The 72089-nt window shown below is 42.7% G+C and overlaps 1 pseudogene; it reads right to left on the bottom strand.

Annotated features, from left to right (window-relative positions):
• Nucleotides 1-18775: 18775 nt before the first annotated feature.
• LOC117366474 lies at nucleotides 18776-55352 on the bottom strand (annotated as a pseudogene).
• Between the last annotated feature and the right edge of the window lie 16737 nt (nucleotides 55353-72089).

Genomic DNA, 72089 nt, shown 5'->3' with positions numbered 1-72089 from the left:
TGGACCTTTGGTGTATCCCAGTATGGCAAGTTTTATGTTCTATGCCCTTATCTTGTGCCTTGAGTAAACATTATAATTTAATGTGGTTCAAACCATAACACTCCATCCTCTTTCAGAAGAAGAGGAGAGTGTGAGTCAAAGAACTGCACTACTGCTGTCTTTTTCCTAATGCCAAACTGGGATTACCATGGGGTGGATGGAGAAGATGTGGATTCATAGGCTGCCGCCAGAATCTGTGCTGTTTCTGGTTCAACTGTCCCCCAGTGTCTCGTGACAATACTTTGAGGAATAGGGAATTGCACAGTCAGGCCTCAATACAGTTGTGGAATTGGCAGGTTGGAGAAGGAGAACATCATTATCCGAAGCAAACTAACAGAAATTCAATAGTAATAATTTAGATTATGACCATAAGAATGACACAGTAAGACCAGATCACTTTTTTTCTAAATACTGATCATTACCTTAATGTTATACCATGCAGTACCATAGTAGAAAAGGTTCAAAGAAGAGTGACCAAGATGATATAGGGGATGGAATTCCTCTCATATGAGGAAAGACTAAAATGGTTAGGGCTCTTCAGCTTGGAAAAGAGATGGCTGAGGGGAGATATGATTGAAGTCTACAAAATCCTGAGTGGAATAGAATGGGTACAAGTGGATTGATTTTTCACTCCATCACAAATTACAAAGACTAGGGGACACTCAATGAAGTTACAGGGAAATACTTTTAAAACCAATAGGAAGAAATTTTTTTTCACTCAGAGAATAGTTAAGCTCTGGAACGCATTGTCAGAGGTTGTAGTAAGAGCGGATAGTGTAGCTGGTTTTAAGAAAGGTTTGGACAAGTTCCTGGCGGAAAAGTCCATATTCTGTTATTGAGAGAGACATGGGGGAAACCACTGCTTGCCCTGGATCGGTAGCATGAAATGTTGCTACTTCTTGGGTTTTGGCCAGGTACTAGTGACCTGGATTGGCCACCGTGAGAACAGGCTACTGAGCTTGATGGACCATTGGTTTGACCCAGTAAGGCTATTCTTATGTTCTTAGTATTACTAGATCAGTGTGCACTAGTGCAAACATTGCTCCAAATTTGAGTTAATAAGGGTATTTTCATTGGGAAAAGTGACACTGTATGTCTTTGGTATGTATATCTTCCTGGTATGGATGACTATCAGTTTATTCATTCAGTTGTACAGTCCTCCTGTGTAAAAGTTACCTGTGATCTCATCTCTGTCTACCACTCTCAGGACAGGCTCTTCCATATCCACTTCAACTTCGTAGTTCAACCCTGTAACAATGTTCATTATTTTCAACTTAGTAGAAAAGTTAAAAAACCCTAATTGATCAGAACCCTCACCCCCCCCCCCCCCCCCAGATTGATCTTAAGAAAAAAGCTATAGGTCTATGGGCACCATAAAGTTGTTTTCTGTTTCTCAGGCAGCTTGCACTTTGCTCTGAATTTTCCCTAGAGTTTCCGGCTATAAAAATGTGACCATTTCTGGGAAAATATGATTAAAGTTTTGTTTCTGGGTGATTGCTGGGATTTTTTTGTTTGTTGGTTTTCCTTTGGCTGCACCCTTGGTCTACACCCTCTCTCATTTCTTCATTACGTACCTAATGCTTAGTAACAGAGAAGCTTTAGAGGCACTATTTTTTCATGTGTATAAACTGTATGTAAACCCTGTCTTGAGCTTGCTCTTTTGGTGAGGGGCCATGCTCAGTACCAGAACTTAGTCCTCATCTTACTTTCTCACTGTCATGATATGACAAAAGGGAAGGGTTGCTCTGGGACCTCCGCTACAGTGTGTTATCTTCTACTTTATAAAGAAAAACTAGATTCCTTAAGAATATTGCACCATGAACTATAATGGTTAACTTGTACAATGGTAATTATCTGACACAAGGCACACTTTCTTTTTATTACATCCATCTGCACAAGTGTAAAGTTAAAATCTAACCTCTCTGTCTGTGACTCCTTGATATCTTCATTGAGTCCCAGTTCCTCTTTTTGGATCTTGGGGCAATCGCTAGGTTTTATAAGTGGGTAACACCTAATTTTGTAGGCCTTCCCCTTCCTTGCCTGGGATCCTTTGCTTGCTTATGCTCTCAGTTGTGACTTGCAGATATCTCCATCATCTTTACCCCTCTGGGTGATCACCTAGGTCCTAGAAAGTAGTTTTCTTGCATGTTTTCTCCTTTAGTAGCTTTCTTTGTGTGCTCCTAGTCCAGGGGAAGGCAATTCCGGTCCTTGAGAGCCGGAACCAGGTCAGGTTTTCAGAATATCCACAATGAATATGTATGAGATGGATTTGCATGCACTGCCTCCTTGAGGTGTAAATCTATCTCATACATATTTATTGTGGATATCCGGAAACCCTGATCTGGCTCCGGCTCTCGAGGACCGGAATTGCCTACCCTTGTCTTAGTCCTTGTATTTTTTGAAAGAGTAAGATAGTGATTAACATCTACCTATTCCACTCCACTTGGTAATTTATAGACCATCTCTCCTCAAGTTGTAGATCTGTGGCGAGACATTTTTGAAAAAAATAAAAACCCTATCTAAGTCCAATTTGGATGCTTCCTGCAAAACATCCAAAGTCAAACACACAAAAACAGCCATTTTCAAAACCAAACAGCTAGAAGTCCAAAATAATTTTTTTTCAAAATATTGCCTACTTAGATGTCTAGGCCGCCGGGGTGTCTAAACCACTAGAACGTCCAACTTTATACTCCATTTTTAACCACAGAAACATCCAAATGCAGATCATTGGACATGGGAGTGGCTAGCATTTTAATTGACTGGCCATGTAGACATACAAACAAAGCAGTGGAGCACCTTAGAGGGCACTGCTGTGAACTTCATCTAAAGAGTGCCAGATATACATTTCACTATATACTCCTTCTAAGGTATGGTAAGCCCTCCAAAACTCCCTCCCCCCACCTACTATACCCACCTGTCTACCACCCTATAATCCTTATGACTGTAGATGGCGCCTATATGGCAGTATAGTAGAGTTTTGGTGGGCTCATACTTTTTACCATAAATATTGTGGTTAGAGTGGCATATGGGCCTGGTTCCTCCACTCTATGCTTCACTAGCCCATCCACCTGGCTACTTAAGGCACTTGTGTGGAGTTATATTAGGCTTTCCCATAGCATATTCTGTTGTTCTAGAGACAGATATGTACTATTTCAATCAGATCTTTGGGGTATGGGAGGGAGTTAGTGACCACTAGGGGAGTGTGTGGGGGGTCATTACTTAATCCTTTCTGTAGTCATCTGGCCAGTTTGGACACCTTATGGGCATTAGATGCTTCTAAAACAGGTCTAACTTGAAACATCTAAGTTATGTCTTGGTCATCTTTGGAAAGATTCAATTATAGCTGCAAAATGTTCAAGTCTAAGCCTGCTCATAGTCAGCCTCTAACACGCCCTTTTACTAGTTAGGTGTTCTGGCACATTGGTGTTTTAGCGAGAAAAAATTACCAAGTGCCAACTTATTCGTTTTTATGGACATTTTAAAGTTATGAAAATGCCCCTGCTTGCCTCTTTAGCCTTTCCTTATAGGGATGATGTCCCATCCATTTATCATTTTCATTCCCCCTTTCTGTATCATTTCTAATTTTGCTATATCTTTTCTGAGATATGGTGACTAAAATTACATACTATATTCAAGGTGTAATCGCACCTTGGAGTGATATATAGACATTGTATCCTCAGTTTTATTCTCCATTCCTTTCCTAATAATTTTTAACATTCTATTTGCTTTCTTAGCTGCCCCTATACACTGAGCAGAGGGTTTCAATGTATCATCAACAACACCTAAATTCTTTTCCTGGGTAGTGACTCCTAATGTGGAACCTTGCATCATGTGGCTATAGTTTGGGTTCATCTTTCCTAAATGCATCACTTTGCACTTATCAAATGCCATCTGCCATTTGGATACCCAGTCTCCCAGTCTTGTAAGTCCCTCTTGCAAATTTTGCATCCTCTTGTGATTTAAGAACTTTGAATAACTTTGTGTCATCAGTAAATTAATCTCTATATTCATTAGTCCCGTTTCCAGATAATTTATAAATATGTTAAAAAGCAGTAATCCCAGCACAGATCCAATAATCCCAGATTTCATCTGCTCTGTGTCTTTCATTTGCTAAGTGTCTGGCTCTTCCATCACTCCAGATCCTCCAATCAGAAAGGCTATTTCACTGCTCTAAGGCCCTGTTCAATCTAGTTAAAAATTTATTCGACACCACACGCCACAGTCAATCAATACACGACATAAAACTTCCATCAGCAGACGATCTAGCACACCACTTCGACTCAAAAATTGTGAACCTAAGGAACAACTGCCCAAAAAACAACACAGATGAACAGCAAATAGCCAACATACATGAAAATGAAATACCAGTGGACATGTATTGGAACTCCTTTCAGGACCTAGAATGGAAAAACTTCATAAAACTCTACAACAAATATACTAAATCAAACTGCATCCTAGATCCCTGTCCCCCCAACATAATGAAAGCAGCCCCTTTAGACTTTAAAATAACACTATGGACTCATATGTCCAACAATTTCAAAAATGGAAAATTCCTATCAAATAATGGTCACATTATAATCACCCCAATCCCAAAAAACCGTAAACTACCCCTAACATCAACAACCAACTACAGACCAGTAGCATCCATCCCATTTTTCGTAAAAATATTGGAAGGTTTGGTACAAACCCAACTGATGGACTACCTAGATCGGTTCTCACTGCTACACGAAACCCAGTCGGGCTTCAGACCTCTGTTTAGTACTGAGACGGTGATTGCTGCAATCTTAGAATACCTCCGTAACTTATTCAGCAAGGGCCACAAAGCCTTAGTGATGCAATTCGACATGAGCTTGGCCTTCGACTTGGTGGATCACAAAAAATTACTACAATGTTTAGATTCAATCGGCATCGGAGGCGAGGATTCCTTACAACCCGCACCTATCAAGTTCGCTTCAATTGCAATCTCTCTAAAACATGGAGAAACCCATCAGGCGTGCCACAGGGGTCCCCACTATCCCCACTACTCTTCAACGTCTATATAGCTTCACTAGGCACGCAGCTAACCCAGCGAGGCATAAAAGTATTCAGCTATGCAGACGACTTCACAATCATAATCCCGTTTACTGCGTCTCCCTCCGAAATCATCCCCACAGCAACTGAAGCACTAAACATGATGGAACAATGGACCACAGATTTCAAACTGAAGCTCAATCCAGATAAAACTAAATTCTTCATAGCCTCGCCACACGCACATAACACGACAATATCATTACACATTAACAATCTGAACTACCCCATTCAACAAACGATGAAGATTCTAGGAGTAATACTAGACCAAAGTCTAACCATGAAAGACCACATAGACTCCCTAGTCAAAAAAGGGTTTTTCACCCTCTGGAAACTTAGGTCCATTAAGGCGTACTTCCACACCTCAGCTTTCAGAATTCTAGTACAATCACTAATATTAAACCACCTGGATTATTGCAACATCACCCATCTGACAATCCCCCAGAAGCAAATGCAAAGACTACAACTGATACAAAACGCAGCAGTCAGGATGATTTTCGGGCTGAAGAAGTCCGATCACATAACCCCTTCCTACCGACTCCTACACTGGCTGCCAATGGAGGCACGCACGAAGTTCAAGCTAGGATGTCTCTGCTTCAAAGTATTAAATGGTCTAGCCCCAAAATACATTACAGACCTCTTCTCATTCCCAACCAACAGACACGAAAGAAAAACACACATGAAATTTGTCTCCCCACCGGCTAGAGGGTGCAAATATAAGAGACACCATCAACAACTGCTATCGTATCAAGCAGCCATATGGGGTAAAGACCTAGAAAAACTAATTGCGCACACAAACAACTATGAAGAATTCAGGAAACACCTAAAAACTTACCTATTCTTGAAATACCTAGGTAACGAACCGGAACATCAGCCCCCCTCGTAACATCATCACATACCTGAACTTGTAAATTGGTAACCCTAACCCCTAATCACTAATTATGAACATTCAATCTACGGATCATTTCTATTTCTGTATAAATAGCTAGGCACCTCCCGGCCTTGCAGCACACAAGCTGTCGTTAACATTATTAATGTTATCAGATGTACACTGCTATACTCTTTAATTCGTCATATGTACAGTTTCCCTTTATTGTATTTACAGTTTCTCTTATTGTAAACCACCTAGAAGTCGCAAGATTACTGGCGGTATATAAGAATAAAGTTATTATTATTATTATTATTATTACATACAGCACTGATGATTACAAGACTAAGAAGAAATTGAGAAAAGAAAAAGCTAACAAATGATTTTGTATCATCAGCTTTACATACACACATGCTTCTGGATGTTGCGGGCCTACTGTGCTAGTCTCCACACTTTTCTGGATCCTGAGACCTTATCTCATTGGAACCCTTGTTCACCTGTGTAGTCAGCGCTACTGGCTGACTGCTTTCTGACAAGGAAGAATCAGCGTGAACTGGTGAGAGAGGAAAGGAAACAGACAGCCTTCATAGATCAGATGACTAACTGGATCTGGAGTTGGTTTCTGATGCTACAATAAAGTGGGAAAATCGTTTTATTCTCCATAGTTCAGGGGTCAGGTAGATAAGGTTGCTTTGTTTCCAGAAGTGCATGTCAGACTATTGGTATTTTGTTTTACTTTTAGTAGGAAAGAATTATTAGCTCTTATCAGTTATATTTTGTACCAGAATTGCTGCTAAGAGAAATATTGCCCACCATGCTTTGTTTGCTGTATTTATTACCAATAAATCATATTTTTCAGAACCCTTCTTATTACCAGCTGTATAGTCCAAGTCTGGGACAGGTTCAGTAAATAAGTCACCTAGGCATTTATACAGTGCCGATATCAGCAGTCACCTACAAAGTGGACTCTGATTGTGTGTGAATCACGTGATAGGTGCCATATACAGAATCACAACTTTGGGAAAGATAGGCACTGGAAATGTAGGCCAGGATTTTCCAGGCCTACATTTCCAGTGCTTATCTTTGTCATGAATCACGTCTACGTAGGAGCTTTAGGCTGCCTAATGCCACTTCCAGCATTAGCTACATCCACAGTGGTATTAGGTGGCCTAAAGCACATAAGGAGGCATGATTCCAGTGCTGATTTTTGTAGGTGCCAGTAAGCACTCTAATGTTTTTAGCTGTTTTAAGTTCAATTTATTTGATATACTGCAAATATAAAACTGAAGTTAAAATCTCAGTGGTTTGCAATATAAAATAATATTTATAAAAAATAAAAAAGGGGAGGGAAGACAGACAAAATTATCAAAATTGGAAACATAAGGAAAGGAGAAGTAAGAGTTGATTACAGTAAAAACAAAGGAGTGGGGAAAGGGAAGGAGTGAAATATAGAAGGTAGGGGTAAAATGCTAGGCATATATGATTTCCGCCCATGCATGTTAAGAAGGTAAACTGCCCACAGATTATGTCTGGAGACCAAAGAGAACATTCAGTGCAGAAGTAGTGCAGAAAATTACTGGGGAGTTATAAGCAAAATACCGGAGAGAGGTAATGTGCCTCAACTGCGTATTAAGTGTTGAGAATAAACTTACTATGTAGCAGATTATTTTTGTAGAATTTTCCCCTAATTACCTCTATACCACAAGAATTAAGGAATGAGAGAAAATGAGCATCTTTAGAATAACACGCAGCAGGGAGCCCCTGAATCTGGAGGAGGAGAGCATACAGAGGACGTCCTATGAATCTGTGACAAGGAGGGCCAGAAGCTGCCATAGTTCTGCTTCTGAGACCACATCTGAGTTCAGACTCCAACTCTATGGACCTCTTTTATCAAGCCAAATAACATGGAATGGTAAATATAACAAAGCCCTTATGGATTGAATAGATTTTGGTGAATTTGCTGCATGGCACTTGCTACCGCTGTGGTATTTTGGTGAACTAGTTAATTTTATTAAGAATTTTTAATCATAATACAAGGAATATATAAAGACAAATAAGATACATATTATATAATATAAACAATATATATTTCTTCAAGCCCACATCAAGAAAAATATGAAACAAAATCTTGTATAATAATAAGAAAACCAAAACAAAGTACAGGTACAGGTTATAATCAATTATTGGAACTACCCATATTAAACCCAATAGCTTATCAAGTAACTGAAGGTCCAATATCACTTGTCTAAATTTGTCAAAGCATGCTGCATATCTGTCAGTGGAACTCTTTACCCAAAAGATGCCTTACCAATTACAAAATATTTTGCAATGGAAAGTGCAGAGAGCATTAATAGTGAATTTTGATGCCAGTGGCTTCCCAATTTACAGGCTAAGACTTGGAACCCAGAACAGATTTCCAGATTAGCCAAGCCTGCAAGCCAGTGTTACCTGCCTGAAGTTGTGTCACCAATCTGTCATATAGTCAAAAATTACAGCTGTAATGGCTGCCAGTCCAGTAGAGGTTATCTGGTTATCTGCATAAATTTGTTGGTGGACATTTTTATAAAAGCTCTTTTCTGTGGGTAAAGCCCTGGTTTTACACATAGAAATGCATTGGAAAATGTATTCCCTTACAGCATAATAATCAACAGTATGGGGCCTAGGTTGGAAAATGCACAAAACGAGGGTGGATGCTACCAAAACTTTGGAGAGATAAAATAGACACTGATGACACAGAAGGGGGATGTTTCTCTTTCCTTTCCTCTGTCTCCTACCCTCTCCCTCTGTCTTCCTGTATTTATTGCTAGGGGTTCAGCCTTCCATATAAAGTCTAAGTTTAAAAAAAAAAAAAAAAAGTTTTTAATTGAATTTGATGCACCACTTGAGAAACAAGCCAAGCAGTTCACAAGAAGTAAAACAGAGTACAATACTAGAAAAATAGTTTAGATAAGGAAAAGAGAAAGCCAAGCGCGAAGAAATCCATTAACTTATATAAAAGAGTAGATAAGCAGATGTAAGAAAAGAAAGGCCCTGGAGCTTGTATGCTGTAGATCAGATTCTGACTATATAAGAATCAACAGTGAGGAGAAAAAAAAACAAAAAAACAGACCGTGAAGAGATCCAGATTAATGTGAGTGAGCAGTTAGCCAAGGAAAGTGTCTTGAAAGAGGAAAGCTTTGAATGAGTTTCGAAGTCAGATAAAGAATCTAATGATCTAAGATGCAAGAGAAGTGAGTTCCTTAAAGTGGGGGCTTTGACACTAAAGATTTTTAGTCAAGTAGAAATGTGAACTATCTGACGTAAGCATGGTACATAAAGGAGATTAAATTGGGAGGATCGTAATGATCATGTAGGAGTATATGGGATGAGGAGCCTAGAGAGATATAAAGAATTTCCAGTATGGAGAGTTTTGTATACTAAGATGAGAATTTTAAATGAAATCCTATGAGAGGTAGGTAGCCAGTGTTCTGCTTGGAGTAAGGGTGTCATGTGGTTAAAGGCTACTTGTTCTTATATGGAAAGCTGACCCTTAGTGATAGTATGGTGAGACTAATGCTAGGGATCAGCAACACCATTTGAACCCAATTCTGGAGGGAGTGGGAGGGGGATCACTCCTGCTTCTTGTCACTGAACCACCAGGCCTTACCTCTGAATAAGTCCTGGAGGTGTATAGGGGGTGGGGGGAAGGTTGGGTTAGGGATGAGAGTATACTATATAGGAGAAGCATGGTGAGGAGGGTAAGGGGTTTAGGGGATAAAATTGAGAAACAAAGAATCACACTGAGGGGATTTGATGGGGGCAAGGGGATTGGAATGGGGGATCTGATCAGTGGAGGACAAGGACATAGTGGAGAGACTGAATGAATTATTTGCTTCGAGCTTTACTGAAGAAGATATAAAAGATCTATCTGTACCAGAAATGGTTTTCAAGGGTGATGATGCAGAGGAACAAAGAAATTTTGATGAACCTGGAAGATGTACTGAACCAATTGACAAATTAAAGAGTAGTAAATCACATGGAGTAGATAATATATACCTCAGGGTACTGAAAGAACTCAAACATGAAATTGCTGATCTGCTGCTAGTGATCTGTAATCTCATGTTAAAAATTTCCATAATACCTGAAGATTGGAGGGTGGCCAATCAGATGTAATGCTGATTTTTTAAAAAGGTTCCAGGGGTTATCTAGGGAATTACAGATTAGTAGGCCTGACTACAGTGCCAGCCAAAATAGTGGAAATTATTTTAAAGAATAAAATTACTGAACACAAAGAGAAACATGGCTCAATTAGACACACAACAACTGGAACCCAAAGGATCTTGTTGTCAATAGAATCCAAACTATGTACCAAAAGAAAATTGACCAACACTATAAATCTCCTGGAGGGGATATATAGAAGAATGAAAAGGATTTAGAATGAAAACCTTTTATTAAAGTGAAGGACATCAGAATTAACCTTTCTAGTTACATACGAAGGAATGTTGGCTCAGGCAGTAACTCATTCGTGACTAGCACCAGACATAAGTCTGAATAAGAACTGTCTCATACATCATATTGTCCCTTTAATATGGAGTCAAAATATATATATGCTTTAAATTCTTGCACACATCTCATCCAGGAGAGAAAAATAAATATACTCTCCCAAGACGTAAAAAAATAAAGTGCTGAAAGTTATAAAATGCTAGAAGTGAATCTCTAAAAAAACTCTAAAAAACTTTGGGTGGTAAATTGAAAGTGCAAGTGCAAACAGTGAAAAACATATCAAATTGATCTTGCTGCCATGTAATCCATGAATATAAAAAACAGTCCATGTAAAAGTAGATAGTAAAGTGCAAAATCTAAATAGATATAGTTCATAAATAAAGTTCATAAGTACAATTCATAAAATTAATAATCCATTCAATTGAAACATGTTCTCTATAGCAGTTCATGAAGTTATATACTGAATTTCATCCAAAAACTGCTTGCATCTAATCATTAAACTTGAATACTTAGCTCAGTTTCAGTTAGAAATGTATAAAGTTCATGAGAATCTCCATGAACTTTATACATGAAATTCTCATGAACTTTATACATTTCTAACTGAAACTGAGCTAACTGACTCAGCTTCCTGTTTCCGCCCAGGCAGTTCAATCAGGGGAAGCTTTTGACTGAGCACCTGTTGCCGATCTGAAGTTCTGCTGATGCTGGGAGAAGGAGGCTGAACTTCAGTGCTGTCGTGGGGCAGGGGGGACGCCGATGCCGCTCAGTGCCATCGCGGGGGGGGGGGGGGGGGAGAGCCTTGCTGATCTTGTTGCCAAAATCGGAGAGGGAGAAAGATGGGCCTGTGGTGGATGGAGAGATTGAGAGAAGGGGACAGATGATGGAAGTGGGGGAAAGAGAGAGAAGGGGCAGATGATGGAAGTGGAGAGAAGGGGGAGAGAGAAGAGGGCAAATGATGGAAGTGGGGAAAAAGAGAGAAGGGGCAGATGATGGAAGTGGGGGAGAAGGGGAAGATGATGGAAGTGGGGGAGAGAGAAGAGGGCAGATGATGGAAGTGGGGGGAAAGAGAGAGAAGGGGCAGATGATGGAAGTGGGGGAAAGAGAGAGAGAAGGGGCAGATGATGGAAGTGGAGAGAAGGGAGAGAGAGAAGAGGGCAGAGGGTGGAAGGAGGGGATAAATAAAAGGAGGGCACATGATGGGGAAAAGGATTGAGTTAGGGAAATACTGGAGGGGGTGAAGGAATGAGGTGGCGAGCTCTAGGTAGACAGTAAAAAAGGAAATTGATGAGAAGGTAGTAAGAACGTAATCTAGATGGATGCAGAAAATAACTTGAAAAGGAAAATGAGGGAAGAAAGGGATTGCAGAAGAGAGGTGTGGGAGAGGGAAGGAGAGGAGAGAGATGCCAGACCAATGGGGGGGAAAGGAGAGATGGAAGGGGGAGGCATACAGTTTCCGGAAGGGGCATAGAAGGAGAGAAGATGCCATATAGGGGCAGAGAGATGGCAGACAGTGGATGGAAGGAAGAGAGTAACAAGAAGATGAGGAAAGCAGAAACCAGAGAAGACAAAGGTAGAACAAAAATTTTCTATTTATTTGTTGCTTTAGGAGACATGTGTCACTGTTTCTATGGTGTTGCATTGTATGCAGAGTCCAGCTTCTTTGTCTATGTATTTCTTTGTCTATGTATTTCTATTTTATCCCCCCTTTTACAAAACTGTGGAGAGTTTTTTAGCGCCAGCCGTGGTGGTAGCAGCTCTGATGCTCAGAATTCTATGAGCATCAGAGCTGTTACCAACATGGCTAAAATCCACACTACAGTTTTGTAAAAGAGGGAGGGGTTAGTTTGTGATGACATATTCCATACTAGGCGAAGGTATTTTCTGTGTTCTGTGTGTTCAAAAGATATGGTTTTCTGTTAGGATTGACGGTGTAGGATTGATCTGTACTAGTCTGGCTTGTTTAGTTTTACAATGGGTGTATTGATGTTGTACTGCTCACTGCATATGTAAGATGCTGCCTTTACCTAGGTACTCATGTGTGACGTGTGGCTTGTTACTAAAAATCATGTTTTTCGTACAGATGGGGGGGGGCGCCAAAAAATGATGGGCCCTGGGTGTCACATATGCTAGGTACGCCACTGCAATTAGCTACTATTATTGAAAGATATTGCCTATTGTTGAAATTCCCATAGATTTTAAATATAAACTAGGTGAAGTTGCAAAGAAGTCTTTACCACTGGTTGGGTTGCAGATAGTGCTGCCAGATTCATGATTCGAATCGGTTCACCGATTCACTTCGGGTGAATCGATTCGAATCGATTTACATTTTTAAAAAATCGGCTTCCCGATTTGGACCCTCTCCCCTCGCCCCCTAAAGCAGGAGTGGTAGCGCTGCTCTTGCTGGCTGGCTGCTGCCGCACCTGTTTTAGAGGGCGAGGAGGGAGGGTCAGTCGGGAAGTACTGCAGTCCGGCTTCCCTCCTGGCCTCCCTGAAGGACTGCCCCCCGAAACACTACCTCCCAAGACTGCGCACCCCCCTCGGGAAGGCCTCCGTTTTGCTCCTGGCCTCCCCGAACCTTATTGCTGGAGCATGCAGCCGAAGATCGCAGTTACAGCGTCTTTGTGCTCTGAGCTGTTTCCTCTGCTGAGGTCCTGCCCTCCTCTGACATCAGAGGCAGGATCGCAGTGAAGGAAACAGCTCAGAACACAAAAACGCTGTAACCACGATCTTCGGCTGTAGGCTCCAGCAATAAGGTAAAACGGTTCGGGGGGGGGGGGGCAGGAGCAACACGGAGGCCTTCCCGGGGGGGGATGTGCACAGTCTTTCGGGGGGGGGGGCAGTCCTTCAGGGGGGGCAGTCCTTCAGGGTTTGGGACAGGCCTTGGGGGGGTGCAGGCCTTTAAGGGGTGAACAGGCCTTCAAGGGGAGGTGCAGACATTTAAGGGGGGGGACAGGCCTTCAAAGGGGACAGACCAAGGTGGTGGCATAGGCCGTCAGGGGGGACATGCAGGCCTTCATGGGGGGGGACAGGCCTTCAGGGATGGGGGGTATAGGCCTTCAGGGGGGACAGACCTTTAGGGGAGGGAGGGAAGGGGGTTCAAAGTGACGTGCATATGCCCAACTTTGTGGGGAAGAAATAATGGGTCTAAAAATAGAGGAGAGGGAGAGAGATGATGGACAATGGGATTTAGGGAGGGAAGGAACAGAAAGGGAGAGAAGTTGGACACAAGGGATGGTGTGGAGATACTGGATAGGAGGGTAGTTGGAAAAAGAAAAGGAGAGATGGTGGACCCTGGGGTGGTGGGGAAGGAGGGACAGATGCTGGATGAAAGGGTGGTTAAGAAAAGGTGGATCTGTGGAGGGAGACAAAAAAAAGGAAAGATGCCAGACCTCCGGAGGAGGGAAGGGAAATGGAAGGGGAGGACAGAGATGGCAGATGGATGGTTAGCATGCAGAAAGAAGAAAGAAGGAGACCCTGGCAAGCAAGTTATCAGAAGACAATCAGAGCCTGGGACCAACAAGATTTGAATAATGACCAGACAACAAAAGGTAGAAAAACTAATTTTATTTTCCATTTTGTGATTACAATATGTCAGATTTGAAACATGTATTCTGCCAGAACTGGTGTTAGACCACAAACGTGGGCTAGGATTTGAGAGAGAGAGGAATAGTGTTTTTTGTTTGTTTATTTTGCTTACACCACAGTGCCAGTGTGGTTAGGAGAAGGCAAAGGGGGGTGAAGAGGCTATAAAATAAACCCACCAGGATGTTTGAAAAAAAACACCCAATTGGGCAGGAAAATTGAATCGAATCGAATCGAAAAGCCAATTCAGTAGGCTGAATCGAATCGAATCAAAATTTTTTTCCTGAATCGGGCAGCACTAGTTGCAGATACCACTTGGTCCCTCAAAAGTTTAATATGCATACACGACTACTAGATATGTAGATAAGTCCCTGGTTTGTTACAACCCTTCCAACATTGCACTGATAATGCCCTGTTATATTTGGAAAGACAGTCCGGAGTCATGTACCCTCTAAATAAAATTTTGAAATTACTCTCAGTCGAGCTGATATATTAATGTTAGCTTTTACAAAGCTGTGGTAAAGGTTTCTACTGTGGGCCAGCGAGGTAAATGCTTCAATGCTCATAGAATTCTTAGAGCATTCACAGTACCTCACCAGCGTATTGTAGAAACCTCTAATATGACTTTGTAAAAGGAGCCCTAAATTTGGAAATCAAAAAGATAATCTCTTTCCACTGGGATACCTTTAAGGGTTGCCGCAAATCTACTTCCCACAGTTGTATTTAGGAGGCACCTGGGCCAATTGGAGTCTTAGGACTCCTTCTGCGTGCATTCTGGGATGCACTAGGAGTTGCCTAAGTCCCCAATTGGCCAGATACCTAAAGCTACTTCCATGGAGTTCCAGGAAGGTTATGTGTTGGGGGGGGGGAGGTGCTTCTGGCAGGAAGGAGTGAGCATCCTGCCACAGACAGTATGTGTGTTGGGGGGGGAAGGAGTTCAGGGGATGGCAGCAGGAGGGAGTGGGCTTCCCTCCTCCTTGCCAACTTGCAGTGGGGTTTATGGGTTCCCTGCTGCTGCCACTCAGCTGATTGTGGCAAGGAGATTCCCTTTCCGCGATCAGCTCAGTGGCAGCACGATTCTCTAAACTGCGTCTATGACATGGATGCTGGTTAGAGAATCGGGGTGATTAGGCAGGGTTAGGTGTCTATCCATTAGGACAGACATGATTCTGTATAGGACGGCCATGTGTGATTCTCAAAAGCCGCTTAGGCAGCTGGTGAGACCGGGCGTCCTATACAGAATCAGGCCCAAAGTGTTTATTGGCATACAAACCCTGCCAGTTGCTTCACAGATACATGGAAAGGTTATACTTTCAACCAACAAAACATTCAAGTTTTTTGTTTTTCTAATCTCCCCCTGTCATTTTTTAATTGTCAAGTTCTAACCTTGTTTTATCATTTGTAAGCTGTATTTTTATTGTACATTGCTCAGAAGCCTGATTGAGCGGTATATAAATTTTACATAAACTTGAAACTTGTCTACAGGAACAAACTATGCTTCCCCTGGCTAGCCACTGCCATGTCTCAAAACATAGGGTTCACAGCCCTATGTCTATATCACCCAGGTTGGTTATAACCAGCAACTAGAATAAAGTCACAAGTCCACAAATAGTTTGCTTACCCCAGCCAGGGCAGTATATGGGAAACAGTCTAAGAACATAAGAATAGCCTTACTGGGTCAGACCAATGGTCCATCAAGCCCAGTAGCCCGTTCTCACGGTGGCCAATCCAGGTCACTAGTACCTGGCCAAAACCCAAGTTGTAGCAATATTCTATTCTATCAATACAGGGCAAGCAGTGGCTTCCCCTTTGTCTTTCTCAAGAACATCAGGCCAGAACCCTACTTTCCTCTCTTCCCTCTGGGTCCTCTCTGGAAGTATTACAGATTGGGGCATATATTCTCTTTCCTACATGAGTTTCACCCCTCTGACTCAGCAAGGCTGGTCTTACTTCCTTACTGTGGCTCAGTTCTAAGCTGCAGAGCATAGGGAATTCTGGGACATGTAGCGCCCCCTTCTGTCCAGTGGTATAACTGTAGCCTTTGAGCCTATGTGCACACACAATTTATTTAAATGGCCTAATTGATGCCAATAATTGACAACACCTCATAATTGATGCAAATTGGCACTATTTCAAAGTTATACACACATCTCAGAAAGTGCAATTCTAAGTGCAATTCTATAAAAAGTATGAACCAGTTGCAGTGCATGAATTTAAAAAGGGGTATGCTAGACTTAAGGGGTACTTGTCTTGAAGAAGTTGAGAAACTCTGCCATATATGACAAGACAGTTTGGGATGAGCTGGAGCGAGCTTTGATGACAGCTCAAGTGGTTGGAATTTAAGACCATACTGGGTGGACTTCTATGGTCTATATCCCAGAATACCAAAGAAAAATCAGGATCAAGTATGTTATATCACATTCATTGTTGGTTTATTCATGAATTTATAATGAATGTAACTGTTGGACAAACTGGATGAACTGTTTAAGCCTTTCTCAGCCATCATCTGCTATGTTACTACTGTTTCACTGACACAATATAAGTTGTTTATGTGGTGTACATCTCCTTGGGAATAACTCTTCATAAAAGCAGATAATAAATCCCAACAAACAAAATACTAGAATGGGAATCAGTTTTCCCCAGCTCTTCCCTTTCTAAAAAGGGGAGGCAGAGTACGGACACAGGCTGCTTTTTTCTTTGAACACTGGCTCTTCTGGATCCCACTCCTGTCAGACAATTTGCAGTTTCTGGATACCAGATACAGATAGTGGCTGCAGATATGTCTTTTCTATAGAATTCCTGTCATCTTTGTCTCAGCTCCAGTGGTTGCCCTCTAAATCCTCATCTTACTTCAGGATCAGTAGTAAACTTTTATACTCCATAGCTCAGGACTTCTCTTGCCCCTGACTTTTAATTACAAGTACATAGTATGAGGATGTTGGTCTAGTCAGCCAATATTCTAAGCCCCATGTGATACATTGACTTTGCCAGCCCAAGATACAAGATATATGGAGGTTCTTTACTAAGGCGTGCTAACAGATTTAGCACGTGCTAATGGATTAAAATGCCTTAAAAGCCATGCAACTTTTAAGAATACAATGGACTACACAACATTTAGCGTGCACTAAATATGTTAGCGGGCCTTAGTAAAATGAAGCCATGGTTATACAATGGTTTAGCCAACCAAAGATAGAAAACTGACTTTGATCTTGGTATTTATATCTAATCTGAGGTCCCCTCCTACCTTTAACTCTGAAAAGTTCTGCATGGCATAAATTGTCTGGTATAATTTAGTAGGACAACTAGAGATCTTTACCTTCCAATCTTAGGGAACTCTACACAAGGAAAATCTGAAAAATGAAAGGGTAAAAAGCAAGTACAGTTACTTCCAAATAAAATTGTTAAAATTTAAAAAGAAAAAAATTCTACTCTACATTAGTTAGGTTTGACTTTGAATGATTAACATAATCTGATAACCATCTAATATTTTTCTATCAAAATGGAGAGGGTGGTAGATGCCTGGAATGCCCTCCTGAGGGAAGTGGTGGAGAGGAAAACGGTAATGGAATTCAAGAAAGCATGGGATAAAAATAGAGGATCTCTATTTAGAAAACGAAGGATGTAAATTAAAGAATTAAGGCTGGTATTGGACAGACCTGCACGGTCTGTGTCCCATATATGGTGATTAGGGTGTAGGATGGGGCTAGGGTAGGCATCAATGTGAACTCCACTGATATGGAACATGAGGATGTTGCTGGCCAGACTTTTCAGTAGAATATCTTGCAAACAAATAGGATGGTTGGATAGGTTGGAGTGAGCTTGGACAGCAACTTCAGCATTGGAACCTAGGACCCCGTTCCGGAACCTGAGCTCCCTTCAGTTATTCCGCAAACAACTGAAAACCTGGCTTTTCAGCAAATTGTAGCTCTATCCTTCCCCCCTTTCTCTCCCCACTTCTACACATTAGTTCATGTAATCCTTTTTCTTCTTCTCTACCCACTATTTTAAGTTCTTGTAAACCGTGTCGAGCTCCATTCTCATGGAGATGATGCGGTATATAAACTTAAGGTTTAGATTAGATTAGATTAGGACAATACCAGACTTTACAGTCTACGGCCCAGAAATATCAAAGAAGAGACAAGTTAATCAAATTGTGTATTTTTTAAATGAGTATCACTTGATGGACCATTCCGGTTACTATGTTAAGGAGTGAAAGAGATCCTGCTTCCATAGAAGGCTAGATTTCCCTGAGGTCACTTCCAGACCTGAGTCATCTTTTCCCAGTATTCATACTATCAGATAGCTATAAACTCCCAGTTAAAGCAGTCAGCAACTTTGAAACATCACCAGAAAATTTACCTAAGAAATGTAACATTATACTACTGATATCCTCAGTAAATGCCAGGGGGATCAACTGCCTCTTTAGTGGGGGATGATACATTGCCTAATGATGGTTCGGCGGGGGTGGGTGGGGGAGGTATGGGGGGGGTCAATGGTGGGAGGAAGTGCTCTTAAAGGGATGAGTTGTCATTGGAGGTATGAGTGTTGAACAAAAAGATTGAGGTGGTTTACCACAAACTTTTTTTAAAAAAAAATTTGTTCATTTGGGACAGCAGCTGAGGCCACTTTTTAATTAACAAAATTACCTTGAAACCAAAATTTATAAAACAAAAATGAAAAAAGAACTGCAAACATCATAGGAAACTTAACAAAATGATTTTTTTTTATTTTGCTTGCATACACCTACTATCTATTCCCCAAAGTAAAAGTTCAAGTAAATGTGATAAAGCTTCACCTAGTAGTGCATAATTACTTCCTGGGAATGGATTTATGAAAATTTTAAGAATAATAGAAAGACATTAAAATCATTATGTTGTTCCTGCACATTTTTATTCATAGAATTTTGAAAGTTTCTATATTCCCCATCAGAAGCCTGACTGTGGAAAAGTTTATTTGTTTAGGCATATTGAGTTACCTCTATAAGATGGAAGTTTTGAACTAGAGGGCAAATTAAACCAATTTTTTCAGTTTCGGCCAAAACCAGAGCTGTGGCCAAAATTTGCGGCATGATTTTGTCTGGAATTATAGCCTCAGTTGCCTACTAGGGTTGGACTTGCCCTGACCCTGAATGGGAACAGCCCCCATTCATTCCCTCCCCTACCCTAAAGAGGAGTCCCTTCTCCTCAAACTGAAGAAGCCCCGCTCCCCTTTACCTCTCCCCACATAAACAGAGGTAGCTCATTTCCCTTGAACAGAAGAACCAGCCCCCACTCCCACTTATTGTGTGGCTAGTTAGGGGCAGAACAATATCCAGTCACATGACAGAGGTCAATAATGGCTCTCCAATCTCAAAATAGCTGCATTGACTTGCAACAGCCATTTTGACAGCAGAGATAGCATTGTCAGGAGTTATTGGGGATCACTCCTGCCCTGACTAGCCACTAGACCAATAGTGGTTGTATACTATGCTCGGGGGGGGGGGGTGCCTTTGGGTAGGTCAAGGAAGGGGGCTTCTGTTCAGGAGAAAAGGGAGGGACAGAAAGGGGGTTCCTTCTGTTTGAGAGGAGAGAGAGGGAGGGTAACTTCTTATGTTTAGGGGAGACCTATGGGATAGCTGAAACTGAAACCAGGCCGAATATGGATTTGGGGTTGACTTGAAACCCAATACCGAACCCAAAATTTAGTTGCCTCTAGTTTGAACTGAGTTACAAATCAGTTTCTATTCCTACATCTCAGGCATTTTCATGTTAACCTTAATTTGAAAATAACTTTGGTATTCTAAAAATTTTAAGGTCCATTGCTTTATATATATAAATAAAGCGTGTTTAAGATATATCTTTTGATAAAGAAGACCAGATGCCTATAGCTTTATTCTGTAGTTCTTTTTCTCAATTTTTTTGTAAGGTGACCTTCTTACACCAGGCATAAAAAAAAAGCACATTAGAAATGTCACAGCAAATCATATCACTTGGAACATTCACATGCCAGTTAGACAAAGGGATCAATAGGAAGTTTGGGATCCTGTGATCATGTGCCCAGGTTTATGCTGGATATTTTGCAGCATCGGGCAGTTGTCCAGTCTATGTTGTTGCACTGACAATTAGCATGTCAATTCATTCAGAATATTCCAAGAGCCACAGCTCATTCCACAAGAACAAGAGGTTGGGGATTGATCTGCAGAGAAATTAGAAAATGCAGACATAAATGATGTCCAAATCCATTCACAGAACGGTTCTATAAAAGGTGCTCCTAGTTGTGTGTCATTTATAGAATAGCACTTAGAGCTGAATTTCCATGTCAAACTTTGGGTGTGAGGACTAACACCAGACTGAAACCTGGTCTACAGCCCCTGACCCACCCATGCTGTTCTTTAGCCACTCTCCATTTTATGTTGCATGCAAAGATATATGCATGGATCTTTATAGAATAGCACTTAGCAAGATGCACGCGCAAATTCAAATTGTGTGAAGATCTATATATTATGGGGCTCATAATCGAAAGAAAAAAACGTCCAAGTGCTGATAATAAAATTGAGATTTGGACTTATTTATAAACGACCTAGGCCTTCATAGTGCCGGTCTGAACGACCATAGCTAAACAGGGCGTGTCAGGAGGAGTGTCAATGGGCGATATTTGGGGCGGGACTTGGGCAGGCTTAGACTTAGTCGTACTGCATGTATAACCAAAATTTATACAGCACAGGATTAACAAAACTTGGATGTTGTGACTTAGACCATTTAAAACATGGTGTAAGGTCACAAAAATACACCTAAAGTGACCAGATAAGCACTGTAAACACATAATAACAGACCCCAACACACTACCCCAGTGGATCACCCGACCCCCCCATAAAAAATATTAATCACAACTTGAAAATTGTGCCTCCAGAACATCATCACCTGGAAGCCTGGCAAAGGAAAGCCGTAGTCATGCTGCACAGAGCCATTTTTAAGCCCATCTTGGGGGTGGTTTAGGGACCCATGGAGAGGAGGACCTCATGCCCATAAGCCCCTGTAATCACTGCATTGATATTGATAACATGTGCACTCCCCTATACGCCCCCAAAAACCTTTTGTACTGGCATATAAGTGGCTCCTGCAGCCATATGGGCTATTGGGGTGGTAGATAAGTGGGTCTAGGGGGATTCTGGAAGGGTGGTTTGGGGGGGCTCACCATAACCTATAAGGGAGCTGTAGTGAAATGAAGACATGGCACCCTTTTGTGAAGTTCACAGCAGTACCCTGTAAGGTACCCCACTATTTAGGGTGCCATGTCTGGGTGTTCAGGTCCATCATTTTGCAGACCCTCCCACATCCAACAGGGCTTGTTCTAGGCATTTTTGACTTGGATGAAAAGTTGGACGAAAATGTGGTATAGAAGATGGACGATTTAGCAACTTGGATGATCAGATCGGTAGGACCTTTACTGTAGATGGATTTTCAAAATGAAAAAAAAAAATTTGGACGGTATTTTTTTTTTTTTTTTTTTTTTAATTCTTTATTTATTTTGAATATATTATCAAGAATAAACTTCTTGTACAGAGTATGATTAAGTCAACATAACATAAAACAGATGAAGTAACATTTATATTAACAAAATTACTATTTACTCAATCAAAATTAAAGTCCCCAAAAATTTGAGATCCAAGAGTGTCCTGAGTGAGGAAACTATTTAAATATATTTCCAAAATATATTATTTGCCAACATCAAAAAATTCGTGAAGAACAGCGTCCACCAGAACAACAAGGTCAGGGTGAACAAATTGGACATAACATTATTATTGGAACTATCTTCAATGAGGGAGGTAGCTATTCCGCTACCCTATTGGCTACGGTGGTTTTATCAACCAGATTAAAAAATTGGATATTACAGCTTTATTTTAAGAATCAGACATAAAGAATTGTCTTGGATGTAAAGTTCAAATATTTCCGGATGTGACAAGGGAATCCCAGTAAGAACGAAGGAAGGAATTTTTTGCTTCTTAAGCCTGGGTTTGCGGCAATGGGAGCATCATTTCTTTTACGATTATCCTTGTAAATGCATTGTAAAGGTATAAATCTTGCAATTATATTTTCTTTGAACCTTCGCAGCTGACAGGATTTTCTCTCCAGGAGGGGCCTTGAAGGGGATTAAGAAAATCTCAATGCATAAATTTACTCTGGTCCATTCTCATATCTGACCGCCTAATTTGTAATATTTGGAATTTCTCTTTTTCCTTTAAATAGTTTCTCACTCAGGAACATCTGGATCTCAAAGTATTTGGGAATTTAATTTTGGATTGAGTAAATAGTAATTTTGTTGGACGTATTTTCAAAAATACGTTTTTTTTACTTTGACAACTTGTGATGAAAAACGGACTTAGATGTTCCTTCGATTATGGTCCCTCCAATATAGAAAGGAAACTTCAGAGCAGAATACTATGGGCCTCGTTACAAAGCCGTGCTAGCGACTGCCCTGCGCTAACGCCCAGAAGCCCATAGAAAATTTAAAGGCTTCGGGGCTGGTTGCCGCACGGCAGCAGCAAGCGCGTCTTTGTAAAAGAGGCAGTATGTTAGGTTTTATCTATGCTTATTTATTATGTATGTTTTTCTTGTGAACCGCCAAGAAGTTTGGATTGTGCAGTATAGAAATTTATAAATAAATAAATGGAGGAAGGCCATTCACAGACTTTCACAAATATGTTCAGGCAGTTATTTATGGGGAGCACTCAGAACAAGCAGAGTTTCAGATAGTCTTACATTTTTGGAAGTAAAATGTGTCCAAATCAAGCGTGTGTAATCTTATATACCATAGGACAAAGTGGGAGGAGTTTTGCAGCATAAATTCAAGATTATAATCTGATACTAACCCTCTATTTGACTTTCCTTGGCCATGTTCATTTTGGGGGGAATAATTTTCAAATGCTTCCAGGTGTTCACGTATATATTGCACCTGGCAGGACTTTGCACCTTTCTCAAAAGGGATAAGTACATATATACTCTTTCTTTCAAAATTGCCATGAATGCAAAATATTTATAGACAGCAGCACCAGCGTTTGTGCATGCAAAATTCTGCCAGAAAAGTAGATGCCAGCATAGTTCAGTATGTAATTCTTCTGCCACACAGAGGATCTGGGTTTAGTTTCTGAGCCATTGCTTTTATTTTTGAAGTTGCTAGGCCTAAGGATACTGCATTTCCTCTGAAGTTTTCACAGTTGTTAAGTATGTTTTTCACAATAGCTATCTGATATAAATAATATTCACTTGGATATCTATCTCATGCATGATCTGAGTTGGGATGGGGCATGCTGGAAAAAAAGGCTGCAAAGAATAATTTTATAAACTGTTTTGTGTTCTTACACACCAGCCTGTATTTCCAAATATTTACCCTGACATGATTGAACGTACAGTATTTTGGCAGAAGATATATATACAGGGGAGAATTTGGAGGAATGTGGGCAGAGTTTGCAAGTACATAACAGCAGATAACATAATACAATAATCTATGGCTAATACTTTTTTTAGTACTGGGGGCATGTGTGGGGTAGAGAGTAGGGCATGCCCTGCATTAATGGGTACATGGACATTGGTGTGTACTGACCAATTAGCGCAGAATAGTGTGGGAGCCCTTACACTCTATAAGATAGGTGGCAGTAAAGGCTCATGCTTTAAATGGCCATGTGCTAATTTTCAAATTTGAGCAAAAGGCATTAATGGGGAAAACCTAAATTGCAGCCATTTTAGGGTTGCATTAAAAAATAGCCTCAGCGTACAAGAAACTCATGTTCTAGTAAACAACACAGCCCACTTTTTAGCATGGCTTTGTAAAAAGCTCCTTATGCCCCCTTTTATCAAACTGTGGTTGAGAGTTTTACTGCGGTCTGGCAAGGTAAATGCTGTGATGCTCATATTACTTCCTTGGATCATCGGAGCATAATTTCGTTGGCCCGTGGTAAAAACCTCTACCAAGGTTTTGATGAAAGGGGCCTAAGTCAGTTAATAATGAAAAGTTTCAGTGTTCATTAAACAAATTTGTATTAAAATGAATGTATGGACAAGATGGCGGAGGTATGAAAAGCCATTAGCGAGACGCAGGAAGATCCAACGGGTCACTGGTTTCCTCTATTGACTCTTCCTACTTGTTTGCATGTGCTGTGCGGTTTCAGCATTGTTAATATGCCACATCAAAGAGGAAGGGGGTGATTAAATCTATACTCTTCGCTGGCCCTTTTCTCCACCCCAGTTCAGCAGACTGTTGATTGCTTTTTTCATGGTTTTGCCAGCAGTTGTGCAACATCCCGGAGGGATCAGATGACCCAGCTTTGGGGAGAGGTTTGGGAGAGCCTTCTTCCCTTTCAAGCTTCGAGACATTCTTATCTCCTGTGGCATCTCTTTTAGCCCTCTGTGTCCATCCACGGCTAGGGCACTAGAGCAGGAGACATGCGATCCCGGAAGTTGGATGCATGGGGGTCTCCCAGTGGAGGGCACAGTGTCAGCGGGCAGAATAGCTGATGATTACAACTATAGAAACGGGATTTACACCCGTCCCACAGAGGTCTCCCTAAACAACATCTGGCTGCTCCTTCAACAGAAACAAAATCTAAGAGGTATCAAAAATTACTTCTAAACTCGATACTTTAACTAAAACTGTAGATTTCAATGAAAACGGATTTTTCAGACCAAGCCAGGCAAACTCAGGAAGATATACAACAGTTACAGCAATTCAAATTAGCAATAATTTTAGGATAATACCTTAATACATAGAAAGTTGAAACAAATGGAAAATTTTAATTGCCGGTTAAATCTTTGGCTCCGAATTTTCCATTGCCCCCAGGTGTTTTGCCTATTGATTTCTTTAAGAGATATTTGATTGAGAATTTGAAATTTTCCCCAAATAATATTCCTCCAATTAACAAGATCTATTACTTACCAAATAGAAAGATTCCTCATAAAGAACGGAAGAGATAATAGATTGATTTTGAAAATGTGCCTGCTCTTTTGGAACAAACATTAACAGCTGATATTGAAAGAGCCACTCTTTTGGTGTCTTCTGTTTTTGAGCAGGATGTTAATATGATCTTGAGACTATATTTTAAGAATTCTCAAAAATTATTTGGGGATCAAAAAAATTTGGATATACCCAGATGATTTCTAAAACTACTCAAGAACGAAGAAAAGATTTTCTTTCTTTATGTCAGGAGACAATAAAATTGGGTGCTATGTTACTTCTAGCGTATCCATGTAAATGCCTGGTTAAGTACTTGGGAATTAAATATACCTTTTTTTCTCCAGACCATTTGAAAGAGTTTCCTAGATGTCAATTAAGGATTGATTATAAATAATCGCAATTGTTTCTCATATGAAGTTTTTTTCCAAAAGATTAATACCTAATTTTTCTCCTAAATAAGTTATTGACCACTCCCCAATATTGTGGTCTATGAAAGGGGTAAAGATTTGATTATATTGTAAGGATTTGTTTTCTTAATTTCTTTAAATTGTTTTCCTTCTCTTTGCGCTTCATGAAGCAAGATCTATTCTTGCAAAATTTGTATGAAAAGTTATAAATAATTTTTTTTTAAAAGAATGTGCAAATTGAACCAAAATAATGCCTGAAAAATTGGCAAAATGGCCAAATAAACCATCTCTGTGAAGATCCCTACCAAATATTATCCATTGCACAAGGTACAAAAAGATGGTAAGCCCACTAAGGACAGAAAATGTACCTCTATCCGATATAGGAACCACTTTCATTGTACCACAGAAAGGTGGTATATCAAGAAATTTAAACATAAACAAAGATGCATAAATTCTGAAAATATATAGATAATTGTTCATTGACAAAGGGGCTCTGCTGTAAGATCAATGAGGGATCTTTTTAACCAATGAAAATGCAAGAAGGTTATTTAATCAAGTACACATGCGCAGCGTTCAGGCAATTAGAAGCGCCATTTTTTCAATGCACTTTTGTGTCACAGTGTTTGGTATGTTAACACTAAGAGTAAGTACGTTATCTTTTTCCTTTAACTGTTGTAATTTTGGGAACAAAATCTTAATATCACTCCTTTATTTCCAGCTATAGCCCGATGTATAAACCCTGAAGAAGCTGTGTGTTAGCGGCAAAATGAGTTCCCTTCGGACACACTAAATGGGGCTTGAGCTGAAGTTTGTATAATGCCGGTTGACACAAAGCTAAAGCTGAAAGATAAGTGCTTTTTGCTTATAATCTCATATTGAGCATTATTTTGAAGTATCAACCGCTAATATTGGTTGGAGAGATAAATTGCGTTTTCTATGATGCTATTTGCACAAGTTTTTCAAAAATTTCATAAAAGAAAAGATTAACTTAAATGTTTGAGAAGTAAAGATTAAATTTATTAAATTGACTAAGGAAGTCACCTTTAACACATGAAGGTTTTGGATCAATGAAAGATACCCATGCCACAATTCCTTATTGGATATTACAATTATTAATCCTTGGAGTGGCAATTCTGAGATTCTTTCCTTCATTTAATTAACTTAATCACATACTGGAGAACACATACCGTGATATAATATCAACCCAACAATTGTAGAAGATCAAGGGGATCATTTTCAAAAATGATAGGACATCCATTAGAATGCATAAACTGGCACTTGGACTTCTTACTAGTCAAAGGCGTCCAAGTGGATATTTTCAAAACTGACTTTCTAAATGTCTTTCTGATTGTTTTGTCTCCAGTGTATCTAAATCTTAAGGACGGTGGGGTGGCGTTAGAGGCATGTTTTGGGTGGGCTTAGGGCGGTCTTAGAACTTGGGTGTCCTGCGGTGATAATCAAACTTTTAACAAAAAGTCCAGAGCTTATTTTAGACATTTGGAGCTAGATCTGTTTTAAAAACTGTCTGAGTAATAATATATGTACATGTGTTATGAGTAGAGAATGACACGGTAACAAAATTCATCACCGTTCCCGTACCCGCGGAATAACCGCGGGAAACCATTCTTCATGTCATTCCTTAAGGAGAGAGGGAAGAATCAGAGTATAATTGAGCACAACCACTGACCCTCAAGCTTTGCTTTGAAGAATGCTGGTGTAGAAGGACCGAGGTTGAAATACATAATAGAAAATGACATGGGATTATTTCCCGTGGTTATACGCGGGGCCGGGAACGGTGATGAATTTTGTCACCGTATCATTCTCTAGTTATGAGGCCAGAAAATAAGGGGTGAGATGCGGTGGTCTTGAGCGAAGGCATGTGCTGAAAGGCCCTTTGCTGCGCTCACATCAGCATTAAAGTGCTGCTCACCTGCTGTGCTTAGCCACTCCCCAAATGTTGCCAGATCCATAGGCTGCCAAGTGGCAGAACCAGCCCATTGGTTTGGGGAATTTTAGCACATGCTAACTTCTAATGATATGTTAACAGCATGTGCCAACTGCTATATTCAATTTCATAACATGGAATTTCATAGCAGGGTTTGGGAAAGCGGGGGGGTGGGAGGAGGAGTCCACTTTCTAGGTCAGGGGTCTCCAAAAGTACCTCCTTGAGGGCTGAATCCAGTCGGGTTTTCAGGATTTCCCCAATGAATATGCATGAGATCTATGTATACTGCATTGCTTTCAATGCATATTCATTGGGGAAATCCTGAAAACCCGACTGGATTCAGCCCTCAAGGAGGGACTTTGGAGCAGTGGCATATCCAAGGGGGGGCCGTGGAGGGTGGTCTGCCCCGGGTGCCAAGCCTGAGGGGGTGCTCCCGGTCCAGTCCGGTTCCCCCCCTTCAACGGGTGTCGCGTCTGGAAACAGCCTGCAGCAAGATCACGATGCCAGTGATCTTTGCCTGCTTCGGCTGTTTCCTCCGCCACGTCCCCGCCCCTCCTCTGACATCAGGGGGGCAGGCCTTCGAGGGGGGGTGTAGGCCTTCGGGGGGGTGCAGGCCTTCGAGGGGGGGTGCAGGCCTTCAAAGGGGGGGACAGGCCTTCAGGGGGGCAGGCCCTTCAAGGGGGAACAGGCAGGCAGGCCTTCAAGGGGGGTGCAGGCCTTTGGGGGGGGCAGGCCTTCAGGGGGGGCAGGCCTTCTAAGGGGAACAGGCAGGCAGGCCTTCAAGGGTGGGGACAGGCCTTCGGGGGGGTGCAGGCCTTCAAGGGGGGGACAGGCCTTCAAGGGGGGGCAGGCCTTCAGGGGGGCAGGCCTTCAAGGGGAACAGGCAGGCAGGCCTTCAAGGGTGGGGACAGGCCTTCGGGTGGGGACAGGCCTCTCGGGGGGGTGCAGGCCTTCAAGGGGGGGACAGGCCTTCAGGGGGGCAGGCCTTCAAGGGGAGCAGGCAGGCAGGCCTTCAAGGGAGGGGGACAGGCCTTCAGGGTAGAATGCAGACCTTTAAGGGGGGACAGGCCTTCAGGGGGAGGGGGGCCCTGGTGTAGAAGTACACGGAGGGAAGGGGGAGGGGTTCAAAGAGATGTGCATAATGCCGGATTTTGGGTGGAAGAAATAATGGGTCTGAAAATGAAGGAAGAGAGAGAGATGATGGACATGGGTTTTAGGGAGGGAAGGAACAGAAAGGGAGAGAAGTTGGACACAAGGGAATGGTGTGGAGGGGGGATAGAAATACTGGTTAGGAGGGTAGTTGAGAAAAGAAAGGGAGAGATGGTGGACACTGGGGTGGTGGGGAAGGAGGGATAGCTGCTGGATGAAAGGGTAGTTAAGAAAAGGTGGATATGTGGAGGGAGACAAAAAAAAAGGAAAGATGCCAGATCATCCGAGGGAGGGAAGGGAAACGGAATGTGGAAGACAGAGATGGCAGATGGAGAAAGAAAAAGATAGGAGAGTCCCTGGCAAGCAAGTTATCAGAAGACAACCAGAGCCTTGGACCAACAAGATTTGAAAAATAACCAGACAACAAAAGGTAGAAAAACTAATTTTATTTTCTGTTTTGTGATTACAATATGTCAGATTTGAAATGTGTATCCTGCCAGAGCTGGTTGTTAGACCGCAAACATGAGCTAGGATTAAACAGACAGAGGAAAATTCCTTTTTTGTTTCTTTATTTTATTTACAGCACAGCGCCAGTGTGGGTTAGGAGAAGCCAAAGGGGGGTGAAAAGCTATAAAATAAACCCACCAGGATGTTTGAAAAAACACCCAATTGGGCAGGAAAATCGAATCGATAAACCAATTCAATAGGTTGAATCGAATCAAAATTTTTTTTCCTTAATCTGGCAGCACTAGTTTGCACTACTGTCTTAGACTTTAAGACCTGGGATTGGAGAGAGATGGCATCCTCAGTACTTTATAATGCAAGTGAAACGAGGATTTGGTCAGATTTTGAAGGGTCTGCAGAAGAAATAATATTGTATAGGCCGGGGACATGAGACAGCAGGATAATGGGAATTTTCTTCCTTCTATTTTTGTGAATGGAAAGGCTGAGGATGTCAGAGAGTTTCAGTTAAAATATGTGCTTTATAAGAAAATTATAATAATGTGCTTTATAAGTTTATAGCATTGCTGGCCTACCAGGTGAGGTGTTCCTAGTGGTGATGGTGGCAACGTGTCATGTGTTGAGAGGAAGAGGTGATCTGGAAATTCTGCTGAGCAAACTCCAGGCCCATTTCCACCCCCCAGTTTAGTCCACTCCACTCAACTGGTTCACACACTGAGTGGGTCTTTGGGTTCTGTTCCTGGGTAGATGTTTTGGGATCACTTCCAGTGGTTTGTCAGTATCTCCTTCTGGTCCAAGGAAGGAAACTTTGTTAACCTTAGCACTGACCTACAGAATATGTTTGTAACAGCGCTGCTTGTGTGGCATTAGTCTATGTAGTGATCGAAATAAAAAAAACAGACCTTTGCACATTTTTGCACTATATGGTGGGTGTATGAGGAGATTCACATTTCCAGCACAGCTAAGTCCGTGTGAAGTTACCTTGTGCTGTATTTGACATCTAGCAAAGTCTCTGTTTGGAAGGAAAGATCTCAGCTTAAAAATGAAGTGGCCAGAAGTTATGGTAAAAGCAGATAGCGTAGCTGGTTTTAAGAAAAGTTTTGGACAAATTCCTGGAGGAAAAGTCCATAGTCTGTTATTAAGACATGGGGGAAACATCTGCTTGTCCTGGATCAGTAGCATGGAATGTTGCTACTCTTTGGTTTTTGACCAGGTACTAGTGACCTGGATTGGCTTCCATGAGAATGGGTTACTGGGCATGATGGACCATTGGTCTGACCCAGTTAGGCTATTCTTATGTTATGTTCTCATCTGTAGGGGGCCTTTGTTTTCCACTTCTTATTTTAATGCATTTTTTTTCTGAGAACTTATCAGTGTTTTTTATAATGGGAACAAAAATGGAAGAAAATTAATGTGTGTGGAATGGGGGGTAACTAATTCAATCCACGCACCATTCACACACCCTCCAACCAAAAACGTCAAAAGAAAAAAACAGTTCGACAACCTCCTAGCCATTCGAGCAGCAACACTCGACCCCCAACTCTACAACTGTTTGACCTCGACCACAAACTACAAAACCTTCAAAAAAGAAATAAAAACCCATTCTATTCAAAAAACATATAAAACCGAACTAACACAATCAGAACTGTCCCAAGCATCACCTGCAACTACTCCATATGTACTTCTGATGTCATGACAATTCAGACATAATTTATGTTATGTTATGGTATGTTTGGAATAATGGTTACATATATGAGGTTCAATAAAATAAAATTTTCACTACCTGTTTCTATTATGACCATTTATTCAGTTTCATGGTTATTACAAAAAAATATTTTTTTACATGGGGGGAGGTGTCAAAAAATTATGGACCCCGGGTGCCACATACCCTAGGTATGCCACTGCTTTGGAGACTCCTGTTCTAGATAATATGGGTGTAATTTTAACACATGTTAAATGTTAATGCAGTAGATAATATAGAACAGTTAACTACACCTCTAGAAGTGGCTGTGCCCTTAGAGGTAAATTCTATATATGGCACTTAAAAAAAATCAGTGCTGGGGGCGTGGCCATGCTGTGAGCAGGGAAGCTGTGTTTTTTCCTGAGCTCTGTAGCTCTCCCTTCCCTCTGCTTATTTTTGAACTATTTCCAGCTTTGATTCGCAACCCGATTTGGAGGCGAGTGACCTTGCTTCACTTTATGGACAAGTTTGTCCGAAAAAACGGAGCCGTTATGTCCACCAAAAGTGCTAAGAAGGACAGGACACGTGGGAAGGCCCAGGCATCAGCAGAGGAAAAAATGGCGGGTGGGGCCGAGGACTCAGACCCTGTTACTGAACCGCTGGCGTCCAAAATCACAGCGGCAGTAGTCTCAGGGTTGGGCACGAGATTGGACACGGTTACAGAGACTTTAGCGACTTTGTCCACGGCAGTGCATGCGTTTAACAGCAGAGTGACGGAGGTGGAACAGCGGGTGAGCTCAGCGGAGGACTCTTTGAACGCAGTGCAATGTGAGCTAGCTACGCTGCGCGCCCAGATGTCCGCTTGCACGGACAAGATTGATTATCTGGAGAACTGTTCACGTCGGAACAACTTGCGCCTCGTGGGCATACCTGAAGTGGTGCCTGATGCTACTCTGACTACTGACCTGGAGAAGTGGCTCTCGTCTGAGCTCTTGGATACAGCTGCTTTGGGCCCTGTGCGGATTGAACGGGCCCACCGGCTGGGTAGGAAGGTAGATGGTGCTGCCAGACCGCGCATTGTCATCCTGCGCCTGCTTAACTTTGCCATCAAAGACCAGATTATGAAATCCTACCGCAAGAAGAAAGATCTTACGTTCCAGAATCAGAGGATCCTTGTTTTCCAAGATTACTCCGTCAAGGTGGCGTCCCTCAGGAGAGGGTTCTCTCCTGTTTGCAAGAAGCTGATGGACAGGGATGTTCGTTTTACTCTATAGTTCCCGGCCAGGCTTCGTGTGCTTTACCAGGGACAGCCGCATGTGTTTGACACGTGTGAAGCGGCTCAGGCACAATTGCTGCAGTGGTTCCCGTCCCCGGATGGCGTGGCCTGAATTGCCTGGCAGACTGTGCCTGTGTGTTCTTCATTTTCCCGGATCTTGCTCTCCTACTGCCTGGGAGTTTCTGTTCCACGGGTGGCATAGGGGTGACTGGAGACTTGTAGGGGACACGAGGCTGGCACCTTCCTAGCCTGGGCATTCCTGGACATGGAACATAGGTTTGCCCACTGTTACCCTCTACATTTGCTGTTCTGTTTCTGGTTTTTTCACTGTTCTGTTTTATTTGGTTCCTGGTATGCCGGGTTTGCATATGTGGGGGGGAGGGGGTGCTATTGGCATGGAGGCACCCTCGATATGTTGGTATAGTGGATGGTGATTTGATTCAGGGGGGGGAAGGGTGGGGGGAGGGGGGGAGGTTGGGAAGGTTGGGGGTGGGGGTCTGTGGGGGGGGGATGTGGATGTGTTTGATTCTTGGGTGAGTGAGTGTTTGTGGTGTGTCTGCTGGGGTGAGGGCTGGGCGCCCTGGCAGCAGTTTTTCTTTATTCTGCTTGCTAATCCTTTCCGTAGGGGCCCGTGAGAGCTAAGAGGGGACTTCGCTGTGTCTCATGGAATGTTTCCGGGATAAATTCCAGCAAAGATCCTTCAGTGTCTGGCCCGTCATCAGGCAGACATTGCTGGTTTACAGGAGACGAAACTCTCTGCGCTTGAGCATGCTAAACTGAAGCGTTCATGGGTTGGTCAGTGTTATCATGCCTCCTCATCCAAAGCTAAGGCAGGGGTGGATCTTCTTATTCATAAGTCTGTACCTTTTACTATGACTAAGGTCATTTCTGACCCAGAGGGACGCTATGTGCTGGTTCAGGGTATGCTCCATCAACAGCGGGTACTCCTAGCCTCTGTCTATGCTCCTATGTGGTACAGCGTTCTTATTTCAAAGGCTTTTGGGTACTCTTCTCCCTTTACAATCTCAGTTCTCTGCATCCCCTGGTTCTTTTGGGGGACTTTAACTCTGTACTTGACTCCAGTCTGGATTGTTCTGGGGGGTCTACACGCACTTCCTCTAGATCTGATAATGGACTGCAGTCTTTTATACAGACCCTGGATCTGGTGGATTTGTGGCGTACTCTGCATCCTGGGGACCATGATTACACTCATATTTCTAAGGTACATCACACATCTGCTAGGATTGACTATACTCTCTTTTCCCATTCTTCTTTTCACTGTGTCTCTGGGGCGTCTATTGGGGCCTTGGCTATTTCGGACCATGCTCCGATATGGCTTGACCTGCTGCTGGGGGGGGGGGGGGGAAGGGGGAATCGGGTTGGTGGATATAGATGGAGATTTCCTGCAGCTCTTTATCATGACCCCAATTTTTCCTTCTTTCTGATCAAGTCCTGGAGAGATTTTGTTTCATTCAATGGGGAGCATGTGGAAGATGGGGACCTTTTTTGGAGTACAGCTAAGGCGGTGTTGCGGGGGGCCATTATAGAATATAGCTCCCGTAAGCGTAAGATTTTAGCTTCTAAGATTTTGGATTTGGAAAAGAGGGTTAAACTCAGCCATCAGTTGTTTATTCGTTCTCCCACCACACAACATCGGCATGACTTCTATACTGCCCAGATGGCTTTCAATACCTTATTGCATGAGCGGGCGCATAATTCTTTATTTTATTCAAAATATAAATTTCATAGGTTTGGTAATAGGCCTGGTCGAATGCTTGCCAATTTGACTAAGGGGTGGAAAGGTCCTACTTTGATCTCTTCACTGCGCTCTGCTCCGGGACAGCTTGTGACTCAGCAATCGCAGCCGGAGGCCCTTTTTGTTCAATATTACCAAACACTTTACACGGCAGAGGTCATGGATAAGGCTTAGTTGATTGAGGTCTTCCTTGACTCTCTGGCATTACCCATCTTGCCGGATGCCGCTAGTGAGGTTTTGAACCTCCCTATTTCTCGGGAAGAGGTTCTAGGTGTTGTGAAGAGGCTTCCCCTGGGTAAATCTCCGGGACCTGATGGGTTCAGTGGTGAATTTTTCAGGCTTCTTAGTGGCTACATTGTGGACCCGCTTTGTCGCTATTTTAATCAGGCCATTGAACATGGCTCCTTTCCCGAGCTGGCAAATCAGACTCTTATTACAGTTCTGCCTAAGCCAGGAAAGGACCATAGCCTGGTCGAATCCTACCGCCCTATTTCCCTTATTAATGTGGACTTTAAAATATTGGCCAAATTGTTAGCGGACCGCCTGGCTCCTTATTTGGCCACCTTGATACAGGAGGATCAGGTCGGTTTTGTGCCGGGCAGGCAGGCGGGTCATAATGTACGCAAACTTTTGTTGGCTATGGCACATTGTGACTACCATCAAATTCCTTCTCTGGTCATTAGTTTTGACTCGGAGAAGGCATTTGATCGGGTCGAATAGGCCTTTCTTTTTCCGTTATTGGCTAAATATGGGATCTCGGGGTTCTTCCTGCAGGCCTTACGAACCTTGTATTCCAACCCGGCGGCAGCGGTGCTAGTTAATGGCTGTCCTTCCTCAGTATTTCGACTGGAGAGGGGGACTAGGCAGGGTTGCCCGTTGTCCCCACTTTTATACATCTTGTTTTTGGAGCCTTTATTGATCTGGCTTCGGCATCACATCCGGATCTCTCAGGGGTGGAGGTGGGCGGCTCGTCGATCCACTGCATGGCTTTTGCTGACGACATTATGGTTATTCTTACGGACCCGAAGAAGGCTCTAGGTCCTTTATTGGATCTCTTTCATAGTTTTGGGGAGCTCTCTGGATTGAAGCTTAATGTCTCTAAATCGGAGGCTATGGCTTTACATCTTGATATTGATGTGGTGTGGCCTCTTTTCCCACTGAGAGCGACACCTCTACAGGTTAAATATTTAGGGGTCTATGTACCTTCCGCTCTGAATCAATTGTATGAGGCTAATGTGGGGCCCTTAATTAAAAAAACGGTTGAGCTCCTACGTCTCTGGGGTGCACTCCCTCTCTCTTTGTCCGGGCGTATCTATTTGTATAATATGATGCTGGTGCCTCGATGGTTGTATCTTCTACAGACCTTACCCTTGTGGCTGAAACGTAGGGATTTGGATGTTTTATATAAAGCGTTGCGTACCTTTCTGTGGGGTGGCAGAAGGCCTCGCCTACCACTTCATGTGTTAATATTACCCTCTCTCTATGGGTGGATTTGGTCTGCTTGACCTTCAGCTCTATAATTTGGCCTGTGGGCTGAGCGTTCTCCGTGATTGGTGTCTTGAAAGTTCGGTTGCCCTAAATTATCCACTAGAAAAGGATTTGTTGGGACCGGTGGCGGGGTTGTATATTCTTCATGCTCCTTCTATCCGCTTGCCCCTGCCTATACGGACTCATGTTGTCTGGGCCTATATGCGCTGGGGCTGGAAACTCTTGTGTAGGAAGTTTTCTTTGAACTTTAGTGAGACACCGTTTCTTCCCTTGGTAGGAAATCTGGACTTTACTCCGGGTTCGGAGACTCGCACTTTTAGTATTTGGCATTCCCAGAGCATTAAAAGAGTGGGGACCTTCTACATGAGCGGGGGCGCCTGCTTACCCCCTCGGAACTTCAGTCCTTATACGACCTCGACATTGTTGATATGTTTGGGTACTTTCAGGTGCGTCATTATATCTCTGGCCTAGACGCATTGGGGGTGTCAGCTCACAGTGCTGATCGTTTGGGTAGGTGTCTGGCTTTATGGGAACCAGTGGCCCCTAAGCTGAGCTATTATATCTCGACCTTACTGACCTTGTGTCCTGATACTCAGACTGGTCACTTGGCACACACCTGGAGCCAGGACTTGCAGAGTGACATCTCGCCGGATGTGCTTTCCCATGGTTTTGGCAGCATTGCGGCTGTTTCTTGGAGTATGATTCATCGGGAGCAGGAATATAAGTTCTTGCATAGAGCTTTCATTTCACCAGTCCGAGCCTTTCGAGCGGGTTTCGCTGACTTGCCCTAAATGTGCCTCTCCTGGAGCCACGTTGGGGAATATGTTTTGGACCTGCTCCCGTATACAGCGGTTCTGGTCTCGGGTTTGGTCTTATCTTCGCTCTTTCGTGCCAAATTTGCCAGCTTGTTCTCCTTTGATTGTTCTTTTTTATGTTCTGGATGGGATGGGATTTATGTCCGGAGGGCACCGTTTGTTTGTGCAGAAAGCCTTCTTACTGGCCAAACAGGCGATTTTGGTGTACTGGCAGGAGCAGGCTATGCCAACGGTGGTACAATGGCAACGTTCACTCTTTGAATTGGCCTTGCTGGAGCGCCGGGCTGTGTCCGGTAGGGTTCCCCGTTGTTGGGATCGTTTTCAGGAGATTTGGGAGGCTTATTGGACGGCTTTACCGCATCGTTCTAGGAGTTTACTGCTTAACTCATAGGATATGGGGAACTGCACCTCTTTCTTTTCTGCTTTCTGGCGCTTGTTGCTTGTTTCCTCACTCACTCATACATATACATACCTGTGTTTTCCATACCTGTGTTTCTCTGACATCTTTCTTATTGTTGTGCCATCCACGTGGGAGGGGGGGGCTGGGTGGGGAGGTTGGGTATCTTTGGGGTGATATTTGTAAAATCATTTCTGAGCACTTGATTCTTTATGGCACTGTGTGACTGTTGTATTCTTTGTTGATGCCTTGTACTTAGGGTTTGCCGTGGTGTATTATTGCTCTTTTGGCACAGCTGCCTTTTGTTGTGTTCTGTGTTTTTTCTTGATTTGCTCAATAAAATATATTAAAAAAAAAAAAATAAAAAAAAATCAGTGCCGACCGCACCCTCCGCTCATTGCTATTTTATAAATGGCGCTTAAAGTTAGGGATGATTTATAGACTAACACTTATGCCTGGAAATCATGGCTAACTAGCTGCTTTTTTGTGGTATAACTTTAGGCACAGCCTGGTTGTAATTGTAGACAATACGATGAAACCTTTCGCCCAATGTATAGCAGCAGCCAAAAAAGCAAACATGATGCTAGGAATAACAAGACTGAAGATATTATAATGCCTCTGTATGGCTCCATGGTTAATGTGACCATTTATTTTTTTCATCAAAACGGGACATCTACTAATATTCAGTCCCGCCCCCAATCCCACCCTAGCCCCACCCCAAACCCATCCTAGCCCCACCCCCAATCCCACCCTAGCCCGTCCCCAATTTCTTCCATTCATTTTTCATGTATACACAATATCTTATTATTTCATAATGATAACCATAAAATTAAAAAAACCACAAAGCACCCTATACGCAGAGAAAATGTTAATTATCATTTATATTGGGGGGGTTTTCAATGATGTCAGCTCAGTAACTATAGAAAAATAGACAAATATAGTGCAAAATATAGACAGCAGATATAAATTCTCAAAACTGACACATTTTTATCACTAAATTGAAAATAAAATCATTTTCCTACCTTTGCTGTCTGGTGATTTCATGAGTCTCTGGTTGCGTTTCCTTCTGACTGTGCATCCTATCTTTCATTTCTTTCTGCACTCAGGCCCAACAATTGTCTATTCCCTCCCTCCTTCCTTCCTATGTCCTTAGTGCCCCCAGTGCCTTCCTATGTCCTTACTGTCCCCAGCGCCTCCTTCCTATGTCCTTAGTGCCCCAGTGCTTCCTTCCTATGTCCTTAGTGCCCCCAGACCCAGTGTCAGTTCTCCTTTGTACCTTTGTTCCAGGTCTCCCTCTCTCCCTCCTCTGTTATGATCTTGCCTCTCTGCTTTTCCTCAGGGGCTCTCCTCCTCTGTCTGCACCTCCCAAAGTCCTGCTTCTGCCTCCTGTTTTTCCCCTTTGGTCCAGGCTTTATCTCTCTAGTCTTTCTTCTACTTACAATCCCCCCCATCTCTGCCATTTTCACTCCTTCCTATGTCCCCTCACTGCCTTCTAGCCTTTGTCCCACTCCCTCCCAAAAAGCCTGCTGGCCTACCTCCCCCAAAGCCAGCCTCCCCCAAAGCCAGTCTGCCTGTCTCCCCCAAAGACAGCCAGTCTGCCTGCCTACCTCCCCCAGAGCCTGCCTGCCTGCCTCCCCCAAAGCCAGCCTGCCTGCCTCCCTCAAAGCCAGCCTGCCTGTCTCCCCCAAAGTCAGCCAGTCTGCCTGCCTACCTCCTCCAGAACTAGCCAGCCAGCCTGCCTATTTCCCCCAGAGCCTGCCTGCCTGCCTCCTCCAAAGTCAGCCTGCCTGCCTACCTATCTCCCCCAAAGCCTGCCTACCTCCCTCCCTCCCCCAGAACCAGCCAGCCAACCTGCCTGCCTACCTCCTTTCCCCCCTGAAAAACAAAAGCCTCCCTCCAGGCCCGATTTAGGTCCACTGCCAGTTGCTCCTCTGCTGCCACTACTCACACCGGGAAGCCATTCTTCCCAATGTCAATTCTGACGTCGGAGAGGACGTCAGGCAGCAATTGGCTGGCACGGAACGTCCTCTCCGACGTCAGAATTGACGTTGGGAAGAAGGCTTCCGGGTGCGAGTAGAGGCAGCAGAGGAGCAGCGGCGGTGGACCTAAATCGGGCCTGGAGGGAGGCTTTTTTTTTTTTTTGGTGCGGCAGGGGAGGGACAGGAAGCGATCGCCTGTCCCGTTGTCCCTGCGCACAGCTTCAGGACGCTGTCCCTGAAAATGGGACATTTTGGCGTCCCAAAGCTGTGTGTGGGGACAACGGGACAGGGGATCCGAAAATGGGACTGTCCTGTTCAAAACGGGACGTATGGTCACCTTATCCATGCTGCGACCTCACCTGGAGTACTGCATTCAATATTGTTTGCTTTCCTCCTATTCTACATCTCTCAGCCATTACTGGTATTATCCTAAACTGGTGGTCAAGGCCCAAATTCATTCTGGAAATCAGGTAAACTGAACCTAAATCCTACCACTAGGTATCACCATAATATAGTGGTTTTGAATCCACGCCTCAGGACACAAGTAGCCAGTTAGCTTTACATGATAGCTACAATGATTGAGATAAATCTGCATGTATTATCCCCATTCTATGCAAATCTATCTTCTGCATATTCATTGTGGAAATCCTGAAGACCTGACTGGCTAGGCATGTCTCATGGACTGGGTTGAGCTTTATGGACTGGGGTTCCCTCTCCACACCAGGGCTGTAAATGCTGATTTTGTGGCATTGGCAGCTCCAGCTGGCTCAGAAAATAAAATCTAAACCTGAGAATTGAATCTAGATTCTCTACATGGCATTTTACAGCACTTTTACTGAGTCATCACATTATCTCTACATAAACATATTAACCAATGTCTCTTCTGGTCAATTTTAATACCTCTGTTAGGCCTGCGTGATAGAACATGTAAGACTTCTGAGTTTCTGTAACAGAAGAAATAATGTGTATTTGGGATCCTTTTAGTCACTGATATCCAAACTTTTCGTCATACCCTTTTAAAGATTCCTTCTTCAAGCAATTTATCTGCCTGAGTGTTCCCTGAAGGAGAGTCTTGAAATTTTCTTAAAGTTTGCACCTGCAAATACTGTATTAATTAATTTTATTAAAGTATCATTTCTATCTAACAACTTACCATAATTGGTATTAAATTTTTGACAAGCATATATTTAACAGAAAGACAAGTCAGAACGATTTCTCACCTGAAGGACAAGTTGCATATGCTCCTTTAGCAGTGACAGAAGTACACATCAATTTAATATGGAGAATTGCCAGATCTGCAGATGATGAAATACAGAAGGAAAATATGTTATAGTGATAATCAGTGACATTCATATGCATTTGCTATGCTTGCTAAAACTGGGAATCAGAAATTTTGTGGACTTAAACGAATGTAAAGAAATATATTAATTTAATTAATCAGAAGTTATCAGTATTATGATACAGTTTAGAAGGATGACAGATGGCTACCCAGCTACAAACATTTGCTCCAAAATGCTTCGATTTTAGAGTAATCAAACAAGCCCTCAAAAAAATTCTGTGGAGGTGCAGGGCTTAGCTCTCTCCCCCTCACCACACTTTTTGAAAGGTGGAAAGGTTATCTCTGTGAAGATACAGGAGTTGGGGAAGGAGGGGGCTCTCCATACCTGTAGTACCTTCTGGGCCACTAGAAGTGATATGAAAGGCTACTGCAAATTATTATTTCATCATTCATTCTTTACTTCTCTTCCCCAAGATATTAGAGCAAATTAAAATTAAAATTCATCATATTTTGTACAAATAGCAAAGTAGAAATATCACAAAATATAAAATAACAACACCATAAAAATACCTCTCTAACCAATCCTTACCTATACCGAACCAATCCTTACCTTGAACCAATCCTTACCTATACCGAACCAGTCCTTACCTTGAAATTATCCAAAACTATGGATAAAAATGGTTTTAGTTTTCTTGCGAAAACAAGAGAATTGACCCAATGATCTCCACAGACAAATCCAAGAAGAAACAAAAAACAATGTGGAGAAATGATGTTCCCGAGATGGACTTTATTAATATTAAAATAATATTAAATCTTGGCAAACCACATAAAAACCTCTAGGACACAGTCCGCTGAAAAGCTTTGGACCCTGGAACCAACACAGTCCATGTTTCAACAGAATGTCTTTTTCAGGGGTTCCTATGAAATCCTATGGTAAAGATACATGGATAAAAATGCCAGTCAGAAATAAACTGATCTATAAAAGCTGTGTGCAGGACATCTTGAGAGGACTGGAACCATAGAAAGTCTCTGCTCCAGTAAGGGTTCTATATAACATATATATCTAAGTGAAAATTAAACTTGTAATATAGGCTGCATACATGTAAGCCACCATGAAAAAAGGAGATGATAACTGTGGAAATTTTCTAGGACATGTAGCATGGGCCAGCCTCGTTTGCAAATAGAAGCAATGACAAAGAAATCATACCATGCATCATATGGGCAGGGGAAAAAGAAAGCATTAATATAACAGTGCTTGGTAGATTCAGCTTGTCACAGGGCTGTTACCTACAAAACCCTACACCTTCCTTTGGTGGATTCACTATAGAAAGGAACAAAGAAAAAATATCACACATCTAAGTTAAATCTGCTTAAATATTTTCTCTGGCTATCTTTGCCTAGATAACATCAGAAAACATAGAAGGATAATTTCTGTTAAATTTATGAAAAAATTTCTAGACTACTTTAATTGGATAACTTTCATTCCCCAATATGGGGATCCAAGGAGCTAATTTTCAGACCACTGGGTAACACTTTAGACTGCTGGCGATCTTAAAAACATTTTATATGATAATGGAATATATGGGTGGAAGGGATGGGAAAGGGGAAGGGATAAGAATTTATGTAATGTACCAATGATTGTTTGTAAGTGATGTACTTATTGTTAATGTGAATGAATATATTTAACACTTAATGTAATTTTGAAAATGAATAAAGAATATATAAAAAAAAAACAACATTTTCATCCCCAATAGACTTTGAATAGAAATTTCTCCTAAATCTAAGAAGTTGAAATTTGGTCAGCCCAGGTGGTCAGCACAGGTGTTCATCAACGGATTGTGGTTTTTTTCAACAATAGATTATATTATCCACGAAAAGCGCCCCTTACTATTGAGCGGCGATTGTCTTGGACCCATGAAGAAGGTGTCCTTTGTTGAAACACGGACCATGTCGGGTTCTTTCCAGTCAATGCACATGTGGATTTTTATGTAACTTTTTAATGATTGAATAAAACCCTGCATCATTTACATCTGCTCCAAAGTTTCTTTTGCTATTTTGTTGGACTTCTGTTACATAAGAACATAAGAATTGCCACTGCTGGGTCAGATCAGTGGTCTATCCTGCCCAGCAGTCCGCTCATGCGGTGGCCCTCAGGTCAAAGACCAGTGCTCTAAATGAGTTCAGCCTCACCTGTGTACATTCCAGTTTAGCAGGAACTTGTCCAACTTTGTCTTGAAACCCTGGAGGGTGTTTTCCCCTATAACAGACTCCGGAAGAGCGTTCCAGTTTTCCCCCACTCTCTGGGTGAAGAAGAATTTCCTTATGTTTGTAAGGAATCTATCCCCTTTCAACTTTAGAAAGTGCCCTCTCATTCTTCCTACCTTGGAGAGGGTGAACAGTCTGTCTTTATCTACTAAGTCTATTCCATAGTAACATAGTAGATGACGGCAGATAAAGACCCGAATGGTCCATCCAGGCTGCCCAACCTGATTCAATTTAAATTTTTAAATTTATTTTTCTTAGCTATTTCTGGGCAAGAATCCAAAGCTCTACCCAGTACTGTGCTTCGGTTCCAACTGCTGAAATCTCCTTTAAAACCTACTCCAGCCCATCTACACCCTCCCAGCCATTGAAGCCCTCCCCAGCCCATCCTCCACCAAACAGCCATATACAGACACAGACCATGCAAGTCTGCCCAGTACTGGCCTTAGTTCAATTTTTAATATTATTTTCTGATTCTAGATCCTCTGTGTTCATCCCACGCTTCTTTGAACTCAGTCACAGTTTTACTCTCCACCACCTCTCTCAGGAGCGCATTCCAGGCATTCACCATCCTCTCCGTAAAGTAGAATTTCCTAACATTGCCTTTGAATCTACCACCCCTCAACCTCAAATTATGTACTCTGGTTTTTTACCATTTACCATTCCCTTCAGTATTTTGAACATTTTGATCAAGTCCCCTCTCAATCTCCTCTTTTCAAGGGAGAAGAGGCCCAGTTTCTCCAATCTCTCATTGTACGGCAACTCCTCCAGCCCCTTAACCATTTTAGTCACTCTTCTCTGAACTCTTTCGAGTAGTACCGTGTCCTTCTTCATGTATGGTGACCAGTGCTGGACGTAGTACTCCAGGTGAGGGTGCACCATGGCCCGGTACAGCGGCATGACAACTCTCTCCAATCTGTTCGTGATCCCTTTTTAAATCATTCCTAGAATTCTGTTCACCCTTTTTGCCGCCAACGCGCATTGTGCAGATGGATTCATCAACTTGTCGATCAGAACTCCCTAATCTCTTTCCTGGGAGGTCTCTCCAAGTACCGCCCCGGACATCCTTTATTCGTGCATGAGATTTTTGTTACCGACATGCATCACTTTACACTTATCAACATTGAACCTCATTTGCCATGTTGATGCCCATTTCTCAAGCTTGATTATGTCACGTTGCAGAGCTTCACAATCCCCAGGTGTCTTCACTACTCTGAATAACTTCGTATCTTCTGCAAATTTAATCACCTCGCTTGTCGTACCTATGTCCAGGTCATTTATAAAGATATTGAAGAGCACGGGTCCAAGCACCGAGCCCTGCAGCACCCCACTGGTGACGCTCTTCCAGTCCGAGTATTGTCCATTTACACCCACTCTCTGTTTCCTATGCTCCAGCTAGTTTTTAATCTACGTATTTCACCCTCAATTCCATGGCTCACAATTTTCCGAAGTAGTCGTTCGTGCAAAATCTTGTCGAACGCCTTCTGAAAGTCCAGATATACAATGTCGACTGGGTCGCCCTTGTCTATCTGCCTGTTTACTCCCTCGAAGAAGTGCAGCAAGTTCGTCAGACAAGATCTGCCTTTGCTGAAACTGTGCTGGCTGGTCCTCATCAGACCGTGTCCGTCAAGGTGATCAATGATGTGGTCCTTTATCTGCGCCTCTACCATCTTTCCTGGTACCGAGGTCAGACTCACCGGTCTGTAGTTTCCTGGATCTCCTCTCAAACCCTTTTTGAAGATCAGCGTAATATTCGCCACCTTCCAATCTTCTGGAATCTTTCCCAATTTGATCGACAGGCTGGCTATTAGTTGAAGCAGTTCAGCTATAGTCCCTTTCAGTTCCTTGATGACCCTCAGATGGATGCCATCAGGTCCCGAGGACTTATTGCTCTTTAGCCTATCAATCTGCCTGTATACCTCTTCAAGACTGACCGTCAGCCCTGTGAGTTTCCCATCTTCATTTCCAGCATAGAGCCTGATGGGTTCCGGTATGTTGCGTATATCCTCTTCGGTAAATACAGACATAAAAAATGTGTTCAGTTTATCGGCGATTTCTTTATCTTCCTTTAGCACTCCCTTTATTCCATGATTATCCAATGGCCTCACTGCTTCCTTCGTGGGTTGTTTCCCCTTAATGTATCAAAAGAACGGCTTGAAGTTTTTCGTCTCCTTGGCTATTTTTTCCTCATAGTCTCTTTTGGCTCCTTTTACCGCCTTTTGGCACCTGTGTTAATGTTATTTGTGCTTATTCCAGTTTTCGTCCGTTTTTTACCTTTTCCATTCCTTAAATTAAGTTTTTTTTGTCTCTGATCGCTTCATTCACCTCTACAGTGAGCCACACTGGTTCTTTGTTCTTTTTCCTCTTGGATCCTTTGTTGATACGCAGTATATGTAGATTTTGTGCCTCGGTGATTGTGTCCTTAAAAAGGGACCAAGCTTGCTCTAGCATTTTTACAGTGCTTATTCTCTTCTTAATGTTCTAGAATTGTTGAGTTTCTTCTCTTGCTGTTGACCAAGGCATTCTGTTACCATGATTTTTCTATGCAGCATTTCATAGTAAATTGGCTTGTTCAGTTGTCTCGATAGTGGAAGGGATATTTGTGAGGAGAAGGGAAGATGGGTTTTGTTGATCTTTGTTCTGTATTTGTGATTTATAAAATGACTGTTGTACAGAATATTATTTCTTTTTATATTTTAATAAAATGATTTCAATATATAATAATAATTATTTGAGGATCGTGGGATCAGACATAGTTCATGGGGATGGGGACAAACTTTGTCCCCATGTCATTCTCTAGGTACCACTTTCACTAATATAAATATCATAAAATATATTACATTTTGTAATCATCAAAGAATTTAATATTTAAAAAGTCTAAATGTAAAACATATCCTGAAAAAATGGGTTAATCAAATTATTATTTTGGCTGGTGCAGTGGGTTTTGCAGTGGAAGGAGGGAATGGGTATCCCTCTATTCTCCATTCCAGTTCGTCAGGTGGGCCATGGGGGAGGGCCATCATCGGCGGGAGGGGTGGAGGGTGGGGGTGGCAAAGCATTTTAAAAAATTGGATAGATACCTAGAGGACATAGGGATTGAGGGGTACAGATAGGAGTAGAGGTAAGGTTATAGGGACAGGATTAGAGGTAAATTATAAAATTAGTCAGGGACCACTGTTCAGGCAGTGGGCCTGATGGGCCGCCGCGGGAGCAGACCGCTGGGCAGGATGGACCTCTGGTCTGCTCCAGCGGAGGCAACTTCTTATGTTCTTATGTAGATATTATGCATGTGTAACACATGTACATCTGCGCCATTAAAAAAATGACCCTCTCCCCCCCAAAAAAACAAAAAACAGGCAGACCTGTCGGTAACACAGTTACTGACAGGTCCTGTTTTTTTCAGGTCGGTAGAGTGATCACTGTTTTTTGTGCCATGTTAAAGCATCGATCAGTTGGCTAGTTGGCATGGCATTTCAATATTAATGACACTATTTGCATGGCCAGATCGGAGAATGAGCAATAGCAGGAAAAAACACACAGTGAGCCATTTTGTGCATCGGGTCAGCAAATGTGATTGATTGCTAAACCGGTCAAACCGGTTTAGCGACGATTGTTAGACAACTGTAGATTTTTAGTGCACCTAGCCTACTGTCTTCCTATTTACAAGGTAAGTGCTTCTGAATTAACAACACACTAGTCAGTTAATGCATGTTACATATGTTAACTTCAGGGAACACTTCACATTTATTCTCTGCCTATGCTTCACCCAGTAGCGCCTCCTAATCAACAACTCCATTAACAGGTGACTTACTGTGTGCTAATGGAGATGTTATCACAAACATAGTTTAGCATCATTAAACTGGGGATTAACAGTTAATGCAGCTTAGTAAAAGGGACCCTTAGTTGTTATCTCTTGAAGATAACCAGCCAACCTTTTGAAAATCTACACTGTGGTGATCTCAGTTATAGTTACCTGAAGACTTACAGAAACTCTTCAGAGAGAGTACATCAGAGATGGTGCATTGATCAGGACGTGTGGCAACAAAGCCAAATTGAAGGACAATGAATAGGAAACCACCAACGACCTTCATGGTACTATAGAAATCAACAAAGGGGAAAACAATTTATGTATTCTACAATTAAATATATTTTTACTCTTAAACAATTAGAGGCTACATGTGAAACTTGGCTCATGGAATTTTCGACATTTGTATTTAATTTGAACCATCAACAACTATAATATATTACTGGCACCTCATTAAATTCTTTTTAATCCCTCTTCATATGCATATGTATATGTTTCTGTCACCAAAAGGGTAAAGAAGAGAAGTGGCTTGAATGGAGCAGTTCACACATATTTCATTGGATTGTAAATTATAAAATTGAAACCAATGTTATACATTTAACTATTAGATATCTGGTTAACAGATTTTAAAGGATGCATTTTACATGTTAATTACAGGATGCCACAGAATAAAGGTAATAGGTACTATTGCATATTTCTACTACTAGGAATCAGTAAGAAACTCCACTGTTCAGTTATTAGGTTTCACTATCAAGAAAGGTATAAAGCCCGATAAAGGAAATGAAGTATACATTCCAATGAAATACATTTTGTGGAGTCTATTCTATAAAGAAAATAGCTCAATATGTATACTCTAGAAGAAAGGCAGGAGAGAGTGAATATGACTGAGACTTTTAAATATCTCCGTGTCATTAATTTATAGGAGATGAGCCTTTTCCAAATGAAGGAAACCTCTGGAACGAGAGGGCATAAAATGAAGTTAAGAGATTATAGGCTCAGGAGTAATCTAAGGAAGTGGTCTTCATTCAAAGGTCCAGAAGCCAATGACAGCCCTTGGAGACCTCTTGGGCTGTCCAGGCCGCCTGTCCAGAATATCATCCTCAATCCCCTCCCTCCCCCCCCCCCCCCAGCAGGACTTTCTCACTTTTCTTGTTCCCAGCAGCACTGCACTCTCACTCTTCAGGCCTCAGGCAACATAATTGAAGTAAATACATTGCTTTCAGTGGCCCTTGAAACTTTCTCTCTGCTACAGCTTCCTGTCCTCATCTAGGTGAGATTCTATAGCAAAAGGGAAAACTTCCAGGGCTGCCAAAGGCAGTGTGTTTACTTCACTCACATTGCCCATGGTCCGAAGAGTAAGAGTGCAGTGCTGTTGGGAACAAAAAGAGTGAGAAAGTACCAGATCCCACCATAGGAAATCACTGTGGGAAAGTAGTTGACAGATACCGGACTGCGGGGATGGGGAAAAAAAGGAAAGAAAGATGCCAGACCTCCAGGAGAGGGAAGAGAAGGGGAGGACAAAGATGCCAGACTATGGGAGGGGGAGGGAAAGAGGGTAGAGAGATGCCAGACTGTGGGAAGGAGAAGAGAGAGATACCAGACCATAGGAAGGAGAGGAGAGAGATGCCAGACCAGGTAGGGGGAGCAGAGATGCCAAGGGTGACCCATCTGAAAGCTGGAAATTTGCCACCACTATGCTGGACATATCAGGTTAATGAGCTTATTTTTTGAATCCTTGTCCATTTTGACATTTCTTATGTCTATGATTACCATCCATCTTAATCCAGCTTAATAATTACCCTATTTTACATTCATCCCAAGAAATGGCCCACAGCCAAAGATAATTTCTACGGGTTCCTCCTTACAAACTCAATAACAGGCCCCTATAACCTACTGACCGGTGATCTGAATATTCACCTAGAGCAGAGAGAGCAGGGTGACTCCAAAGATTTACTATCCTCATTTTCTCACTAGACTTCTTTGTGCCGGCCCCTGAAAAGACCCATCAAATAGGCCACCAATTAGATTTAGTATCCTTTTCCTCCAAAGAACTAGTCAATCCCAAGATTTACTGGAATCAAGCTACCTAGACTGATTCTGGACCACCGATTATGCAATTTCCAAATTAGCTGGCAAGTAAGACGCTCGCCATCCAAACCCAAGAAGAATAAAAGGAATAAGAAAATGATAGCTAGCAGAGGCTTGGTGTACACAGTGGAATTCTGGTCACACTACGATTTAACTTCTAACCCAGATTCAGACTCCTTCTCGGTGGATTATTGGACTAATACAAGTACACAGATACAAAACAAAATGGCCCCCATTAAACTAAGAAAAGTGAGAAATAAGAATTTGGATGGCTGGTACGACACTGGATAAAGATTCCCAGAATCCCTCTGGATAAAGATTCCCAGACACAACGGTGCTGACACAAAGACTGGCCTTTACTACCGACCGCCAGGACAGGGGGAGGAAACAGACTCGGAAATGATAGAGGAAATTAAACACGAATGTAAGACAGGTAATGTAATCTTGGGGGATTTAAATTTTCCGGAGATAGACTGGGACCTGGGAACTTCAAATTGTGGCAAGGAGGCAATGTTCCTGGAAGTGCTGGGGGACTGCTTCCTGAAACAATTGATGGGAGAGCCGAGAAGAGAAAAAGTCACCTTGGACTTGGTCCTAAACAACATTACGGGGCTGGCTAAGGAAGTAGAAGTCACAGTCCCACTGGGGGCGAGCGATCACAACAGGATCAACTTCAGACTCGATGTCGGGAAGGGGAAAGGTACTAAAACCTCAACCACGACTTTAAACTTTAAAAGGGGAAGATACGATAGCATGAGAACCATGGTGAAACAACGGATCAAGAAAAAAATGGGCAAAGTCAAAACGGTAGAACAGGCATGGTCCCTTTTGAAAAATACTATCACGGAAGCACAAAGCCTCTACATTCCACGGATGTCCAAAGCAAAGAAAACCAAAGGCAAAGGAGAGCCAGCGTGGCTTACTAAAGAGGTTAAGGAAGCCATAAAAGAAAAGAAGGACTCCTTTAAAGCATGGAAATGCACGAAAACAACCAAAACTTGGAACAAACACAAGGATGATCAGAAAAAGTGTCACAGGGTGGTGAGGGATGCCAAAAAGGACTCTGAGGAGAAAATAGTGCAGGAGGCCAAAAACTTCAAGCCCTTCTTCAGGTACGTGAAAGGGAGAAACCCCACAAAAGAGGCAGTGGGACCGCTGGACGACCAGGGAAGGAAAGGGTGCATCAAGGAAGACAAACAAATTGCAGACAGACAAAATTCCTTCTTTGCGTCTGTCTTTACAAAGGAAGACACTGCAACAATTTCAGAAGCAGTAAAAGTATTCAAAGTAGTAACAGAGGACAGCCTTACCACAGTAGAAATGGACTTGGACCAGATTAACCACCAGTTCGACAAACTAAAAAGTGACAAATCTCTTGGACCAGACGGAATTCATTCGAGAGTCTTAAAAGAGCTAAAAGTTGAAATCAGAGAACTATTGTAAAAACTTGCCAACCTGTCAATCAAAAGAGGACAGATACCGGACGACTGGAAGATAGCGAACGTCACGCCGATATTTAAAAAAGGATCAAGAGGAGTACCGGGCAACTATAGACCTGTGAGTCCCTGGGAAGATGGTTGAGGCACTGATCAAGGATAGCATAACCCGGCACTTAGACACACACGACCTGATGATAGCCAGCTAACATGGATTCAGGAAAGGGAAGTCATATTTGATGAACCTACTTCAATTTTTTGAGACAGTGAACAGACAAATTGATAATGGAGAACCGGTGGATATTATATACTTGGATTTTCAGAAAGCGTTCGACAAGGTTCCATATCTAAGACTCCTCAGGAAACTGCAAGGCCATGGAATACAAGGAGATATACTAAGATGGATAGGCAAATGGGTGGAGAACAGAAGGCAGAGAGTGGGCATAAATGGGAAATTCTCAGACTGGGAGAATGTGACTAGCGGTGTGCCCCAGAACTCGGTACTTGGGCCCATCTTATTTAATATCTTCATCAATGACCTAGAGGATGGAACATCCAGTGAGATCATCAAGTTTGAAGATGACACAAAGCTGTGCTGGGCAATCAAATCGCAGAAGGACAGTGAGAAACTCCAGAGCGACTTGAGTCGATTGGAGAATTGGGCATATAAATGACAGATGAAATTTAATGTGGAAAAATGCAAAGTGATGCACTTAGACAGAAAAAATAAGGAACACAAGTATAGTATGTCAGGTGCAACTCTGGGAAAAACCGAACAGGAAAGGGACCTGGGCATATTAATCAATAGGACCCTGAAGCTGTCGGCGCAATGCGCGGTGGCAGCGAAGAACGCAAATAGAATGCTAGGCATGATAAAGAAGGGAATCACAAGTAGATTGGAGAAAGTAATAATGCCACTTTATAGAGCGATGGTCAGACCACACTTGGAATACTGTATCCAACATTGGTCTCCATACCTAAAGAAGGATATAAAAATGCTTGAGAGGGTGCAGAGATGAGCAACGAAGCTAATAAAGGGCATGGAGAACTTGGAATTCTCCAAGGAATGACTTAAGAGACTGGGATTGTTCTCCCTTGAGAAGAGGAGACTGCGAAGGGATATGATCGAGACTTTCAAAATACTGAAAGGAATCGACAAAATAGAGCAGGAAAAAAAATTATTTAAAATGTCCAATGTGACATGGCCAACAGCACATGGACTGAAGCTAAGAGGGAACAAGTTCAGGACAAATATCAGGAAGTTCTGCTTCACGCAACGAGTGGTGGACACCTGGAATGCTCTCCCAGAAGAGGTAATTGCGGAATCCACCGTTCTATGAGAAGCTTAGAGTGATAAGAGGACTAAAACTATGCCAGGATACACCTGGCGGGGCCTCCACGTGTGCGGATCGCTGGACTTGATGAACCTAGGGTCTGTTCCGGAGATGGCACTTCTTATGTTCTTATTAATGGTTGAAATCAGGAGATAGTGAAGGGAGATCGAATTGGAGACTAAAACTAAAAGAATACAAAAACTAATAAAGAAACGCACTAATTTCTATGCCCAAAAAATAGGCTCACCTAACACTAATAGTAGAAACCTCTTCAAATTAGTTAACAATCTTTATGATACTCAGGCCTTCTCCTGCTCTACCTTAGATTCCCCACCATCCGCAGATGCTCTGGCTGAATTTTTTAACAACAAAATAAAAAACTTAAGATCCAAACTAACGGTCTCCACTACCAACCTCTGGACCCACCCAGTTGCTCAATACAAAGACGGATCTAGGGTAGACATGTCCTGGAATAACTTTACTTCTCTGTCCTGGCAACAATTCTGCAAATCTTACATGAAATATGCTGATTCCTATTGCAGATTAGACTGCTGCCCACCAAATATTATGAAAGTTGCTCCAGTCACCTTCAAAGCCAAGCTATTCAATTGGCTTTCCTCTCTACTACTGACCGGTACTTTTCCTGAGGATCTAGGTCAGATTTTGATTACTCCAATTGTAAAAAATCCTAAATAATCCACAAAGCGGATATCAAATTACAGACCTATTTCAAGCACTCCCTTATTTGTAAAGCTGATGGAAGGTTTGGTCAACCAGGACCTAGTAATGCACTTAGACAAATTCAGCATACTACACGACAACCAATCAGGCTTTCGATTGGGGTTTAGTACCGAAACAGTCATTGCATCATTGCTTGATTCCCTCCATAGAGTCAAGGTAAAAGTGCTCTAGTTCTGCAATTAGATTTAAGCAGTGCCTTCGATTTGGTCGATTATGCCATTCTGATTGAGTGTTTGGAGTCAATTGGTCTTTCAGGTAATGTGTTAAAATGGTTTCAGGGTTTTTTGTCTAAACGATCGTATCAAGTCTATAGTGATAATAAACTATCCAGCTGCTGGGTAAACTCTTGCGGAGTGCCCCAGGGCTCTCCCCTATTCCCAACATTGTTTAACATTTATCTCGCCTCACTGGGGAACTTATTGCAAAGCTTAAAAGTCAAATTCTACATCGATGCAGACGATATCACTATTGTCATCCGCCTTACATCCCTGTCATTTAAAGACTCAACAATTTTGGTGAATGGTCAGGCCTTCCCTATTGAAGATTCCATAAAAATCCTGGGAGTGACTCTGGACCGTCACCCTACCCTAAACATACACACGGATTTACTGCTTAGGAAATACTTCTCGATATTATGGAAACTTAGAACCATCAGAAAATATTTTGACGCAGTATCATTCCGCTTATTGGTTCAAACTTCCAGTCTTAGCATACTTGACTACTGTAACATCATTTATTTGGGAACCTTCAAAAAAAAAACCTCCAAAGACTCCGAGTCATTCAAAATTTGGCAGTTCGACTGATTTTTGGGTTGAGAAAATGGGAACACGTTTCAAGTTTATTAGGATTTTATATACCGCCTATCAAGGTTATCTAAGTGGTTTTACAATCAGGTACTCAAGCATTTTCCCTCTCTGTCCCGGCGGGCTCACAATCTATCTAATGTACCTGGGGCTATGGAGGATTAAGTGACTTGCCCAGGGTCACAAGGAGCAGCGTGGGATTTGAACCCACAACCTCAGGGGGTTGAGGCTGTAGCTTCAACCACTGCGCCACACACTCCCTACTACCAAAAACTTCACTGGCTGCCCCTGGAAGCATGAGTTTTGTTTACATATTTTTGCCTTTGTTATAAATCAATTTTTGGCCTGGCCCCAACATACCTGGTTTCTCAATTTAATCTGGACAGTCCTATTAGGCCCACACGCAGAATTCATATGTTCACCTTTCCATCTTTAAAGGACTGCCGCTACAAAAGATTTCTGGACAGAACTCTTGCCTCCCAGGCAGGTAAATGAAACGACTGGTTGGTTAACATTATCATGCATTCCTCATCCCACTTCAATTTTAGAAAAGCAATAAAAACAAATTTGTTCAATCGATTGTAATCTAAAAATCTTATAATGTATTACTACTCCCAACCTGTACCATATATACGATGACTTTGTATTGTACTGCTTCACTGTTTTGTACCACTTCACTGATTGTCCAGCACCTCTTGTTGTAAACTGCCTCGAACTATCTTGGCTTTGGCGGTATATAAAAATAAAATTATTATTATTATTATTATTACATTTCTAATCATCCGGTCTGCCTTGTCCCTCCTCCTAGCCTTCCACTATGTTCAACATGTCCACTCTTTATCAATATTCTTGTCATGCCCAGCATTATTGTTCTGTGCCACTGTCCTCATTTAGCCAGAATCACCCCTCTGTCCCTTTGTCCCCCCCTTACATGTCGTGCATCACCCCTTTGTGTCCTTTTTTTCTCCCCCATGTTGAACATTCCCCTCTGTGTCCCTTATCCCTCCCCATGTTGCACATCACCCCTCACTTTTCCCAAATTCTCTGGTACCACTGCCTCCCTTCCACAATCAGCATATTAGTGTCTCTCTTCTTCCCCACCCCTGAGGCAGCATGTATCCTTCTATTTTCTTTTCTTCCCCCTGAGGCCAATATGTCTCTCTCTATTTTTCTTCCCTCGTCTCTCTCTTCCTAATCCTGGGACTAGCATTTCTTCTTCTTTCTTCCCTCCTTCCAAGCCCCTCTATGGGTTCAATATTTCTTTCTCTCTTTCCTTCTTCCTTCTCCATCTCCCTGGGAATCCAACCTCTTCTCATTCTCTGTTTTGTTCCCATCCTCTGCAGATCCAGTATGTCCCCTGCAGGTCCCAGCATCATTTCCCCCCCTGTTACTCCCTCTGACTTCCAGGCTTGCATTAGATCATCAGTGGTGGCAGCACTCCACTCACACTGTTTACAGCTGGCCTGTGGGTCTTTCCCTTTGTCAGGTCCTGCCCCTTGACACAACTTCCTGTTTTCAGAGATAGCGAAAAGGCCTCCGCAGGCCAGCTGGAGACAACATGGGTGGAGTATGAAAAGCCGCCTACTCACGGCCTTTCAATACCACTGGCTTCATGGAAACTCAATATGCTGTTATAATTAATATATATTTATTTTATTAACAATCAATAACAGGTTACAAGAACAAATCTTTACAGCATATGGAGCCGACAGATAGTATGCCTCAAGTGCTTGAGTATACCTGGATGTCTGTCCTGTTTTCATAATCACAAAGGCTGTCTCTTATACAATTCTTGACAGCTTGAGGCCACGTTGGCACATATCATATTGTTAGTTTTTATTGGTCACTTACAAACGTCATTACATTTATCAGTTTATTAATTACATAGAAACATAGAAATAGACGGCAGATAAGGGCCACGGCCCATCCAGTCTGCCCACCTCAAAGACCCTCCCCTACCTTTCTTTGTAAATACATCCCACGTGTCTGTCCCATTTGGCTTTAAAATCAGGCACGCTGCTGGCCTCAACCTGAAGTGGGAGACAATTCCAGCGATCAACCACCCTTTCAGTGAAAAAGAATTTCCTTGTGTCCCCATGCAGTTTTCCGCCCCTAATTTTCCAAGGATGCCCCCTTGTTGCCGCTGGACCCTTGAAGCAGAAGATATCTTCTTCCATCTCGATGCGGCCCGTGAGATGTTTGAATGTCTCTATCATGTCACCCCTCTCTCTGCGCTCCTCGAGTGAGTATAGCTGTAATTTATCCAGCCTTTCTTCGTACGGGAGATCCTTGAGTCCCGAGACCATCCAGGTGGCCATTCTCTGGACCGATTCCAGTCTCAGCACATCCTTACGATAGTGCGGCCTCCAGAATTGCACACAGTATTCCAGGTGGGGCCTCACCATTGACCTATACAATGGCATAATGACTTCCGGCTTACGGCTGACGAAACCCCTCCGTATTGTGGCCCACTGTAGTGCAGAACAAGACTTTATAGCTCCTACAGTGGAAACCCCAATATAGCACTTTGACGTGTGGCCCGAAATGGAACCACCCTGCAGGACCGGATTCCAAACCGGAATCAACACAAAATAAAGTCACTACAATTATCATTCAAAGAAATAATATAGTTTTATTCCTTTTTGTATCCAGGTAAGTAGTCTTTTCTAAATAGCTGCTAAGCTTGTCAGAATGTTCTATACAGCAGCACAAAGAAAAAAATAGCAAACAAGCAAGCAGAAACCAGCAAACAATAAAGTCCTTGCCTTGCATTCAACAATGTTGTAACCTCAGCTGTGTGTGAGGGTTTCAGCCCAACTCAGGCCTAGCACTGACTGCTCCACAGCAGGCAGTTTCAAAAACCAAAAGAAAACAAAACCAAACAGTTCAAGTCACTTAACTCACAGCACAAGTGTTTTAAAGTTCCTCCAAGCCTCTGGCCAGTTTCACTCACTGCCAGGTAAAGGGGAGTGACAGGTTTTGCACACAAAAGTCCTTAATTTGACTTTCACAATTCCCACCCAAGATATCAGCAAAACCTCACCCCAACAATCACTCCCTAGCTTGCAAACAAAATGTTCCCCATACAGTCCAGCACCAACAAACACCACTCACTGTTTGAGGGTGGAAGCAAAGTCCACCTGCATGGCTTCAGTAATCTCAGGAGCAAACTCTGCCAAACCTTCTTCAAATTCCATGGGCTGTTCTCCTGGCAACATTGGTTCCTCAGCCTGACCCGCCTCCAACACCTCCATTTGAACTGGTTTGCTGCTCCTGCTTGGCTGAGAGGACTCCCTAGGGAGAAAAGGATTAAACCTCCTCCCTAGCTTGCTTCCCTGCCTGTTCTCAGGGACAGATTTAAGTACCTTAGGGCGACACCCTGCTTTGTCAGCCCTGGCAGTGTTCCAAGGGCCTCTTGGGCTCCCCCGGTGGTCAATGTCATTATTTAGCTGAGAAACTACCTGTCCCTTCCCAATTCCTCTCCGGGATTTCTTTTCTGCTCCATTTTCTTTTTCCCTATCTGAGACCGGGGCAGGGAGGATACCTGGCTGGTCACATACCCCCTCCCTTAAACCTTGCTTATCCCTATAAGCCTGTGGAAGAGAGGATATCTACAGGAAAGAGAACTAAAAAAAAACAACCGATTAACTTTATCGGTGTCTCCTATTTCGATATTTCTTCTCCTCAGGGCGAGGATTAGGGCATAGATTATCAAAATCCTCAGGCCAATGCAAAACCGGCGGATCCGGAGCTTTAGCCTCTATTCTTTCTGGAAGAACCTCAGTCTCTTCCAATTCTTCAATTCTGCTAGTTATAGCTGTCATAACCTGCGCTAATTCTTCAAAACGCTCCTGGACTTGATCTTGAAAATGGGTGACACTACCTCCTACGTGCTTTACTGAGTCCTTAATGTTGCCTAGTTGGACAGCCTGTTGTTCTATCTGGGATTTATTGTTCTGGCTTTGTTTAACCAGAGTAGTTGGTTCAATTCCTTGGCTAGCCCAAAGTTCCTGCTTAGCCTGTAAATTTTTAAGTTGTTGTAAAATTTCATTCTGACAGATCTGATTATCCGTTACCTTTGTCTCTACTTCCTGCATCTGAGTTTTCGTTTGGTCCACTAATTTTCTTACAGTGTCCACTTGTTGTTGTCCCTGGGCTATCATTTCTTGCTTCAAACTTTCTTTTAATTCCACCATACCAGTATTGGTCGGTGGTTTAACTACAGGAATAGATTTAGAGACAGCATCTAAACATTCCTGTCTCAGCACTTGCATTTCGTCTCTCCACTGGGACTCTTGCATGTCTGTGAACTTTTGGACCTTATTATGTAGAGATGTTAACTCCTGTTGGAGGTGTATTATACTTTCCTTAAAGTTACCCCCTTTACTGTCCTGGCCTAGGTTTATCTCCGGCTTCGGCATTTCTCCAGGGGATTTTACCCCTGTAGAACCGAAACCCTTATTATCCCTATTGGTTTCCCTCAAGTGTACCCAACGTTCTAATCTTGCATGCCAAATTCTCTCACACACCATTTGTGCTATCTTATCCCCAATCGCTACTTTATACTCCTTATCCCCTGGTTTACCAGAAGAACTGAGACATTGCCTCTATAATCAGGGTCAATAATTCCCGCTGCCACATCGATGCAATGTTCCACGGCCAGTCCTGATCGGGGTCCGATCCTAATATATGATCCCGGAGGAGGTGAAACTTGTAGGTCCATTTTAACTAACGCCCTGCCTTTAGCGGGAATGACCTGCTCGTGAGCCGCATAAATATCATAGCCCGCTGCTCTGGAGTATGCTTGAGTGGGTGTCTTAGCACTGTCGGAAAGTGGTACCCACCTAAGCATAGGCCACCACCCCGAACCACCCTTAGACGAAGGAAACTGCTTTCTCTTCCCATTCTTTCTATTAGCATACGCATCCTTAACTGGTGCTCCCAACATCCATTCCGGATATTGTTTTGTCTTTACTTGGCCTGTACTCATTACAGAATTGGTCTGTTTCACCGCTTCCTCCCATCCTGGCCAATCCCTTCCTAGAATTAAGGGAAAGGGACAAGATTCTATGATAGCCACCGATAGGTCATACTTTTTCCTATCATACCCAAATGCTATTTTAGCCAACGGATACCTTTTTAAATCCCCATGCACACATCTTACAGCTATTCTACTTACTTTCCCCTTCCTTAAGGGGGAGGCCTCATACTGCCTCCATAGTAGCCTGGAAATTACCGACTGTTCCGCTCCTGTGTCAATCAAGGCCTGTATCCTGTTACCAGCCAACCATACCGGAACCTGACATTTTAACCTGTCTGGTCCTTTAGATTCCTGTAAAATAACAAAATCTCTTTTTTCATGGCAGAACTTTTGCAAATGTCCCGACCTACCACACCTATAGCATTTCCTCCCATTTCCCTGCATGTTAGTTTTAGGTGAAGGGGATGGTGAATCCTTAAATGGGATTTTCTTATTCCAGCCTTTATTCATTTCCACTGGATTCTGCCTAAATGGGTGTGCTTGTCCTATATTTGAGCCTTCTCCTGTGAACTCTTGTGAGTCCAGGTAAGTCTCCGCTACTTCCAACACCTGGCTCAGCGTTTTACAGTTTTGTGTTTTTATCCAAGATCTAATATTTTTAGGGACAGCTTCTAACAATTGTTCTTTCACTACTTCAGTAAATAGTGCCCTTGCATCATTCAGAAAAGGCTGTAGCCACTTTTCTGCCAACTTGGTGATGCGCTGGAGCAATGCTTTAGGCCTTTCTGAATGGAGCATCTGGGTGGCCCTAAACTTCTGTCTATAATGCTCGCTGGTGAACCCTAAATAATCTAAAATATGGGCTTTTACAGCAGGGTAGTTGCTAGCATGTTCAGGACCTAGGGTTTGGAAGGTGGCTAGGGATTCCCCAGCCAAACAGGGCAACAACCTAAAGACCCACTGTTCCTGGGGCCATCCTGCAGCTACTGCTATTCGCTCAAACGAGCATAGGAAATCATCCGGAGCATCTCCGGGCGCAATCTTGCACAAGTTCACATTAGTTAAAGGAGTCAATCCTACCGGAGTCTGGGATACAATACTCGGCCTCTCCGTCTGGAGCGGTTGCGTAGCTATCTGTTGTAGAATCTGTGCAAATATCTTTGACTGTTCCTGCATTGTTATCATCAGTTCTCCATGTTGGCGCAACATGGTGTCCTGGCTGGCTTGCCAACGCTCCTCGCTGGTCCTTAGGATGCCTTTCAGTTCCTCGGTCTGCCTTTGTCGCTCTCCAGCTAGCGCTGCCAAAATCTGGGCCTGCTCCATAGCAAAACCTAGAAAACAAAATAAACAAGAGAGGGAACCCAAGTGTGGCTGCTTGGAAATAGTGTTCCTCCTCCTATTAGCCTCCCCAGTCTAGGTACTCTTACCAACAGTACTGGAGAGTCTGCGCCTTTGGGTATTAGGCCTCCTTGGCCTCCAGTCGTTCTCTCCGCACGGCTTGCCTCTCTGGAAACTCGTGTCCACGGGAACCGGCTCTGGTACTCCGCTCTGGAATTGGCCTCCGTCTGGTCCTGCCTCAGGTCTGGAACACCGCTCCTGCTCGCACCTTGGTCTCTCTGGGTCCTTCTGGCACTCCGGCTCCGGAACCTCTGGTCCGTCTCTCTCCACCTCCGAACTCGAACTGCAACTGGCTCCTCGCTGTTGTCCTCCACAGGATATGCTGCAGGCCTTTATCCCTGTTTCCGGCTTCCGGTTGGAACTCCTCCTCCGATTTGGCCCCAGAACTCCAGATAAAGTATTCTCGCAATCCAAAATACTATTCTCCAAAATAACAATTGGCAAATAGTCCAAACATCACAAGAAAAAGGAAAGCAAATATGCCATTCCCAGCACAAGACCAAAATGGCCCCAAAACAAAAAATTTTTTTTATTTTTTTTTAATTGCAGTCTTTTCAGTGTCCTACAGGGGGTGCTATATCCCACTTCTGACACCAAAATTATGTGGCCCACTGTAGTGCAGAACAAGACTTTATAGCTCCTACAGTGGAAACCCCAATATAGCACTTTGACGTGTGGCCCGAAATGGAACCACCCTGCAGGACCGGATTCCAAACCGGAATCAACACAAAATAAAGTCACTACAATTATCATTCAAAGAAATAATATAGTTTTATTCCTTTTTGTATCCAGGTAAGTAGTCTTTTCTAAATAGCTGCTAAGCTTGTCAGAATGTTCTATACAGCAGCACAAAGAAAAAAATAGCAAACAAGCAAGCAGAAACCAGCAAACAATAAAGTCCTTGCCTTGCATTCAACAATGTTGTAACCTCAGCTGTGTGTGAGGGTTTCAGCCCAACTCAGGCCTAGCACTGACTGCTCCACAGCAGGCAGTTTCAAAAACCAAAAGAAAACAAAACCAAACAGTTCAAGTCACTTAACTCACAGCACAAGTGTTTTAAAGTTCCTCCAAGCCTCTGGCCAGTTTCACTCACTGCCAGGTAAAGGGGAGTGACAGGTTTTGCACACAAAAGTCCTTAATTTGACTTTCACAATTCCCACCCAAGATATCAGCAAAACCTCACCCCAACAATCACTCCCTAGCTTGCAAACAAAATGTTCCCCATACAGTCCAGCACCAACAAACACCACTCACTGTTTGAGGGTGGAAGCAAAGTCCACCTGCATGGCTTCAGTAATCTCAGGAGCAAACTCTGCCAAACCTTCTTCAAATTCCATGGGCTGTTCTCCTGGCAACATTGGTTCCTCAGCCTGACCCGCCTCCAACACCTCCATTTGAACTGATTTGCTGCTCCTGCTTGGCTGAGAGGACTCCCTAGGGAGAAAAGGATTAAACCTCCTCCCTAGCTTGCTTCCCTGCCTGTTCTCAGGGACAGATTTAAGTACCTTAGGGCGACACCCTGCTTTGTCAGCCCTGGCAGTGTTCCAAGGGCCTCTTGGGCTCCCCCGGTGGTCAATGTCATTATTTAGCTGAGAAACTACCTGTCCCTTCCCAATTCCTCTCCGGGATTTCTTTTCTGCTCCATTTTCTTTTTCCCTATCTGAGACCGGGGCAGGGAGGATACCTGGCTGGTCACAGTATGCAACCTATGATTTGTCTTGCCTTGGATGAAGCTTGCTCCACTTGATTGGCAGCTTTCATGTCCTCACTGACGATCACCCCTAAGTCTCGTTCAGCTACCGTTTTTGTTAGGATCTCTCCATTAAGGGTGTATATCTTACATGGGTTATGGCCGCCCAGGTGCATAACTTTGCATTTTTTGGCATTGAAGCTGAGTTGCCAGTCCCTAGACCAGTGCTCCAGGAGGAGCAGGTAATGCATCATGTTGTCAGGCATTGAATCTTCGTCCGTTGGGTTAATGCCCACAACATTGCCTAGTTTGGCGTCATTTTCCTCGCAGTCCTTCTGCTATTCTGCTTATAAAGATGTTGAATAGGATCGGGCCCAGGACCGAGCCCTGCGGCACCCCACTGATCACCTCCGTCATTTCTGAGGGAGTGCTGTTCACCACCACCCTCTGAAATCTACCTCCAAGCCAGTTCCCAACCCATTTCGTCAATGTATCGCCCAATCCCATAGAACTCATCTTGCTTAGTAACCTGCGGTGTGGTACGCTATCGAATGCTTTGCTGAAGTCCAGGTACACTATGTCCAGGGACTCCCCAACATCCAGCTTCCCCGTTACCCAGTCAAAGAAGTTGATTAGGTTGGATTGGCATGATCTCCCCTTAGTAAATCCGTGTTGACGGGGGTCCCGTAGATTCTCCTCATCTAGGATCGTATCCAATTGATGTTTGATAAGAGTTTCCATTAGTTTGCTCACTATTGATGTGAGACTCACCGGTCTGTAGTTTGCCGTCTCCATCTTGGAGCCTTTCTTGTGGAGTGGAATAACGTTAGCCGTCTTCCAGTCCATCGGGACGCTGCCTGTACTGAGGGAGAGGTTGAAGAGTGTGGACAGTGGCTCCGCCAAGACTTCACTCAATTCCCTAAGCACCCTGGGGTGTAGGTTGTCAGGTCCATCGCCTTGTTAACCTTGAGTTTTGACAGCTCACCGTAGACACTGCTGGGCGTAAACTTGAAGTTACTAAACGGGTCAATTGAGGCAACCCTTGTCTGTAGCTGAGGGCCAAGCCCCGGTGCTTCTCTGGTAAATACTGAGCTTCTCTGGTAAATACTGAGCAGAAGTAGTCATTAAGCAGCTATGCCTTTTCTGAATCTTTTTCCACGTAGCCTCCGTCTGGTTTCTTAAGATGTACAATCTCTCCTGAGTTTTTACTTCTGTCACTGATATATCTGAAGAATGATTTATCTCCCTTCTTGATGTTCTTAGCTAGAGATTCCTCCATGTGGAATTTAGCCTCCTTGACAGCTGTTTTGACGGCCTTTGACTTGGTCAGGTAGTCTGCTCTAAAGTCCTGTTTTCCCGATTGTTTATAAGACATGAATGCTTTTTTCTTCTCCTTGATGAGGTCAGAGATCTCCGCAGTGAACCACTGCGGCTTATTGTTCCTCCGCCGTTTACTTATTAATTTAACATAGCAGTTTGTCGCTTCTTGTATGGTGGCTTTCAAAGTAGACCACATCTCTTCCACGTTATCGGTTTCTGCTTGGCTATGTAGCGCCTGGTGGACATAGGAACCCATGTCTTGGAAATTCGTGCCCCTGAAATTGAGGACCTTGGTCAGTGTGGTAGTTTTAGTGAAACCTTTTATAAGATTGAACCATACCATGTTGTGGTCACTGGAGGCCAAAGTGTCGCCCACCGAGACCTCTGTGACACTTTCTCCATTGGTAAGTAAAAGGTCAAGAATTGCTTGATCCCTTGTTGGGTCCAACACCAGTTGCCTGAGCCCAGCTCCCTAGTTGCCTGAGCCCAGCTCCCTTCATAGAGTTTAATAACCTCCTGCTGCTGCCGGAAGCAGAGGTAAGTGTATCCCAATCCACATCAGGCATGTTGAAGTCCCCTAATAATACTGTGTCCCCACGCAATGTGATATTTTCTATATCTCCTATAATTTCTAATTCCAGGTCACCCTTTTGTTTTGGGGGTCTGTAGATTATGCCAAGATACAGGCATTTGTCCTTCCCTCTGGCCATATTAACCCAAAGGGATTCCCCAGTGTATTGGACATCTGTGATTCTTGTGACCTTAATGTCATCTTTAGTATATAATGCTACTCCTCCTCCCATTCTGCCCTCCCTGTCCTGGCGAAGCAAATTGTAACCCGGTATGACCATGTCCCACCCGTGGGAGTCTGTGAGCCAGGTCTCGGATATCGCCACCACATCCAGGTCGGCATTCCTTATTTCTGTTTCCAATTCCAGGATTTTGTTTCCCAAACTGTGTGCGTTGACGTACATAGCCTTCCATGTTATATTTTTGTTACATCTCGGTCGGGGTATTCCCGTTTGAGCTTCTTGAATTCCTTTAGCATTTTTTGTGCTCACTGCAGACCCAGAACTATAATGTGTACACCCCCTAGTCCCTGAATTACAATGTGACCCATGATGCTGACATGAACATACCCCCGGTTCGAAAGTGTGTGTACTCGCCCCTGACCCAGAATTTTGGTGACTACCTACCTCAGACTCTAGAAAGTATTGGCAGTTTAGTTCGCCAGGAATGTAGTTTGTGCATGTACCCTCCCCCGACTTACCTAGTTTAAAGCCCTGTCAAGTAGGCGGGCTAGACGGTGTCCAAGAACATTCTTCCCTCTTCTGGTCAAGTGTAGCCCGTCATGTCCTTGTAGTCCTTGCAAAGCTTCTCCATGGTGCAGGAACCCGAAGTTCATCTCCTTGCACCATCCTCGCAGCCAGTCTTTCACCCTCTGTATTCGATCCTCTCTGGCTCTGCCCTTGCCCCTCACTGGGAGGATCGAGGAGAAGACCACCTGTGCATCCGTCCTCCTCAGCTTCTCACCCAGGGCCCTGAAGTCTTCAGGTATGCTGTCTGGGGTACTCCTGGCGGTGTCGTTGGTTCCAACGTGGATTAGAATCATGGGGAAGTGGTCTTGGGGCTTGATGAGTCTGTCAAGGCAAGCTGTTACATCCCGGATCCTGGCCCCTGGCATACAGCAGACCTCTCTTGATTGTAGATCTGGCCTGCAAATGGGTCCCTCAGTGCCCCTCAGCAGCGAATCCCCGATGATCACCACTCTGCGCTTCTTAGGGGTGGGTCGTACTGATGATTCCGGAGCTGGAACCGTCTGCTGAGCTGGAACCGTTTGCTGATCATCTTCTTGTACCTCGTTCTCAGGACCTTCCTCTAGCAGCTGATATCTGTTCCTCAGGGCGATTTGTGGTGTCGATGTAGAGCTGACCTGTATGTGAGAAAAAGAAACAGAGTTAGGTCCTCTGCGTTTTCCTGAGGAGGAAGTCACCAGCTGCCAGGTGTCAGCGTCACCTGCAATTTCCTGCATTCCGGCGGTTTGTCTCAAGTTTGCAGGTTTGGATGTTTTGGGTGTCCCCAGGGTGGTCATGTCAGCATTCTGTTCAGCGATCTGAGACAGCTCCTGGATGACTCCATCTATGAAGGTTTCGTCATCACGGATGCTCCTTAGGCGCTGAACTTCCTCTCTTAGGTTCCTCAGCTCTAGCAACAGGCTTTCGTCCAGCTGGTCCACTACTTCTGTCTGCGTGGAGACTGTAGATGTCTTTGAGGGGATGGCCTCGGTCTGTACAGAGACCTCTGCCCTCCCTCCTGGCTCCCCTTCCATCTGTACTAGGACCATAGCCATCTCCTGGGTACTTTCAGAGACTGAATTGCCTGGTTTGATTGAAGTCTTGCTGCTTCTAGTTCTACCTGCCATTTCTAAAAGAGGGTTTTGTTTTTTTTTATAGGATATTTGTTAGGATGGGGGGGGGACTGTTAGTGTTGGTCAGAGGTAGTTTGTTAGTTCTTGGCCTGAGGGATAGAGAAGTTAATAGTTAATAGTTAGTTAGCTAATAGTTAGTTAATTGTCAGTTAAGGTTACCTGATGATTAGTGCGCTAGAGAGGTCAGTCTGACTAAATGTTAAATGTTAGAGGATAGCTGGTTTGTAGATAGAGTGATTGGTGAGGTCTGCCTGTCTGGAGGGAAAGGTTTGTTAGTTTGTTGATTAGGTAGAAATTTGAAAGTTGAGAGTGATTGGTGAGGTCTGCCTGTTTAGTGGGAAAGGATTTAGTTGCTTCTTGGCTAGTAAGAAAGTTGAAAGTTTAAAGACTTGGTGGGAAGTGAAATAAAGACTGAAGTCAATTGGTTAAATAGCTAGTTGTATAAGTTGATAGATCGGTTAGAGTAGAAAGCCCTTTCTTGATGCCCTTCTTGAGGCCCTTCGCAAAGGCGCTCTCGCTAAGGCGAGCGCCTTTGCCGCTCACCTTCGCCGCGCGCCGAACGGCTGCGCGCCGTTGGCTCGTCCCCTTTTATGGGGGGAGATCGGGTGAGTGACGTCGGGAGGTGGGCGGAGTTACTATCCGCCTCGTCCCCTCTCCGTTTCTTCCGACTGCCTCTGCACTCCTCTCTGCCCTCTCACGAGCTTCCTCCACCTCCCGACTGCCTCTCCTTCGGTTCATAATATCTGTGTCATACCATACGCATGTCCTGTTTACCAGAAAATCTATCTTTTCCCGCATATGCCATTTTAATTTATCATGTCAGCAATTTCAAGCCATCGGCCAGTAAAAGCCTGCCCATCACAGGATATTCTTGCAAAATAATGTATTTTTATATTCTTGGTTAAGACATGTTCTCATCCTTCTTAGATCCACTTCCCTGGCATTACTGCAGATGTGACACCAGTTGCCATGTAAAAGAATAAGTTTCGTTTCACTCGCTCATTTTTCGCTTGGCTTGCTGATTTCAGCAAGCATAGATTGTGCAAAGGCTTGACAGTTTTAGTCAGAGCATTCTCAGCCATCTTAGGCCTTTAGTTGTGTTTATTGGCCTAATATGTTAGGGGATTTTCAGGGAAGGCTCTTCACCTGTCACCTGTACAGGACTCTCACGCTCTCTTTCTCTCCTCCCTTCTCATTCCCCTCTTCGAACCCTGAGAAGGGTTTGAAACCGCAAGGTCAAGGTGTTGTTGAAGGTCATGTTGGTGTTGATCACGGAGTACAGGCATAGGGCCCAAAGACTTGAAATTGAGTTTGATAAAGTATTAAAAGGACAAATGACTAACCCAACCAAATTAAACTACAAGGACAATCGTTACAGTATGACTCAGAAATCATAAGAAATCAAATAATTATTACAATAAAGAAATCTCACAAAAACATATGCCATAGGTGGAAAATGTATGTGATTAAACATTTAAAGATACTTTGCTTTATGGCTTCATCCTGTTATGAGTGTACTATATCAAAAAGGGATAAAAGGATAAATTAACAAGTTAGATTATTTCCATGCCCTTCCAAAATAGCTGGGATCAGTGCAGACTCGGTTGGGTCCAAACGTTATCAGGTTATGCTCATAGGCCAAGGTGGAAGCACAGGTAACCACATCAGATCTCGTTATCATAGTCTGTAGTGCACTTCTTAGGATCAGAAGAGGTGAATGGGTTCAAGTCATCCTTGCGTTTTTACTGCACTTCACCTCAGCTCTAGCAGCAAGAAAGGAGATGGAGAGAATCCAATTGAAATGGAAAATAATTAAGGCGCAATTATGGGAGTCAAAACAGGATGAAAATGCATAAAAATCACAATCGAGCACATGAATCTAGTAATAGGCATGTTGTTAGAAGTAATTACAAATATATACTAATACTGCATAAGTCCATAAAAAGGTAAAGTGCAAATCAACAAGTCCATGATTGTAGGGAGGCAAAAAGGAAGCTGTAGAAATTCAAGGCCATAAAGGTTGTCTGGTCATTAGTAGCAACAGTCAATAAGTCTTTGCTGGTAAGTCTTTAGAGTTTCTAGGCACTCATCATATTCCTTCTCTGATAACAAGGTCCTTCCAATGGGGCTCATCCATCATATGGATCTCATACGGGTAGAAAATCCTCAGCGATGATATCTCAAATATCTTTAGTGACTAGCATTAGTCCATAGGTGTGCAAATAAGTCACTAATAGCAGAATTGCAACTGTAATATCGGAAACATTTCATTCAAAAGATTCTCATGTAACAAACAGTGTCATCTGATATAGCAGTTGTCTTACTGAAACGAACCACAATCAGCAAAGAATAAATATATGAAATATATATATATTGTTTAGTTTGTTTCCAGCTATGCGTGAGTAATATTACTAACAAAATAGGTACAGCACTAAATATATAAAAAAAACAGAAATTAAAATGTATGTGCTCCAAATCAAATAAGTTAAGTCCTAACATATTAGCTGAAGTATAACTGACAACCTAAAGAAATTATAGCTATAGTGGCATATGATGTAACAATATATTAAAACATAGAAAGGAATCTGACCTAAATAAAAGGAATAGCACTGCTATAAATTTAAACATGTTAACACATAGGTTATATTGAATCATATTAAAGTGAAAATGATAAAACTAAAAAGTAAAATAAAATGTAAGGGAAATCTAGCAAAGTCAAAGGCATAAATGGTTGTTTAGCTCATAATATATTTCATTAAGGAAAAACAAACAGAACAATACACATTGCTTAAAGCTAGACAAATAATTTTTTCTAACAAGAAGTGAACAACCTATAATGGGTTAACAGTGTAGAATATGTCTCTCTGTTGAAACACTCAAAAACTTAGCTTGGGACATAGGAAATAAAAAGCAGAAGTTATTCTCACTTCGGTATGTTAGCACAACATTAATTAATATTATTATTTGGGATAGAAGTGGCTCATGAGAACCCCGTGGAATAGGTTCCAGTTATTATAAAGATACGAATAATGAAAAAACAAAAAGAAAATAGCTGCTGATAATTTCAAGTTAAAGAAATAGAGCACTACATTTCCCAGCGTCCCTAAACACAGACACATCAACCAGGAAATAGCTATGTATGTTTGTGTAACAGAAAAAAAGAAGAGGAAGCATAACTCATTTCTTAAACTTTGATCACAGACAAAGAATAAGGTTTGAAATCGTTGTGGTGAGTAGTGAAAAAATAAGTTTTCTTTCTTTATATTGATAATTATAGTGAGCGCTCATAAATGGAAATCTACTCGTATTTCTAAAAACACTGAAATTGACATATGACATAATACAACAAATAATAACTCACGTGCTGGAAAACGGACAGACATTAATTGCTAGCAAGTATTAAGGTAGCACCCCTCTTGTATAATTTTTATTTTTTATTTTTAGAGTACTCATAAAAATCAATAGGTATTCTCTTAAAGTGCACTTTAGAAAGTCTGCAGTTTTTCCTAACTTTAGAAAACAAATAATCGTTAGTAATGGGAAAAAGTGAGGTGATGGGAAACCCCCATATTAAAAATCCCAGACCTAGAAAGATAAAGGGTGCGTTTTATTTTTACATTGCCAGTTATCATATCCAATGCCTGTCAGCTATTTGGTTAGACATAATCATTGTATATATATTACTATGCAAACACTTGTCACGAATCCTTCCTATCTACGTACACTATCTTTCTATGAACTTCAATAATCTGCTTATATATATTCCCTTCATTGCCAATCTAACGTAACACTTTCTATTGACTTCCGGTATTTGTCTCTTATCCCTTCTTTCCAAAACTCTTTGTCTTTATATATAAAAACAACAGTGATCCAAACCTTTTCTGTAATTTTTTTTCTCTTTCTTTCTTTCTCAAAAAACTATCTTTTATAACCCAGCAAACTTATATGAGATAAATAATTTTTTAATGAAAGCTTATGGTAACATTGAAACGCAGTTAAAATATACTTCCTCTTTCAGTCTCATTCAGTCTCATTCAATCTCATCCCCTTCACACACCCCCCCCCCCCCCCAATATGTTACTGTATTATTATTATTTTTTTTTTTTTTGTAACTGGTTCTTGACCACAAAAGAACAGGAAACAAAAACCACGAGAGCAATGCTTTCGCTTTCCCATAAAGTGCCGTACATTACACAGGCCAGTTACACAAGGAGACAGCTAAAATGTAAATCAAACAGCATAAACGGAAGAACAAAGAAAGCCGTCAGGCAGCATGACAAGCTGAAAATATAACAGTAAAACACAGACTCGGAGCTGTACCAAGGCTAGAAGACCCCTCTTGTCAGTAGTGAAGAAATAAACCCATAAAAACAGAACTAATAAGCCAAAACCCATACAAAATAGCGGCTACACATGATAATACCACTTACAGTAATAAAATCCAGGAAGACAACATATCATGCGTAAATAAAGAAAGCTGGGCAAGGTAAGATGGTATGTCAGTGAAAGCAACGTCATAATCAAGCAATATTGTGACATCAATAGGGCCTACGTAGCACAAGGCACAATGCAGAGAAGAAGTGTATACTTTCTGTTCAACAATGGCAGGAAATATGGAGGCAGAATGAGGAACAGTAAAATAGGATTGTCTAAGTAATGGCTTAACAGAAGACCGGTGAAAAACCTATGGAACGTGAGGGAAGGGAGGAGGAAAAACAGCAGGAAGGGAAAACCAAGAATAGCAATGCTGGCTTGGAGGCAAAGGGATAGGTGCTGGAAAGGCAGGGGAAGGCACAGGATCAACAAAGCATAGCATGCAACCGGGGAGAGACATATTAAAAACATAGGTGGCCCTTAAGAATGCCCCAAAGGGCTGCTAGATGATCCTTATTTAAGGAGGAAAATTGAAAAGTTCCCTCGGCTTTATTAACCCACCAAATGTAGTCATTTAGGGCTCCACTGAGCAGGAGGGCCAAAAGGAACTGGTATAGGCAGAGAAGTGATTTCTTGTGAGTAAGAGCGAAATATCCATGTGCAAGATCTTGGGTGGGCCCTGGACGGGCCTGGGGTGGGCCTTGGGCAGGCTAAACCGAAGGTTGAAATGCAAGAGTAGAAGAAGTAGGAAAAAGGGATGGTAGGCAGATGGAATCAGGAGGGAACAGGCAAGAGAAAGAAAGAAAGGCTAGGACTAGGGGCACAGGACAAATAATCAGGGCTAGCACTGGCAGCCAGAGAAGTATAAGACAGGGATTCCTAATGTCAGCAAGAGTAACGGGAGAAATCGGACATAGCGGGCATTCCTGTTCAAGATGTGGGTTCCTGAGACAGGAACACTGCCTAACCACAGTTTCTTGTAAAGTGGGGGAAGGTGGGGACGGGGTACATTGCTGTTGAATGGTATCACAGATATCATCTAATGCCTGAGAGATAGTGGCGCATGTGATAGGAGAGAAACGACCAGTATGTGTTGTAAGAGTGCGATTTGCCTGCCATTGCACTTGGCGTGCAACGGGAGGTAGAGAGACAGGGTTAGGGTTAGGGTTAGGAGTATGCGCTGGGGAGAGCAAAGGGGCAGTTGACAGTGGCATAGAGGGGTACAAACGAGAGGACTGAGATGCTAGCAGCAAAAGTGGAGAAGCATGAGAATAAGGGGGTGGGTCCAGTATAATAGTATCAATGCAATCATGTAGCATAGGAACTGAGGCTAGGTGGGAGACTGCGGGAGCAGACAACTTGGGAGAAATAAGCAATATATCCAACTACAAACTCTATGATTAACAAAATAATGAGTCTAAAAATAAAACTAATAAGGCCTTTGCTAACATAAAAAAGAAAGAATACTTACAAAATGATGCAATATGATCACAGAAGAGCAGGTACCATTGTAGCAATAGATCAGGTGTGGCCTGAGACCACTGAAACAGCATAACCACCAGTCAAGAAAATGATCAATGGTGATTAAAACCTGTGAAGCTGGTCACAGCTAGCTTCAGCTACCAAATTTTTTTCTTATCTTTTAATTATCTTCAGCTAACTATTCATACTTTCAGAACCCCACTAGTTAAACCTAGCTACCGGTTTATAGAACCCCCGCTAGTACTATTCTAGCTGCCGGTTTATAGAACCTCCGCTAGTATACTCTCATCTGAACCCCACCAGTCAGAACTAGGTACTGGTACCCGGGCCCCTTAAGTCAAAAACTGGCTTCTGGGGTCTGGGACCACCCCAATTGATACTGGCTTCTGGCTACGAGGACACCACCAGTCAGAGCTGGATCTCGGTTCCCGGAACCCCACAGGTTACTGCTGGCTACTGGAACAGAATTTAACTGTATAAAGGAAAGAAAACAAAAGTTATTAGGAGAAAAAGAAAAGAATCTTTAAGGGAAGTAAGAACTGTGTTAACTGCTAGCAAAAAGACACAGCTGTAAGAAAGAGGAACAATGACATGGACAAGGTCTACTTTGAACCAAGTGCTGTATAGCAAATCTAAATAAAAAGATACCTACTTACCTTATAAATTCTCAGGATAAGAATAAGCAGTTTGGCATTTCATCAGTCCTTATATAGAGAGTTAGTTACACAAACTAGTTAAAAATATCTACTGTACCTACATGTGACACACAGAGCTACCAATGAAAATGTATGAGCTAATTAAATAATAAATATTCAGGATATCTGTACCCTTTGAGAAGATGAAATACCCAAGATTTCAACACAGCTACTTTCTAAGGTCTCAGAGGTCACAAGCAATTAAGGAGTGTCCCTAAGTAAATTAGAACAGCTGAAATTCCATTTTTCTCTTTCTTAGCTGGATGTTAACAAAGTACAGTATTACCCAAGTTTCTTTATTGTGAAATGTAAGATAGAAATAAAAAATTGAACACATATTTCTCCAGCTATAATTGGCAGTACTTGATAAGATCAGCTTCCTTCAGATTTTGCTTGAATTTGCATTCCTCTGGTGCTACAGTTCAGCTCCTATAGACACAAAATTCTGTTACTTTTGTGGTGTAACATGCAATTTACTTGAATATCCAGGCAACACTGAACAGTCAGGCTTCTGACACGTATTCCCCCACATCTTAAGAACTTGCAGTGGCTTCCAGTTCTATGGAGAATTTGTTTTAAGGTATTAATAATAATTTTTAAAGTCACGAGATATGGTTCTAGTTATATGAAACAGACCGATTTTTGCAACTGTTTCATGATCTCTAAGACCCTCAAATACAGTGGTACCTTGGTTTGCGATCATAATTTGTTCCAGATGCATGCTCGTAATCCAAAGTGCTCGTATATCAAAGCGAATTTCCCTAATAGGAAATAATGGATACATGGATGATTTGTTCCACAACCCCAAAACTTTAATACAAAATACTGTATGTACTTGTATTGCAAGACCTCACTCGTTTAGAACAGTCACTACACTCCTGCAGTGTCACAGAGAGAAGAACCGGAGCGTATGCAGGTAGGGCTGGTCTCAGGGAACTGGTCTTTGACCTGGGGGCCACCGCGAGAGCAGACTGCTGGGCATGATGGACCACTGGTCTGACTCAGCAGTGGCAAATTCTTAATTCTTATGGCTCAGTTGTGATGATGTGATGCGTGTCTACTGTATGTACTCGTATTGCAAGACCTTGCTCGTTTAGAACAGTCACTACACTTCTGCAGTGTCAGAGAGAGAAGAACCATTGGCTCAATTGCTTTTTATCAAGTTAAAATTTAATAAAATGTTTTGCTTCTCTTGCAAACCAAGTTACTTGCAATCCAAGGTTTTACTGTACTTAGCAATTGATTGCTTCTGCAGTTAATGAGTTAAAGACATAGCTGTAGATATTCCATTGGGGACTGAATGAAAAATTAACATTTACCTTTTTTTGCTCAGACCTTTGATAGTGTCTCCTGAATTCTGTTGTCGTCCCTCCCCCCCCTGAATCTTGATAATGTTCTACAATGGTTTCTATCTTTCCTTCAAAGATCATACTTTTTCAGGTGCCCTTAATGATACCTATTCAAGAAAACACAGTTTAGACTGGAGTTCTTCAAGGTTTGGCTGTCTTGCAAGTCTTATTCAATTTATTTATATGTCCTTTACTTTCGATTATGCAAAACTATAATATACATAGGACTGCATTGTTATGCAGACAGTATTCTATTGATAGCCAAAGTATACTCACTTACTTTAGATATTATTAAGCTTTAGAAA

Source organism: Geotrypetes seraphini, chromosome 9 (assembly GCF_902459505.1).
Source record: "Geotrypetes seraphini chromosome 9, aGeoSer1.1, whole genome shotgun sequence".
Lineage (NCBI taxonomy): Eukaryota > Metazoa > Chordata > Amphibia > Gymnophiona > Dermophiidae > Geotrypetes > Geotrypetes seraphini.
Note: the sequence above shows the minus strand (reverse complement) of the source record. Positions and strands in the feature narration are given on the sequence as shown.